The following is a 72,089-nucleotide window of genomic DNA, read 5'->3' as shown; positions in this document are numbered from 1 at the left end:
CTTCTTGCAGGCTGTAATTTTTAGCAGCATCCAACAAGATACAGTTTGACCTAAAGTTGTCTTCAGCCTATAGACTGTGGGAACATCTGCACTGAGAATAAGAAAGCTGTGCTATTTCCCTGAACAGAAGTGGAAAGTGTGCATAGCATATTGTAGGATCAGTGTAGTGCTGATCGCTCAGGTCTAACATATCTCCTTCTCTTTTCCCTTTGGATTGGGTCCTTTCTTGAGCATTAGTATCAGGAACAGACTGAATCAGGTTGGCCGTTTAGATTCCCTACATGTTTGTTGAGTCCTGCACTCCTCTGGTTGCCCTGTAAATGAGGGATAAAACCTGCCTTTTGTGCTCAGTTCTGTGTTCTTTTACAACCAAGTTTGTAATGTATAGCATTATCTGTTTTCTCAAAGGAGAAGTGGAAGAATAACCTGCTGTTAATTGCATTTAATTTCTGAGCAGGCAACCTCAAAGGTAACTGTGAAGCTAGCAACAAAAATTCCCTTTACAGTTGCAACATAGCCATTGTTGATATATGGAAGAATTTTGTCCTTTTCCTTTATTATGTGTTACAGTTTTATTCCATTTTCCTCCCACAAGGCCAGGGCAACATATATAGTTCTTTCTCCTCTGTTGACAATTTAGCTTCACAACTACCATGTGAAGTATGGCAGCCAAGAGATTCACCCAAGGTCACTCATGCAATCTTGCATCTGCTGTGCCCATTGTGGCTAGAGTAAGAAGTGGCTTTCGTGGCGAATCAGGGAATAGAGGGGCCTGGCAATTGACACTAAAAAGAGGGGACAGAGCCGATGTGCGGGCTATCTAAGCCCCTGGCCTCTTCATTCATTGGGCTACCCACCTTACTGGCAGTGTAGGCAGTGGCTGGTTGATTTTTGCAGGGTATCAAGAAGACTCGTCCCCATCAACTGATTGGCCTTGCTGATGAGTTTTTTGACCTCTGCTGATGTGGTTGTTGTAATAAAACAGAGCAGGGGTCATTAAACACATTAACTGTCCTCATTGGCAGATACGTGTAGAAATTTATTAGATAATTAAATTTTGGTGGTGATGATGACCATGACTTAATTTCTATACTGTTTAATATTTTAAAAAAATATCTCTAAGGAGTGTACAGAAAACAGAAGCAGCAGCAGACAACTTGAACAAAAATACACACAAATGTTACATTAACACAATGTTACTAATATACATAAATCAATATCAATTCATACTCCTTCTGAGACACCCTCCCTCTCAGCCTCTGGGTTCTCATCCATGGTCCAAGCAAATGCTCAACTCACCCAGAAATGTCTCACAATGAGAAGAACTCCCCAAAACAGTGGACAGCACCCTTGTAGATTGGCTTTTATGGGCATATCCAAGGGAGATGGTACTTCCTCAGGCTGCCCACAGCTGTGTCTCATTCAGTTGCACTCTCCACACCTAGTTCCAGGTACACACCTTTTTGAGGAGCTTCCCAGGGGGTCCAAAGGATCCCTCCACTCACAGCTCTTTCTTCACTCTCTGTCCTCTCCTCCTCCTCCTCCTCCTCTCCTCCTCCGGGAAGCACCTTTAAAAGGGAAATGTTTAGTTTCAGGGCTGTGGGACTCAATGGGGTGATATAGAGAATGGTTTACTCCTGGCCCTCAGCAGGGTTGGCTCACTCACATTTGGTTCTTAAATAGACTCCTCCTGAAATTGATTACTACTATCAGAGGCACCACACACACACACACACACACACACACACACACACACACACTGCTTCAACATTTTTAGTCATCGCATTGCAGTCTTTCCATCTAATCTGGAAGACATCAAAAGATATTATTCTATTATTTTATTTTTTTACCAATATTAATGTCGAACATTCCATTTTCCCTCCCTGTTGCAATAGATGAATGTTTGATTTGAGGCTTTAAGAATGATTTCCCCATCTGCTATTCCCTCATCACCTTCCTGATCAGTATGCTGCTCTGCCTTTTCATTTAGAAGATGAGCATATATTGTTTAATAAGAAGGAATTATTTTTAGGATTCCACCACAACCCAGAGAATAACTGATGACATAACCATGTCAACAATATTATTTTCAATTCTGTAGGTTTATTTGAAATGCACGTTTCAAAATCTGAGTGTCGCAAACAAGAAGTTAAGAAAACACACAATTTATTAAAACTGTGGAGTATATCAACCGGAGAAAAGGAAATGAATTCTGATCTCACATAATACGAAGGTATTTGCACTAAAACACACACCCAGTAATCATGTTGCAATGGCTCACTGCAATGATTGTATTTCTACCTTACCAAATGACTTCTGCAGATGTAATAATTTTGTCTGATGACTGCTTCTGAAATAGCATTACAGTTTCTTACTGCATCGTTATTGGTTCGATACACTGTGGATGGCAATAAAAAGCAGACCAGTTGCAGATTGCAATAAGGTACCAGTTTGCCATAGAAGGCAGAAGAGCCACCCTCCTCAAAATCTGAATGGCTTAATACATACCACAAACACTTTCATAACACAGATGCTTCTGATTTCTCCAACCCATGATTCCTGTTCTTCTTTGAGAGCACCTGCATTCTCAGTCTGAATATTGCCCTGTAGACTCTATAGCATGCATACTGAAAAGTAGTTTCAGAGCATGAGTAGTTTCAGATATCCAATAAAGCTGAGTGTTGGAAGATTCAGGAAGATATAAGAAATTACTTCTTCATGAAACATATAGCTAAACTATGGAACTTTCTCCCCCAGAAGGCAGTGATGGCTACCAAATTGAATGGCTCTGTCTCCACATTCGGAAGCAACAATACTTCTGAATACCAGTTGCTGGAAACTACAGGAAGAGTGAGTGCTCTTGTGCTCAAATGCTGCTTTCTGGTTTCCCACAGGCAATTGTTCAGCCACTGTGAGAACAGGATACTGGACTAGATGGGCTACTGGCCTCATCCAGCAGGCTCTTCTTATTTTCATGGTATATATCTTTGATCCAAAAGCAAGGGCAAGAATCAGGCCAAGGTCAATTTCAGAGAGAGTACAGAAAGACAGAAAAACTAAAATCAGGAATAAGAAGCCAGAACTTGGGGTTGTTTCAAGTAACTTGGGAGCTGAAGAAAGAAACTCTGGTGTCCTGAACCTCACCCTGACCACAACTGTTGCTACTAAAGAAGTTTCAGTGACTGCTTACTCACAAGTAGTGAGAATACTCTGAATGCATAGGTGCATATTGTGCTGCCACTCTTCAGCTTGAACCTTGACCTTTTCATGCCAACGTTCTTGAAGGTTGGGTGGTGGTTCCACTTCCTCCTCTGACAGCTCCAGGGGCTCTCCAGCTCATCTCAACCTGGAGGACCCCTGAAAGAGATCTTCAACAGTGGTTTCAGGGGACTCTGTCTGCTCTTCAAGGTCATTGACTTATGAGGCATTGGCTTTGTCAGTGGAGGACTTCATGCCTATATTGGGCCAGTGCTAGACATGACAGGGATGCCATTTAGATCATCCCCAAGACTCAGTTGTTATTGCCTCTTATCGCCACTCACCCCAACATAACATGCAGAGTTTGTGAAAGCATGTGAATGGAAGGGTGGGAGGCTAAGTGCCCTGCACTGAATCATTAAAAACTGAAATAAGACTGGGCTCAGCCTCAGTTCTACCATGTCAATGAAAACTGGACCTGTAATGTAACAATTTACCCACAGTGTAAGCAATTTGGAAAAAAATACTATGCTGGTGAACAGGTAGGCACATAGTTATCTATCATTCCTCGGTTTGCTGTTATTTGAATAGTGGTACTGTGCTACTCTGCTGCATTTTTTTTTAAAAAAAGAAGTTCCATAGATTTGGTGCCTTCCTGTTGCATTTCTATTGCCCAAAGAAATACAAGGATGCCGTTTGGTAGTCATTTCATTACTTTGATTGAAGACTTTTCTAAAAGAAAAAAAAAATGAAAGAGAACAAATCTTAGCCTGAGACCTGTTTTCTCCGCTTCCTGTATCAGCCGCTACACATTCCCTGACATGAACTCTTTGACCAGATCTCCAAGGGCATCATTAACTGTACCTTGCGTAGGAATGTTTTGTAGTGTAGATATAGTTTACAGCAGACTCTGTGCCTTTATCCTATAACAAGCCAAAGCCAATTACAAATAATGAGACATAAGCTGGAGGAGAATGGGGGCACGAAAATCCGGCATCCATGCAGGGCCCCAGCTAATTTAAGGTATTTCCAGAGTGTCACCAAGTGAGCATGGAGGCTTATGGGCTGCCTGTGTTAGTTTGTAATTCATGAGAGTGGCTCAGTCCGGAGGCTATTGCAAAATTGAGTGAGGACAACAATCTGTTTGGGAAAAAATAATGGCTGGCTACATCGTACCGCATTGGATCACACAGCTGTCAAGGTATAATTTCTCCACATGTCACAAAGGTTAGTCCAAGAGGCTCAGTGCTGGGCTTATTTTGTGAGTACATTCAAAGAAATAGTTTTAGCTTTGAAGATAAAGCAACAAGTGCCCACAAGGTTGGATGGGCAAGAAATGAAGGAAGACAAAAGGTTGGGTTTGGAATTCAAGGATTTGCTGGCTTAAATGCTTGGTTCTAGGAAGAAAAAGAGAGTTCTGAGTAGTAGAAGCTTGAATGAAAGATGAAGGACAGGCCTGCATAATATAGTGTCTTTCTGTTGGGTTGCAGAAGCAAATAAAGATTGAGATTACGGTGAACCTATGTAGATTTGTCCCCCACTTTGTCCCATGGGTTTAGAATGGCTATCAGAAATTTCTCCCCAATCCTAGCTCTTCTTTATCCTGGCAGCTCATGATCTATATAGTCGCTATGTATATAACAACATATAATTTCCTATCCAAAGTCCAGTATAATATGAAGTGACCACACTTCAAAGAACAAAAGATGAAATTTGATGTAGAATACTACGTATTTGATTCCAAGCACTTTTATCTCTCACTATAATATTTAGCTTACATCATCAAAACTTACAAGAAGACTGCCCATTTTTGTATCAGCACAAGCACTGAGTGGGGCGGGGAGAGCTCTGAAACTGCTGGCCCTGTCAGTAATGTTTCGTAGTTCTCAAACCTTCCAATCAGCTTCCTTGAAATCTCCTCAACATGCTATATTATGGATTTGTGATACTGTCCAGCCAAGTCTGGCTACATTGGCTGAAAAGCTGGCAGTTATGATCCTAGGCTTCAGCTTCATGTGGTGCTGAGGGAAATGAAGGAGATCCGTAAGAAACCTTTAGCTCAAACTTCAAGACTTAGCAGCCTCTAGGAACAGGTGTAGAGGGAAGTGTGAGGGCAGTAGTGAGATTACCCCCCCCCCCCAATTTATCACTCCAAATAAACTTAAACTCTCCCTGATTCCACCTCCCTTGAATGTGGAAATGACATTGGAAAGGGGACATTTTGTTCATCCATAATATGTATGAAGTGTTAAAATACAGTAGAATACTGTAATGTTACAAAACATAGTTTAAAAGCACTGAAACACATTATTTGTAAATTCTAACTTATTCAGCTGGTCCCATCTTCTCTTGAAGTCATCATACTACCATACTGGAGAATGAGTAACAGTGGCGAAATGTGGTGAAATAGGCGTTCAATCTTCACACATGATGGCGGTGTACGCTAACCTCCCTCCCATCTCCACAGGAGAAATATCACATAGGAAGTAGGAACTCCAGGTTTATCATTAAACCCAGCAATTCCCCACCTGGATAGGGCTCAGAATGGTATAATACTGTATGAGAATGTATACTGAATAATAAGAAACAGTGACAATTTTTACTTATCAAGCAAAACAGCATTTGCCTAATGGTTCACTTCATGAGTAAGTAGCAATCTGGGCTTTCTGCCTAGATATTTGATTTCTGCTGCTGTCCAGAAAATATCCCTCTACCCCTGCAAATTATAGCAAAATGGTTTATATTATCAGGATTTTCAGGCCCCTGGGAAACTTGAAGGCATGCAAACAACTTCACTTTCACAGAAGAGAATTAATGACAGACCTGAAAATGCACAAATGAGCAATGACCTAAAATACTTTGCAGTTTATGTGGCAACATTCAGAGCTTTCTGAAATGCAGAAAAACAGTTATTAAAAATTTCTTAGGATATTTCAGATTGATTTTGGAATCATTTCTTAAATGTCTTGGCCATAAATGCATATAAGATCTTAAAAGGAGGGTTTTATTATTTTTACATAGGATTTTTTTGGGGTGGAGCAATGTAAGATTGTCTTCCATAAACACGGTTTTAACAATGAGTCTGTAAGTGACTGTGGAGGCCAATTCTGGATCCACACATCCTTCCACAGTGGGGACATTGGTTTCCAGGTGGGAGTTGATCACAGTGTGGATCTGCCAAGCATGCCTTCCTCCTAGCACGTTTCTCCCTTGCGTCCTGAGTTTGAGTGTCTTCAAAGCCCATGGAACCTTTGGTAAAGGCTGTTCTCTAATTGGAGTGCTCACAGACAAGTGTTTCCCAGTTGTTGGTGTTTATGCTACATTTTAAAAAATTTGCCCTGAAACAGTCTTTAAACCTCTTTTGTTGACCACCAGCATTACGTTTTCCATTTTAAAGTTCGGAATAGAGTAGTTTCTTTGATCGCCAAAGAGATTGCACAATATACCAGGTTATTGAAGTACCGGGTTACTGAATGAACAAGAGGTTGGCAATGCTAGCAGGTTGCATGCTCAGAATAAAAATAGGTAGATAGATGATAGATGATAGACATATAGATAGATGATAGATAGATAGATAGATAGATAGATAGATGATAGATGATAGATAGATGATAGATAGATGACAGATAGACAGACAGAGATAGTATCCCACACATATGAATGGGTTGCCCCAGCCACTCTGGTAAGTTCCAACACATATAAAAGCATAACAAAACATCACAGATTAAAAAGCTTCCCTATACAGGGCTGCCTTCAAATGTCTTGGAAGATTATATAGTCACTCATCTCCTTGACATCTGATGGGAGGGCGTTTCATTTTCAAGAAGGCCCTCTGCTTAGTTCCCAGTAGCTTCACTTCTCGCAGTGAAGCTTGCAGAAGACCCTTGGTGCTGGATCTCACTCAATGTTATGGTGAACAATTGGGGTGGAGACACTCCTTCAGGTATACTGGGCCAAGGCTGTTTAGGGCTTTAAAGGCCAGCACCAACACTTTGAATTATCCTCAAAAATGTACTGGGAGCCGATGCAGGTATTTCAGGACTGATGTTATATAGTGTCTGCAGTCACTCCCAGTCACCAGTCTAGTTGCCACATTCTGGATTAGCTGTAGTTTCTGGGTTACCCGTTTTTCTTTTCTCCATTAGGGCTATGGTGCAACTTTAGGTCATATTACAAAGGTAAAATGATATGTATATGTGTTTGAGAAATGTATATGTCCATCCTCTAACAGCTGCATTAAAGCTTAAAAAAAGCTTAGAGATGTGATCTCAGATAGCTCTCATGTCTGTTTTGGCCTCTAGGGCCCCATCTCAGGAGTTCAATAGTCAATCTTCCTTCCTAGGGAGCTCTGGGAATTGTAACTTTGAGCAGGAAAGGGGGTCTTCTATCAACTTTCACCACCCTACAGTTCCTAGCATCCTTTGAGAGAAGCCACAACTGATTAAAGTTGTGTGACACTGTACAATACAGTACAGAATAGGCCTAGGTACGCTTGTCTTTTAATGGAATATGCCTTGTATGGTTTTTATCACTTCAATAGACTTAATGTTCATTTCATAACAGTACAATACATAAATGATATAATTAAGAGGATGGCAATGTTAAGTCAAAATGCTGTTTTGAGTTTTAGTGTTAATCAAAAACATGGTCATTTACATGTTTTGCAATCAAATGTATGTGTATTGCAAGTTACATCCACTTACTACTTTTATAACAGTGATTTATCCAATTTATTATGTTTTGAAATGACAAGAAATAATCAACAAGAAGCATTAAACTGTAGCCTTCAAGCTTATTGAAGCATAATTGAATGACAACTTATCATGTCAAAAAGTTTCATTTTTGCTGGCATAGAAACAAAGCAAATTATTAAATCCATGTTTTTTAAAGCATAAAATGCTAGTCTGGTCCTATTTTTGTTTTCCCTCTTAATTAGCTGATAAGTTCTTCTACCAAAAACCCCATCAGCTTGAGAAAGTTAATTTAAAGTCTTCATTTTCATTTAAGTAGCCAATTACATGCAATATGGAAGATTTACTAATGGCAAATGTTCTCCAGTTTTATTTGAAAATGCATGTAAACTCATCCTTATTTTCTCTTGTTTTGGAAGAATAATCAAGCAATGCAATAAGAGCACTTTAATTTAACAAAGCAGTTTCTTAATCCTTTCCATCAGTTTAATTACACTGGTATAAAAGAGAATAAAATTGATTTCCTGTTCACCCGTCCTACACTGATAATGTAAGAACCTACTTTATCACTTTATGTATTGATGAAAGCATACATTTAAATAAACATATACATTGCTGAAACTACATTTTAGGTCAGGAAAAGAAATGTGGTCTGGGTATGGAAGCACGCCAGAAAACTGCTTAAGGTTTGCATGTGTTGCCAGTGTCAGTCAACTGCTTTGGGAGTGGGAAAATAAATCTCTTTTCCATATCAACAAGGATGATTTCAGGTAGAACATAGATTCTGATTCTCAATGCCTTCCAATAAGTGATCATTGCTGTCAAAACTGGAAGAATTATTTATTCAGCACTACAGTGACTTCTACCCCAATTTTCTCCAATAGCATAGTAGGATTCCCAAGGCCAAGGATCCATAAAGACCTTACTTTAGATACCAGCTGCTCACTACTGGCTTTTTAAATGTATCAGCTTCATCTTGCCACACAGTATGGAAATCCCCACACTATTACAAAACTCAGATAAAACTAAAATTAGAAACTGAATAAACTTAGCTCCTGAGCACTGCCACTTTTATGTTTACTGTTCTGTCCAAGCCCTATAGAAATATCAAACTGGGAATGAAAACTAGAATTGCAAGAAGGCATCAATTTCTCTTCTGACCCACATTCATCACATGCAGCCCTGTTTCTGTTCTGCTGCAGTTCAGCTTCTGTCAGCAACTACATTTATTCATCCTTCAGGCTGCTGTGGTGGAACTTTACCAAAAAGAATTATGTAATTAATTACATCACCATTATGTGATTCCACACCATTCATTTCAATGCAAAATCCAGCCATTGAGATGAAAAACAGATGCAATGCAAATTGGGAGTGGGGAGGTAATCAATTACATATCATTCAAAGACCAAGAACAACAGCAGCATTGGATTGATTCCATTCCAGATGTGGGAGAAATAAGCAAATATTGGCAATTTCTGCTCCCATTTTCATGAATCCTCCAACATTCCTACCAGGACACACTGGGCAGACAGTACTCTGTCATCTGTCTGCCTTGTGTGTGTGGTTTTCTTTATTTTATTCTCCTTCTAGCTGCAGAGTCTCAGCTGTATCCATACCTGATTTCAATTGTAGGAAAATATTAAATATTTACAAGTTGTGATTATACTTGCAAAATAGCCCTCTTGGTGAAGTTACTTACAGAACACACTTTACTAAAAATACTTTCTCTCTCTCTTTGATGGACTTCTTTAGCCTTATTCTAATGGTCAGGGATGAATGGAAGTGGAGTTCCACAACATCTACAATATCCCTATGCCTGAATTAGGCAGATTCAAACCAGAATGTCAGATTGCTGAGAAAGTTGCAGGGAAGGATCTCTTTAAAGATGGAATAAAATGTGAAACCCAGCCATCCCCTCCCTTTCCTTTCCAGCTTGGCCCTGATACCAGGGCTGCTGAGGGGGCATTGGGGGCAGGAGGGACAGCTTCAATACTTTGGGACTTACTTCTGAGAAAACATACACAGGCCTGTAAACTTATGTCTTATGGGAGCACTATTTTTTACAAGCTGCTTTCCTGACAGTGTACATTTCCAGAGCCAGGGCTATTTAAACCAAGCACATCCCAGGGAGCAAATATGCTTAGTTGGAATGGTACAGTACAAAATACTATTTGCCCTCCATTTCTTTTATCCCTCCCCATCCCCCAGCATGACAGTTTCTGGAGAAAAGCTTGCCACGGTTTTCTAGTGAGTGCACAGCAGGTGTGTCAAATATCACAAGCATGGGATATTGACACTTGGCTGATAAGATTTGCATGAAACTATAGTCACTGGAGTCTTGTTTTGCAAATAGACAGAACTGCACCACCTTTATCAATTTCAAAAACACTTAGCTTTTTCATGCATAAAACGTGCAGTAACATTTTCCTAGATTTTTTTTTCCTAAAAGAAGAGAGGGCATGGGGGAAGAGAAAAGAAAGTATTTCATTTATGATCAGTTCCCCATAGTGCCAGGATGAACGGGAAAAAATGTGAGGCATTATAAATCCTTGTTTCACCCCTCTGCATTTATTTCCCTGCAAATGTCTTATGCAAATGTGGAACATTAGCATGCTCTTTTTCAACGCAGAGTCTCATATCTTGATAGTTTCTTCTCCCTCATTTTCTCTGTTTCTTCTCACTTCAGAGCAAGTATGTGTTGAAGGTTGTGCTTTATTTTATTTTTTTTAAAAAAACCTTTAAGTGTCTATTACCCGATTGTTTCCCTCAGTTTTATAGAAACACACAAAGAAGGTACATTTATCACTTCTAATTTACCTGTTCACAGTTGTCGCTTGGATTCACAGACTGCATATATAACCATGGAGCAGCTATTGCACATAAGAGAAAAAGCCTGAAGCTTTTCCAAGTACTTAGTGAGAATCTTGCTAGTTTCAGCTACTGGACTGGAGTATTAATTGCCATAGATTCTGCTAATTCTAAGGACTGATTCACCTGAAACATCCCCCCCCCCATCAAAGCTTAATGGTCCAGACAATTCTCAAACAACTGCATTTAACTCCATTTTTTTTTCTACAAATGAACCTAATATTGGTCAGTCCTCTGATCAGTGGTTTCTTCTGCAACCCAGACAATATCACACATGCTTACAAATGAGGCAGATAACAACAGATTTGAGGAACCCCAAGATTTGCAGGAAAAATTACTTAATATTTGCTTTACTATTTTTTTTTGATAGCTTGGGTTGTATTTAATATGGTGCTAAGCAGGTAGTTCCATCCATCTTATTTTTAATTGTTTTTATGAATTGTAGCCATGTGTTATCTATTATTTTATCTGTATACTGCTGGGATACAGAGAAAGTATTGGATGAACAGTGACTCAGCATCTGCTGATGATCCTAATCACCACATTGTTCAGTTTAAGATCCGTGGAAACTTTACTCCCAAATAAAAGTTCTTGGGGTCATGCAGTAATTCCCACAAATAGTGGATTTCCCATGCTTATTACATCACACACACACACATGGTATGTACATGATTGAAATAGCCTTACACCCTAGGTCAGAAGGCCCTATTCTATATTTCTGATAATTCTAATTCTAATCCTGATGTCCTATTCTTTTTTGTGCTACTGGTGGTCATTGTTTTCAGAATGCTTTAGAGCAATTTTGCTTTAGCTCTGGAGTAGAGAAATTCAGAAATAATCACAGGTAAAAGCTGGGCTGGGTAACGGAACAGAGCTTCAGTGGTTGCCCTGCAACTCAGCCTGAATATAGATCACACTGTAGAATTGGATTTGGTACTTGAAATGTTGAAACTGCTCTTGGGTTTTCATTGCATCTTTTGTTCACAGGTGAGTTAATAACATGTTCTTGTTTTATTTATCTTCCTTTTCCATATGGGTTAGCTATCTCCGGATAAAGTACTGCCTGCTACAGTATATGCAGCTTCTGAGCCATGCAGTACTGCCATCTTCCTTTCTAAGGGCTTTTCCACTCACATGGCTATTTAAAATGTTTAACAGATAGCTTTCTCTGCTTACTAGCTCAGTTCAGAAGGCAAAGACGACTACAACTCCATTCTCCCCATAAGGAAATGACGCTTCTCAGTATGCATGCATTTCCTAGGCCTTAATTAAAATGGAGTTTGTATTTCCCACTTCCCAGATTTGATTTTGCCTCTATAGTGGCTGGGAGGGAGAAAACTATATACGTGTCAGATCAATAATTTTAACTCTTGTCTTTTACTTATACACACTACATTTTCATATGTGCTGCTGTCTCCTTCATTTTATCAGGATGTATTATATATTATATACATATAAATGCTCCAAAGGGTTTAAGAATCTAATTCTTATGCTCCTGGGAGTTATCTTTTATTTTAGCATAAAAAGAGTGAAAACATAAAAACTATGAAATTCAACAACAAAAATATTTAATAAGACCAAGTCTAAGAAAGCACCAAAGTAATTATGTCTTGTAATTACAAGAAATGAAAGTGCCCAGCTAGTTTTGCACTGAAATGCAACATTTACCAGCCTGCAGCGAGGTAGAGATTAGCTTCTAATTGGATGGAATTAAAAAAAGAAACAACAGGGGAGTGAATAGAACGGTCTTAAACAGTCTGCACCTTTACACGTAAGGGTTTTCTTTAGGAACTTGAATGTGTTCTATGCTGTAGTATACCAGACATCCTGTAATACCAGACATCTTGAGAGCTGTTCTATGAGCACAAGTTAGCACAAATCTGAACACTTTGTTGATGAATACAGGTAACCCATTTACCAATTATCAACATACCATGATGTGCATATACTTCCTTGGTATAGTGGGTTGTATCTAACTCTACAAATAATGAAGAGGATTTTACCACACTTCCACAACATCAGTGACCTTATGTCTCAAAGCATCCAGCCATTAATGGTAGTTCTGAATTCAAGAGCCACATTTCATTTACAGAATCACAATTCTATCCCGTACCCCCATTCTGAAAAGCCCATTACCACCCCACCCCATGAAGCTTCACATTCCCAGACCTTCCAAGTGACAGTCCTGAATTTTCCAGTGACAGTCCTAGATTTACAGAAGCCATTCCAGCTTCTGATTTCATCCTGGAATGTCCCACTTTTCCTTAGGACATCCCCATTGGCATAGGAGAAATGTTGGAGGGTATAGAGAGGGTATAGTATAGAAGATATCTAAAGGGAAGATTTTTTATGTTTTATGTTATATTATGTTTTTATGTATGTTGGGCAGAGAAGAAGAAGAAATGATGATGATGATGATGATGATGATGATGATGATAACCCTATTTTCATCGGAGAAGTGTTGGAGGCTATGCATTCCTAGTCTCACATTTCTAACTCAGTTCCAAAGCCAACAATATATCCAGCAAGGGAACCATTGTTACTGAAACCCAATCAGATTAAAGTTCTTTTGAAGCCTTAACACTGGGACATAAAATGCTGCTCTCACTTCTCTACCATGTGTTTCTCCAAACCCATCATTTTACATAGCACATGGGGAAGCATGGTTCTATAGCTCCAGAATAGCACTCCAGAAGGCCCTGCTTCTCCTGGAAGCCTTGGAGCAGCATGAAATCAAAAGCAGGGCTGCCTCAGCAGAACATGAGGTGCAGAGAGATTCATTTGGAAACAGGCATCTATGAATATCCAGTAGCCAGACTGATCTGGGCTTTATAGGTTAGCCAGGACCTTGAAGTGGACCTAAGAACGTGCTGGTACACTGTTTCTGTACCAGTGTAATACACTTCTCTTTTGGTATTCTCATGCAGATATTATCCTCTGACTTCAGAACACACCAATGCCTCATTTTTATGTCTACATTTGAATTAGGAGAAATCCTATTTGGAAAATGCCAAGAGGTGTCATTTATGTTAGCCAGTTAGTGATGGCATGTTGACTCCTAGCTGAAAACAGAACTGACACATCTAGTCAAGAAAGTGCCAGCTGGATGGATTTTTGCCCAGTGCCTCTCCCAATAGAAGGATGACAATGTGCGATTAATGACCAACCATGTGGAAGCTGCGAATTAGAGTTATTCTGCCACTACATGAAAGGCACTCAACAATGAATTATTCTTAGTTATCATAAACAGACATTGGGAAAACCTTGAGAGACTGCCACCATAAGACTTTTTGTTCCTGCTACTGAGAATCCTTCCCCAACACACATCAATTAAGCTTGATAAAGCAGAATAAATAAAAGTCACATGTGGTGTATTTCTGACTGACTGCATTGATTTTGTCCTTGTGGGTAGATTTAATTACACAGTGTATCCCAACATTGGTGTTTTGCTTTGGGTGAGGTGTTGTTTTTATGTAATTTTGTTGGCTCACTTCATTCAATACCTTTCTATTTCTCTGTTAGGGTTACGGAATAGCTTTCACAACCTTTCCATTCTGCAAATTTGTATCAGTGCCAGTGAGTTAAAAAACAAATGCCAATTGTTACAGGATATGACTACAAAAGTTTATATGGAAACTGTAAATGGCTGTTAAGTAAGCCTGATTTTTTTCCTTCCAAAAATGTTTCTTTCCTCTTTCTTTCTTTTTATCAGTAATGAGAGTTGTTCTTTATGGCCTCTTGCATTTACATGGGCATCTTCAGTATTTTGTGCACTATAATGAAGGGGTTTGCCATTGCTTTTCTCCCAAGAAGCAGGCATCTTTTAATTTCGTGACTGCTGTCACAATCTGCAGTGCTCATGGAGCCCAAGAATGTAAAATATTTTACTGCCTCCATTTATTCCCCTTCTATTTGCCAGGAGGTGATGGGCCCAGTGGCCATGATCTTAGTTTTTTTCATGAAGACTGCCTGGAGAAGACCCTGATGTTGGGAAAGATTGAGGCACAAGGAGAAGGGGACGACAGAGGACGAGATGGTTGGGCAGTGTTCTTGAAGCCACTAACATGAGTTTGACCAAACTGTGGGAGGCAGTGGAAGACAGGAGTGCCTGGCGTGCTCTGGTCCATGGGGTCACGAAGAGTCAGACACGACTAAACCACTAAACAACAACAATGAAGGGGCAGTGACCAGGTACAATCTCTCCAACTGCTCTTCACAGCTTCACAGCCCCATGACTATTGCCCACTACAGTGTCTTCAGTTCTAGCCTCTACTTTTGCATTCCTACCCACATTTCCCACAAATGTCTTCTGTTACAAAGACTTCTTCCCTTCAGCAAAGGATGGGCCAAGGGCAAAAGGTCCTTGCATGCTCTGAGACATAGGATTATAGGGGGAACCCACAGCTGACAATGGCAGTTGACAAATCATAGGATTCTCAATATTTTTTTCTGTCCAGCAAATGCTAGTTTAATTGTCTAGGATTACCCTTTCCACGTTAAACAGAATTACTTCACTACCTAAGAACCCAGCACTTTCTAGTTAAGACAGGAATGCAACCCAGCCTTCAAAAGAAGAAAGAAAAGAGAAGCCTCATTTTAATTTCTCACTACAGGGAACGTTTTTGTTTATTTTCTTTCTCTATTATATAACCAATTATTCAGTCAGAGCTTATCCACACTTACCCTTTGCGCCCTCTTTCCAGGCACAGGTCCATATTTTAAAGCTCAATGTCCCAAGCATTTTTTTCCTATTTAAAGCTGTAGTGCAGTGAACAGCATATTGGTTGGATTCTCCTGTTCAACTTTAAAAACTGGGTTTTGGCGTGGAAAGCTCTGGAGCAAAAATGGAAAGAAAGTTCTAATGCATGGACCATGCCTGGAAAGGACAGTGGATGGGCCCCTCAATGGAGATGATGAAAACTATTAGTGCTTTGGCTAACCTTATATTACCTAGCTGCATTTGGAAAGATGCATTTGTTGTGGGAAGTGGAAGTGGAATAGAACTGAAGGATTGTTTCTTTCCTTGTGTTATATTTGGAAAATATACTAAAATTTAAATAGTAAATAAAACACCAAATATGTCTGAGACTCAAGATAAAATAAAATCAGGTATGGCTATAAGGTAGGCTTTCCTAACCTAGCTCCTTCCAGATATTCTAGGCTTCATCACTGGTGACCATTTGTCATGCTGGGTGAGGCTGATGGGAACTATGGTAAAAAATATCTGAAGCGGACAAGTTTGCAGGGAAGTTGCTATGGCATGAGCTGTCAAGAAGCACTTGCATTTACTACTTCTCAACAGATCTGGTTTTAAAGGTGATCCAAAGGAAAGGAATAGACACGCTCAAATGTCTCAGCTCTATGACTATTCCTAAATCTACAGAAACAGAAACTTTTTTCATGGCAAACTAATACTGCATCCTATATCATTAACGATCTCTTGACAACAATGGAAAAATTGCCACCCTGGGCTCCTTTGAGAGAGAGGGCAGGAATAATAATAATAATAATAATAATAATATGCCACTACAATGCTACAGGGTACTTCTAACAAGGAAAAGTGAGGTGTTTGAAAAGCATATATTGTAGGAAAGATTTTACTATTGTTTTTAAGAATTAATAACAGAAGTGCTTCAGTGTTCCTGCATATGCATTCTCTTGCTTGTATTCATTAAAATAAATCTAGATTAATAGAGCTATTTGCACAAAAAGGATTTAGATAGCAGGGAATCCATTTATTTAAGAAGCTTTGATGTTGTAGGTTGAGAATAATAAAAAACCACATTAGTGTTAGCAGTGGGAGAACTTACATACAGGTATTTTGTTTCCTCGAGTACTTTCACAGGAAATGCCTCTAAGTGGATTAGCTGGCAGGAAAGAGGTAGTGTGTGCTTAGTTCTTAAATTTATAAAATAAAAATAAAATAGGATTGGTGTTCCCCTTCTGCCTTGAAGGGTCTGAAAAGCATACACTGAATTATGATTTGGAATAATAATAATATCTCTGTTTTTCTAGCCCAAGTACCAACTGCACAAACTGCTCAGTCATTTCTGTTGCTTTTAAAACAGCGAAGTGGTCCCAAAATAGTTTTGTCACTTTGGGAAAAACACACACAAAGAAAACATTGTTAACAGAAATGCCAGTGTGCACTGCATGGTTGTGGTAAAATATGGATGGTTTCCTATTATTTACTCTGACTTCACTCAAAAGGAACACTGTGCTCAACCTGGTGATAACACAAAAAAACAATATAAGGAGGGAGCTGCAGCCCAAGACAAGAAAAGAGGTGCTAAGGGAACTCCTCTCTACTTTAAATGAATTGTCGGCTGTCCCTCATTTCCAAAAGGAAACATTTAACCCTGTATAAGCACCTGGACGCCGGTGGACAATGGGACGCGGGTGGCGCTGTGGGTAAAACCTCAGCGCCTAGGACTTGCCGATCGCATGGTCGGCGGTTCGAATCCCCGCGGCGGGGTGCGCTCCCATCGTTCGGTCCCAGCGCCTGCCAACCTAGCAGTTCGAAAGCACCTCCAGGTGCAAGTAGATAAATAGGGACCGCTTACCAGCGAGAAGGTAAACGGCGTTCCATGTGCTGCGCTGGCTCGCCAGATGAAGCTTGTCACGCTGGCCACGTGACCCAGAAGTGTCTGCGGACAGCACTGGCTCCCGGCCTCTAGAGTGAGATGAGCGCACAACCCTAGAGTCTGGCAAGACTGGCCCGAACAGGCAGGGGTACCTTTACCTTTACATTTTTAAGCACCTGGAACCCATTGGTATCTTGCACCACTTGAGACATTGGGCTGTCTTTATGATATATGGTTTGTTTACACATATATACAACCTGAGTCTACAATGGAGGGGTTTGCAGACTTGACACCGAAAGGAAGTTCTGCTTTTCCTATGGCCAAAGTCCTGGGCTTCAGCCTGGCTCACTCTCTCTCTTCTCTGCTTTTCCATCCTGCAGATTTTGCATGCCGCTTCTAGATCACCTAACTCATCACTCAACCCAACCTTTTTTCTTTCTAAGTAACAGACAGTTGAGGGAGGGAGAGAACCACCCATTTGCCCTCTGCCACAGAGCCGACCTCTTTGTTCCCAGACTGGTCTTGCTATTCCAGGAATTGAATCCATGCTGGATCTAGGAATTAGAAGGGGGGCTCAGACATACATCCTACCCCCAACCCAACTCATAACATTAGCCTGGAATCTTGCACCACTCTTAGATTGGGGTGGTCTGCAGCAATGTGTACTAGAACTTTTATTACAAAAGATGTTTAGATAATCAGCCTAATCCGTCCCATTGACCACGTGGAAACAATGTTTTGAGCATTGCTCTAAAGGGGAAGACAATCTCCTACTGTGCAACAGTATGAACAAAATGATGATCCTCTTTTAATCTGAATTGTCCAATTTACATTTCTCAAAATGGCAAGCAGCTGAAAGTGCCCCAGTAGATTATTTACTCCATCTGTTCATCTATATCAACATAACATTGGCATGAATCATGATGTTTTTGTACTGATGCTAAGACAAAATGGATACTTGTGATGGATAGACTTCTGAAATATGATGCCAACCTCCTTTCCTCTCGCTGTATTAAAAAAGTGTGACATTTATATGCATCCCACATTGTAATCTCAGGCTACCAGCAGTTAGAAATGGGATTGCACCAACCATACAGTCAGAGAGTTTCCCATGTTTAAAATGCTGGTCGCTGCGAGGGCTTTTGTTACTTTTGCTCTGGGGTCAACTGCTATAATAGCATGAGCCTTGCTAAATCTTCCAATTTCAAACAGAGAGAGTTGTCAAAAAGCACAATCAAATAGATGAAAAGCATGTCAGAGGGAGAAGATCAAAGACCAAAGGACAACCACCTTCACCTCAATGTTCACAGTTAAGACTCATTGTGGCCTCTTCATGAAGGAAGCGTTATACCAGGAGAGAGCAAAGTGGCAGGCTGTTTCTTATTACCTCTCAGCCCCATGATAGAAACATCTGAGAGGGGCTGACTAAGTAGTTGAAGCTGAGAGTTGTTGTAACTATTGTGACTTTACCAGTCTTTCCATCTGATCTTGAAAAAATCACTTTCGTGCTTTGTTTCTGTGACTGTGTGAAGTTTGCGAGAGGCAGCAGCCAAGAGGGGCACTGGCTATAACCAGGTGAGGATATATTCTCACATCTTTTAAAGTCCATGAGTGTCTCCTTCTCAAACATCTACTCTAGAAGTAGCCACAGTGATGTTTTCCATAAGTTATGGACAATAGCCCCCATCAGCTGCAGCCTACATGACCATTGGGCAGGGATGACAGGAGTTGACATCTACAATGTCTGGAGGCTACCTCTGCACTGTCCTTATGCCATGTATTCAAAATATCAAATTCTATGTGTAGACTGAGAAAGGAATATTCAAAGTGTATCTATAGTCTAATTCAGTTTACATTACAGTGGTACCTCGGGTTAAGTACTTAATTCATTCCAGAGAACTGTTCTTAACCTGAAACTGTTCTTAATCTGAAGCACCACTTGGGGCCTCCTGCTCTTAATCTGAAGCTAATGGGGCCTCCTGCTGCCGCTGCACCACAGGAGCACAATTTCTGTTCTCATCCTGAAGCAAAGTTCTTAACCCAAGGTACTATTTCTGGGTTAGCGGAGTCTGTAACCTGAAGTGTATATAACCTGAAGCGTATGTAACCCGAGGTACCACTGTAGTAGTAAAAAGATAACTGAAAAGCTATGTTCAATGTTTTGACTAGCTAGTAAGACCAATTTGGGGGGCGGGAAGAGCGAGAGAGAAAGAGAGAGAGAGAGAGAGAGAGAGAGAGAGAGAGAGAGAGAGAGAGAGAGGCTTGATCTGCTTTTCCGTTCAAGTCCTAGTCAAACCCAATCTGAACTGCAAACTTAACTCTGCCTTTATTTATTCCAGTGCAGAACCTGAAACATTATTCGAATGCTAAAGCAGCAGGAATCCTTAGATGTGGCTGTGAACAAGACAAAAATGAAAAGAACAAGTATGATATCATAACACCATCCATCACTCATTACAATAATAAATTCAACCAGCAAGTGGTGTCAGGATTGTGACCAAAACAACGCTGGAGAGAAACAAGTGGGGACATGCCCAGGGCATGCAGAATACTAACTGCCTCCATGAAAAATTGTCCAGTAGTGACCAAGTATGCTCAGTGGTTACAAAATGTTGGATGTTGTCATGCTTTTCTCTGTTGGAGGGGTGATGGAACACAGTACCCTGAAAAAAGTGCATGACTGGATCCCTAAACAAGGTAACTCCACATTTGGTTGCAGTTTCCCCTTGCTATTATTCATTATAATCTTGTTATATTCCTACGGGGCATATAATACAAAAAGGAGGCAGAAACACAAAGAAATGCAAGAACACAATGCAGTGCTTTATGGTGTACCTAAAATGTCTAAATGTATCAGAGGTGAAAGACTGGAAGAGGACCATAATTGCTTTCCATCCACACTAAAACAGGAAACAGAAATGTTTGTTAATTTGTTAAAGCGCTTGGCCACATTTTGCTTTGAATTCTACCTCACTTGAGCTGCCATACAGTAGGTCACCAAATGAGTCCCATCAGCACAAGCCCTGCACAAGGGCTTCTGTTTGTGCAATGGGGCTTTCCCTCTCATTCCCCCCAGAGACCTGCAAATTGGCTCAGGGGCTCAGGAGAACCCTCAGAATAGCGCAAAGGGAGAGGAGAGGGAGATTGTTCCATCTGGCAGGTTGAAACATCTGCACTGACAAAATGTGTATCATGGTGTGACATTGAATTCCAACCATAAAGCTAAAAGCATATTCAACGTTTCTGTTTTTCCATCGTTTAATTCTCAATTTATTCCTTTTTAGTTTTTTTAATTGAAAAATTTCACTAAACATATGCAAGTTTCCATTATAAGGATTACAAAGTACGCTGATATGCATAAAAGAAGACACTGGGTGTTAGATGCAATAACGTCATAATAGGTGTCTGCCACTCTGTGGAGATGGTCCATAATTTTGGTGCTCAAATATAAAGGCTTGTTTTCATATGTTCAGAAGCCACAGAACAAAATTACCAGCAGAGTGCTTTGTTTCCATTTTATTAAATACAGTAATTATTGTATAAGCAGCATGTTATTTGGTGTGTCTGTAGATGTTAACAGTTCTATGCAACTCAGGGTTCTGAAAAGAATAGTGCTTTCATTCACATATAAATAACCAGGTTGTTCCATTTATAGAGTAGACGGAGAGATCAAAGACCACTCAGTCTAACAACAACAAGCGGAAGCCATTCATTCTGTTTTCCTAGTGGGCCATCCCTCTCATATTAAAGTACACAGCACTGATTGAAAAAACCCCATCATGAATGTTGTTGTTTTAATTGGGGGAAATATCACATGCAAACAGCAAAGTTTCAGAACTCACCATTGCTGTAGGTGAGTGTAACAAGAAGTGGGAGGAATGACCGCTCTCCATATCAAATGGGAGGGGTACTTTGTATGGATGCGTACAGCACCCCTGATCCTACACGGCTCCTAGCAGTTTTTCCTGGCATCGCCCTCCCCCCCCCGGCTGGATAACTGCAGGTTTCTGCCCCACCCACACAATAGACGGTGGAACTTAATTGTGGGATCACAGTCGGCTCCAGAGGTTTGTGAGTGGACATCGCTGGAATTCATCCTACATCTGGAGAGGTGAGACTGGGGCCCAACCCTCATTAGCCTGACTGGGGGGGCCGCAAGGAAGGCCTTGCCGCATCATGCGGCTTTCTCTCCCCCCCCCATTTCAGCCCCTTGGGGGTGGGGGCAGCGGCAGGGGCCTTCCAGCCACTTCCCGTGATTCCAGGGGGCTGGGCAGGCCACGGGGGGGGGGGGCTCGCCACGTGGGAGCTGGTCTTGGATTGGGGGGGATCCTCCGCCTGTCCACGCAATGACATACAATGGCTACCTGTCTTGAGAGATAAGGAGCAAAGTGAATCAGTTGTCTGGATTTTCACAATGACATGAAAGGACATGGTCATAGCTGTCAGTAAGAAGGAAGGGAAGGGAAGGGAAGGGAAGGGAAGGGAAAGGATGAAAGGAAAGGGAAAGGGAAAGGGAAAAGACAAGACACAGAGAGTGCTCCTGTGATGGATAGATGTTGGATCATCCTCCTGGAGACCCTACAGTCAATCATGGCAAGGTGGAGAAACAACCAACCAGGAGGGAATGGGGAGTAAAAAGGTAGAATGTGAGAATTCAACTGCCAGATAGAACTTGGCTTAGGATGCAGCTGGGTGCTTAGGGGTTTATTAGGCAGGACAAACTCATTTAATTTCTTTAGGACAGTAGTTCTCAAACATTTTTCATCTAGCCACACTTTCAGAATGAAGATTGGATCACATCACACCAAATTTTTAATCGATAAGTGGGATCATCTTTAAGGACGGTCCTGGTTGCAGGCAGGCCCCCAGCCGGTTCCTCCCCCTCCTGGCGTGAGCGGAGTAATGCCGTCATGCCAGGGTGGCACCACGATCACCCTGGCTTCTCGGCCAATTACTTTTGTGTGGGGTGATTGTGGGGGGATATAAAAGTGGCAGCATGACACGTGACAGGCACCTACTTCCAAACTTGCAAAACATGTTTGTTTAAAGTATTGTTTTATTAATGGCTGGAGAGGAAGGAGGACAATGTTCTTTTAAAAGGGGGGAAAATCCTGTGTCCCTGTATACAGCCTTTAAATTATGGGCATGTTGGTTCATGGTCAATCTTTGTGCTGCATTAACTGTTGAATCAGATCAATTTCTGTGAGTCATGGAGTTTCACAGGAATGTCTTTCCGCTCTTCCTCTGCTATGCATCTTCTAGGAAACAGCAATATAAAGCTGTCAATGCCTCTAAAAATATACGTTTCTATTTGCTTTTGGTGGACTTGAGATTGCTCCACAGCCATCCTTGTTTGCTCTTTTGTTCACAAGCACTAATATGCCCAGAATAAAACAAAAGACCAGGTAAAAATGTCTGGTCAGTACCTTGAAAATAATAAATAGTACTTCAGCAGATTTTCACCTATTATAAGACTACTGTTTACCTAAACAAAGCTGAGGGGAAAGGTGACTAGAAGAGAATAACTATTTTCCCAATTGAGCTAAGATCCCATGTAATATATGGACCAACTGAGTTAGAAATGTCTAAGAGTACTCATTTCTCTGTATTTCCATTAAAAATGCCTCCTAAGGAAGAATTTCCCAATTATCTATAGGGCACAAACATAGAAAAATATAGGTGGAAAGTCAAAGATTTATAATTATTATAATTTTTGATTTAATGCTGGAGTGAGGCACCCCAGATACAGAGGGCTGGAAATAGCCCAGAGCTAGATTTCATACTGCTTTTTCAGTCTCCATCTGACCACCTGCCTTTCAGCAAGGAGGGGAAAGGGCTTTGATGTTGTACAGGTTGTTCAAACTGAAGCTTTTTTTCTCCCTAGAAGTTCTATCACAAGCAGATTAAAGCAGTGGGCAAATTTCTCCGCAGACTTGTGTTCCTCACAAATATACCAAAAGTAATTTATGCATTCTGCCACTGATAAATGCAATTGCATTTTAAAATTTATGACTTTAAATATTTGTAAGTTGGGACTTGCAGTTCATCTGTGCGTTGGCCTTATTTCCATCCTTCTGCAAGGATTACCAAGATCTTTTTATCTCCCCCCTCCCAAACAGGGACGCAGGTGGCGCTGTGGTTTAAAGCCTCAGCGCCTAGGATTTGCCGATCGAAAGGTTGGCGGTTCGAATCCCTGCGGCGGGGTGCGCTCCCGCTGCTCGGTCCCAGCGCCTGCCAACCTAGCAGTTCGAAAGCACCCCTAAAAAGTGCAAGTAGATAAATAGGGACCGCTTACCGGCGGGAAGGTAAACGGCGTTTCTGTGTGCGGCTCTGGCTCGCCAGAGCAGCGATGTCACGCTGGCCACGTGACCCGGAAGTGTCTCCGGACAGCGCTGGCCCCTGGCCTCTTAAGTGAGATGGGCGCACAACCCCAGAGTCTGTCAAGACTGGCCCGTACGGGCAGGGGTACCTTTACCTTTACCTTTACCTCCCAAACAGGATATCTATCTATCTATCATCTATCTATCTATCATCTATCTATCATCTATCTATCTATCTATCTATCTATCTATCTATCTATCTATCATCTATCTATCTATCTATCTATCTATCTATCTATCATCATCTATCTATCTATCTATCTATCTATCTATCTATCTATCTATCTATTATCTATCTATCATCTATCTATCTATATCTATCTATCTACCATCTATCTATCATCTGGAGTTATGAAGAACTAAATATATGCCTTGGTTTCCATGGGGAAGAGCTACCGTATGTTAGGGTTGCCATACACCCAGAATTTCCCTGACATATTCGGAATACTGCAGTCGGTGTTGGTGCCTGGGTACATGGAGCTGGACCTCGCTGGGCTTCTTGCACCAGCTTGGAAAACACCAGGCAGTTGCATTCTTCCCCACAAGCTACCCTCGGGATGATTCATAGCTCTTCTTTCCCAATGCGCTTCTGCGACATATATCCGAAGACATATGCACACAACACGTTAGCAGAGTCCAAGCAGAAGCTAGGCATTGGAGGTGTGGGTTTCTAAGCTACTTTATTATGTACAAAACAGAACAAAAGAAAACATGGCTCCTATCTCCTTCTTCATCTCCGAGAGAGCAGAAAAGCAAAAGTACAGCATAACGTAACAGTGTAACTGAACTTCTGTTCTCATGACTCCAACAGTATGGAATGTCAACACAGACATGTGATGAAAACAATCACACATCCTATAACAGGAGGAATGAAATCACAACAGTTGGCAGCTGTGTCCAGGTGGAAATCAGGTAAATGTCTGGGAAAATCCGGACATATGGCAGCCCATATCAGCAGTGTCTTTTTGATCCAGAGTTTTGATCCAGTAGAGGAATCCCAATATTAGTGGGGGGCAGAGGACTCTTTTGATGATTCCTCCCCCTTAATGCCACCTCCCATTCTGTTCTAAAGAGTCCCATTGAAGGTTACAAAGGGAGGGGGAAACTGGCAAAGGTCACCTTCCCTCTCTTTCCGCCCAGTGGAAGCATCCCTTATTGTAACTCTGCTCTGGCAATGCTACTGTTGTTTGAAGCAAAGTGTGAATCCAGTCCCATATCTGCTGCCAGAGCCTGCTCCATGGGTTCCAATTCTGGGGTTCTAAAATATGAGGTTTTGATTGGGGAGGGAAGCTCACAGACTCACTGCCCCAGCACTAAGTCTACCTGGTGATACTCTGAGTTTTTCCACAATGCCCACCGCCACTTCCTCACTGAGTATCATAACCCACTTCCGGTTGTTACCCATTACCATGTTCACAAAGTTGCCACCATTTTAAATCTATAGTGGATGTCTTTGTTTAGCAAGGACACCAAGCCTTTGACCATTCCAAAGCTGTTTTCACTTTCGTCCATTAGCTTTGCAAACTCTGCTGCTCAGACCTTTTATCCTTCTCAAGTTCCTAGTCCTTGGTGAATAGACACTATTTGATACAATTGAGATATCCTCTATATAAAACGGTCCAACAGTGCTGATCACGACGGTGCATCATCAGTGATCCCTAAAACCCCCAAAGCAGAAAGAGTGCATAAAAGGATAACTACGGTTGTCAACTTGTCTCATAAAAGAAAGTGTGAACAACATGAGCATTAAATAATCATTTCTGACAGTCCAAGGCATTTTGTTTAAGACAAAGAATTCATCTTTAAAGTTTATAACACTATTTCCCCATACTTCCTCTCCCTGCCATAACAGGGCTAAACATGCCATCAATCAGAAAACCAACACAGCAAGACCTTGGGAGAAATCACTCTATAGAGGTGAACAATGATTTGACAGATTCATTAACATTAGCACCTGCTGTCACTGTGAGGATCACATTTTTTAAAAATAGATACAATTTAACGAGGATGTAATTGCTACAATCAGATTATTCTTTATGTGTCCAATATATGGATCATTACATAATGATAATTTTATGGATAATAATAATTTTGCCTCAGATGTTGCTTTTATTCTTGTTGGTACAGTATTTAATATTGTTTTACTAGTCATGTGTACTTCAAAAACATCTGCAGTACAGATGAATGAATATGCCAATTTTGGTTTCTTGTTTTTCTCATCTTAAGTTCAGTTCTCCACAACTGTTTGAGATGCAACTTTGTCTATTATACACATTTTTTATATTTTTATATTTTCACTAGTATATCCAGTCCATTGAACCCACTATTGGTCTCATCTGCTAAATCTGCCAGGACCTGTCTTCACATGCAGAGGAACTCCCTAACTCACCCAGCATTTGAGACCCATCGGCTACTCTCACTTGGTTTATGGAGGTTTCTGAACATACTGTAGAGGGAAATGAGGGGCAGATCGTGCTTATCAACCTGGGAAGGTAGCCCATCTAGGAGAATAAAACTCTGATCCTAAACCTCTGCTGCCTTGTGGGATATCTTTGGGGAAAGAAAAGGCTAAGGAGTAAACTCTAAAAAAATCTGGAGTGGAATTCCCTAAGACAATCGGATAGTCTAGGACTGATCCCAGTATGTTTTTGCTTATCAGCCATTATACAAAACATGTCTTATAATACCTGCAGCTCATTGTGGTCTTTAGTATAACATGTATTCTCCCTGTATCCACTCATTTCAAAGCAGAGAAACATATCTGTTGCTTGACACTCACAGATGAGGTTTATTTATCTGTAACCTTCTCAAATCAGCTTTCCAACCCCAGAAGATGTTTGCACTTGTGTGATATTGGAGGATGTATCAGAGGAAAAATATCACAAAACAAAGCCATAAACCATGGAAGGAAAAACGACAAAGATGTTTCCACACTGTGCAATGATGGTGATGTCCAAGTGTCATTACCTTTGTGTCTGTTCATAGTTTCAAATAAGAGCTTATTATCTGAGCCAAACATGGCTCATAAACATACTGAGGTTTATTTAAAGCATTAAATGCAGAAAAATCCTTCCTCCACCTTCACACTTAAAAATATTGTTTATTCCATCTCCAGGCTGTAATTTTCTAAATGCTCTGGTGTTTATTTCCCCCCCTAGTCAACAGCATCATTCAACTGTACTATCAAATAAATATAAGACAAAAGCACAAAAACTTCACACAACAGAGTTAAATGTATGAAATGCTAAATTTTGATATGCCAATGAAATCTTAGTAAGATGTGCGAGCATATCCAAAGTGTAAAGCACATATGAGAAACACAACTATGTACTCGAAAAATAATAACACCTTATACCAAAAATCACAAAAAGGGTAAATTAAGGTTGCAAAGGCAACTGCCAATGTATTAGCCTTTTCAAAAAAACTTTCAAGTTGTTGACTTAACAACCTCAGTAACGGTCCTTTAAATGTCATTTTAAAACATGCAATTATCTAGGTTTTCCTAGGAACAGCAAAACCACAAATCTCTTAAGTATTTAAAATATGCTTTTCAGAGATTCTCTGTGAGAGCTTTAAATTAAAGATATAAATAAGGAACTGGTATTGGAGATATTAATATTGCATAGTTTGAAGTGACTGGATGCATGAAAACTGACTCCCTTTGAAAGGAAGCATTGTCCAGATGGATTAGATATTATTCAAAAACTTTACTTGCAGAACTTTCTTCATAACAGAATTAAAACATCAAATGATACATCCAAACAGTTTCATAAAACATAGGCTTCTCCAAGCATAGGGTTAGCATCATCTTAGAAATAAAATAACTTAGAATCAGAGCTTGCAAACATAGTGCTTTTACACTTTCTTTTTCTGTCTCTGTCTCTGTCTCTGTCTCTCTCAGGTTCCATTTTGCCTACGCTCCAGCCCTAAGGATGTATACTCCTGGGCAGCCATTTATACCTCCTTACTCTGCAGAGCTTGGGAACAAAGGCAACTCCCTTCAAAATGGTGATTTGAAATTCAATAGCCTCCCATGTGGTCTAAGGTTAAACACTCATGTGTTAGCTAGCAGAAAACAACAATAATTATCAACTCAGTTAAAGCTCAGTGTCCCTTTCTTGGCTTAAATATAGCCCCATGGAAAATCCCCATGTTAAAGCCTTCAGTAATATACATTTAGACATTCACCATTTCAGTGTTAATTAAAGCAATTATACTTAACAATTGGGGCGGGGCAGGGCAGTGAAAAAGAGAAGGATTTAGGAAGGAGGTGGGAAGGGACCTGCCTGCTTGCCTCTCAGCTTCATAGAGGCAAGCTCTTGGCTAACTTGAACTGATGCGGATTGGAAGGATGTGCAGGCAGGCAGGTGACCCCTTCTAGACAGGTGAGGCAGGATAAGAGAGATAGCTCTTTATAATTAATATATAGTTCAGGGAGAGGTAATACATGTCTGGCGACCTGATCTGGCCCCTCTCAAGTAATTTTTTTCTGCTCTCTCTGATGCTGGTGACTGCAAAAGGAAAAACATAAAGCAGACATAGAGCATACAATTACCTGGGCACAATTCAAAATGTTGGTTATGACCTAGAAAGCCCACATGGCTGAGGTCCAAGCTATCTGAACAAGCCTGCCCAGGTTTTGGTATATTTGGGGGAGGTCCTTCTCTCAGTCCTGCCACCCCCTGCCACCCCCACAAGCTTGCTCGGTAAGGATTAAAGAACCTCGGTAAGGATTAAAGGGCCCTCTCTGTGGCTTTAATCCCTTTCTAGAGAAATTACACTGGCTCCCTCCTTGTTGTCCTTCTGTTCCATCTGCTGGTGCCATGCAGTTTATAAATATACAGATGGAATGATAGTTTTAATTCTATCAATGTCAAACTGCTTTTTAAAGACCCCAGCTATGTTTTAGCTGTTCTTATTTTTATCTGGAAAACCACCTTGAGTCCCTGTCAGGGGGAAAAGGTGAGGGTATAGATAGATAGATAAATAAATTTGTAGCAGCAGCAGCAACAATGGAGTAGGTAGAAAGGACACTCTGCCCTGCCAAGTGCCCTGAAGAAATGCAAATACCCCCTTTCCCAGTCATTAGATTGATCCCCCACTTCCTCAGTGGATCTACACAGATATGTGGAGAAGGTGGGGGCGTTTGTCCCTGTGGGTTGACCACACCCACTAGTGGCATGTGGTTCCAAGAGAGTTGGCCAACAGTTGACTTTTGAGGCAGAAGTTCTTAGCCGCCCCAATATAGAACACTTTATTGTTCAATATGGTGATATTTTCCATTAATACAGCACTATCATAAGTGGCTCAGTGGTGGGGCAAAGCAAACAAAAACATGTGGGAGGAGCACTCCAGTATCATTGCATATTGTTGCTCCTTATCCTTTCCAGGAGATAGTTACCTGACTTACAGTTCAAAAACTGTAAGGTATCATTTTTCAAATTTATCCAAAGGCCAAACTAAGACTCAGTTTGAAGACTGCAACCTAGGTTTTTTTTGAAGTATGTTTGAGCATGTATATAGTGTAAAAAATGAAGTTACTTCCCTCCCAAGTATGCCTTTTAGCATGAATGATAATACTTAGAGAGGGAAAGATATTTTAGATCTACTTAGTAACAACACACGAAAATAGAAACAAACGTGAATGATACTATTAACCTGAGTGCAAAAAGCTAAAAAGCCTTGGTTTTTCAGTACATTAAGCAATTAGGATCCCTAATTTAAAAAGGACTATTTTCCTCTCTCATCAATTTAAGCAGATGTAATGCTGCTGCTCTTTCACCTTCCCTTCAGCAAGTACGTGTTAGCAACTGACAATCATCAGACATTCTCTTTGCCTTGAACCTATGGTTGCTTTTGGAAGAGAGATGCTTGCATTTGAAGTATGGGTGGTGTGAGGTTAAATTCTCCCTGTCTAGGCAATGACATCCTACGAATCCAACTTAGTCATGTTAGAATCATAGAATCATAAAGTTGGAAGAGACCACAAGGGCCATCGAGTCCAACCCCCTGCCAAGCATGTTAAAACCTTAATTTTTTTTTTGGAATAGATATCAAAGGGGAATAAAAAAATATTTGCTATATATTTCTTATCAGCAGATGCTGACTGGGAATGCACATCTTTGAGGCTGCATTTGTTCATAGGAACACAGAAATTTCACTCCATGAAATTTAAATTAAATTGTCACAGGTCTAGGTGCTATGATTTGAATTAAATTGGGCTGTTTCCTGGGTTGCATGCTACATTAAACACATTAATTTTAAAGCGGTTAAAGCAAATAGATATTCTTGCATGATTTTTTTTTTAAAAAAACAGCATTTTCAGCTCTGTCCTATGGCTGCCTAGTTAACCGAGTTCCATAGCACTCACTCCTAAATATGAATGCATAACACTTCAGTTTGCACTTCAGTTTGAACTCAGAAACAAATTTCATTCATTTCAATGGGACTTTCTTCCAAGTATAAACATGCTTAGCACAATTCGTATGGCATGTTTATGGATTCATTCCCCAAAGAGATGCACAAGATGGTAGTGTTTATGTCCTCAATAACACCCCAGTTTCTCCTTGCAGTCTGCCCTCAATTACTTCCTCTTGGAAAAGTATTTTTAGAACAGCAGTCAGTTCCAGACCCTTAATAAAGCACTCCAGACCAAAAATAGATCATCGCATGCCTTTGTAATTTTGATCTGTATCCAAATACTGATTGTCACCTGTTTCACTCAAACTGTCACCATGGAGATTGGCACTTGTACATCAAGAGGGCTAAAAGAAAAGCCAGAAAGGAGGTTGCATCCTTGGGAGATGATAATTCTGTGAACTCAATGGGTAAGAGTTTGATGTACCGGTACATTGTATTTACTCCTTTCTCTCCACTTTCCCTTTATGTTCGTTGTTGATGTGTTGATGAATAATTGCATTTTTAAAACATATAGCTTATCAATAAGAAGTAAACAAACAAACAAACTCTGTTCAAATGAATGGCTGTATTTGCTGCTCAGAGGCCAACTGATTGTAGATATTAGGGAATATTCAGTCAAAAGTTCTTCTAATTTTTTTCCAAGCCATTGGAAAAATGGCATGGAAGTAAAAATGCCCTGAGCTATGGACACTTTAGAGTTGGGAACTGCAGGTGCTACAATCCTGTTGTGTCTATGTTCTCACCTTCCACTGCCTCAGACTCAACATTTTACGATGCATTTTGCAATTGAGTACACAAAAGGAATAATTTCCAGTGCAGTGACAAATCCATTTCATAGCCCAGAACTCTTGTGTCATTGCCAAGTGGAGGGGGGATGTTTCCCTGTTTTTTAACATTTCACACATAACGTCAATCAAAGGTGCTGGGCCACCTGATGGTAAATCCTTAAAGTTCTCCTTGACGCCAATTAGTTACTCATTTATTTACTCATTAAGAGACTTCAGTCACCTTGTCATGTTCTCAATCAGGATTGATTACTAGGCTCTTTTCCAGTCCTTTGGGAATCCCATAGCTTATGTGTTATGTAAACATCCAAGGGAGCCCAGTCATGGGAGCAGAACTTATTGATGTTTCTAGAAGCAATGTTGGAGAAACCACAGAGCAGAAAACAACTGCTTTGCCCTAGGCAATTGCACAGGAAGCCTGATATTATAGAAGCGGCTTAGTTGCTACTCCCCTGCAACTACAGTATTGTAACACAGGAAGGTACAGGACAGGAGAATCATATGGAAAGAAGTGTGCTATTAGTACATTACTTCCCCATCTATTGCTGCTGAGCTTGTGTTTGGTTGCACATTTGGGGTTGATGGGGGAGTGGATTCTGCTGTGCAGCTGTTGATGAGTAACAGCAGTTAGAATATCAGAAGGTCTTGAAACATGGGGATTGTCCCACTGCCTCCTCATTATGCGCCCATTGACAATAACAGGAAGCTAAGTCTATCTTGTTTCAGAGCTGCCCTGTTACTACCTAGCATCTCAACCAGCCACTAGAACAACGTTTTTAATGCTATGTGGACTACTTAAGAAGGTAGTATTTGAGGGAAGCTGCATGTCATCCATTTCCTGCAGTTGTCTTGGAGCCATCCATAAGTAATGGAATCAAAGCCCAGATCACCTCCAAATTAGTTGGTCCAGTTTTCAATTTGGCCAATTCTGGTGCAGACCCAACAAATTAAATGGTTAGTGGGGTTACACAAATAAAAAAGATTCAATAAACGACCAGTTGAAAGGCATGAAGACATTCCAAGAAACCTCATAAACCCCCTAATTGCTCTATTTATTGTAAGATACTTTTTCTTTCTCTGAGAAAAAGTGGCTATAAATCCTCTAAGTAAATAATCCAGATTCACAGGGGTGACATTTCCCCCACATAATGGTGCACCTTCAAAAAGGTTCTGCACTCCTTCAGCAGCAGGGTGGCAAAGTATATATATAGATATTGTGGAGGGTGGACAACCAGACCATTCCTATTGTGAGACTCAAATGGCTTAAAAAAAAAAAAGCTGAAAAATTATACAGTGGTACCTCTGTTACATACTTAATTTGTTCCGGAGGTCCGTTCTTAACCTGAAACTGTTCTTAACCTGAAGCACCACTTTAGCTAATGGGGCCTCGCACTGCTGCCACGCTGCCGTTGCACGATTTCTGTTCTCATCCTGAAGCAAAGTTCTTAACCTGAGGTACTATTTCTGGGTCTGTAACCTGAAGTGTATGTAACCCGAGGTACCACTGTAGCACTATTTTCACTACAAACTTTACTTCATGTTAGTATGGAGTAAAGTGTGACTGTGGGTATGGAGCCAGGAGAAGGCAGTTAATGCTATTAATTAAGGAGGAGATCTTGTGTAAATGGCACTAGTTTCTTCTCCAAGAAGTTTGCTTACTACACCACATACTTTTCAAAAGCAGCAGCCTATGAAAGAAATTGGAGGTTTCTTTCTGCTACAAAGTACAACTGCTCTTTTGCAGCTAGTCATTAGTGGTTAGGCATACAATGAACACATCTGATCTCGCGGCAGTAAATATATGGTGCATAAATGGGGAACTTGCAGAAAGGGTAAATCTGTGCCAAGAGTGCAATCAGAATGTTTATGTTTATCACATCCCTTTATATAGCACATTACAAATTGGTCTTCAAACAGTTGAGAATTGGTGAGATGGCGGCCACCATCCAGGCAAAATGGTAAATACTGCATTGTTACATACCACCTCAGTCTTTGAAAGGTATGAGTTTCCAGATGTCCAGGTGCCTTCTCAGGCTTCATGTTTCCTTTGGAATCGAGGCACAGTGGAGATTGTTGTATCTTTATGATATATGGTTTCTTTACATATATTTACAAGGCTTGCCCCGCAGCTAGTTTTGGATTATCTGTGCTCAGATCTGATCGGGATGGTGGAAGGCTACCGCTGTTACCATTTTCTGTGCCTCTGTTGTTGCCTCCCACAAATTCTTGCTCAGTTGAGGCTTGTGTAAATCATAATCATGACAATTTATACCCCGACCATCTGGCTGGGAACCAGAGCCTAAAGCAAGAATGGCTCACTTGTGGTCCTTCAAATGTTGTTGGATGGGATCTTCCCATCACTCCAGACTATTGACCACATTGGCTGGGGCTGAGGGGGGTTGGGTCACAGGTTAGCCACCCCTACATAGGCATGTGTGTGTGCTTCACAAATGTCTCTAAAACATTTAGAGATGGAAATATTTGTAGGAGTTAGCTCAAGTGATGTGTACCAACCTGAATGGCTTTAAAAGAGGATTACACACATTCGTGGAGGTAGAGACCTAGCAGTGGCTACCAGCTACTAGAACAGCAGGAAGGGACACCTATTGTTTTTGTGTGCCTGCTGGAGGGCTGGAGGGCTCACTGTGTGTCAGTGGCCCCAGACAGCCCTTACCAGAAAGTCCCTTCTGAAGTTTTTTCTTAAAATAAAAAAATAAGAGCAGGAGAAAGTGAGAAAGTTCCATAGCCTTACTTCATACCAAAGCTGTATCAGTTACTGCCATGGAAACACTTAATCTAGTAACTCTCACAATAGTGTGGGCGGGGTAGGATAATACAGCTTTCCCTGTAAACTAGCAAATAAAAGGAAACCCTATAATTTAACACATTTTGTCATTAAACCCTGTCTTTAACATCTATAAGTCTATTCTTCTACATGAAGCAACCAATCTGGGGTTTGGTCAAGGAGAATGAACTTCTTAATATATACCACCAGTGTGTTTTTCTTGCCACATAGTTTTCGGAACTTGAGAAAACTTGTGTGATAAATGCATTACTTTAAGTCCTAAGCACAACTATAAAATGTGTTTTCTGTAGTTAGTACTGTTGTGACGTGGAGTTTGTGATTTCAGCTCTCTTGACATAATATGCTGGAGACAGTTCTGTAGTAACACTTCTTTATTAAAGCAAACAAGACTGAGACCTGAGGAGGGGAGAGCTACATTTATAGGGACAGGGAACTAGCTAGAAAGGATACATTTTGGAGGGAACAATATCAGGCAATCACAGTCCTGCCTTTTGGAGGAAACCAATAAGACAGAGGATCCAAATACAGCAGCTTAAATGAACCAATAGTAGCTGTACCCTCTGGAACCAAAAGACAGTTACTTTACCCTAATGCAATACAGACAATAATAATACAGATATAAAATCCTTTGACTCAATACACAACAAGTACTACAGTTTGAAAAAGACACATGGGATAGGCCTAGTATTTGTGAGGGCAGCATCATACCATTTCAGCCTGGACGTGGGAGCAAATATGACTGAATTGGTTTCCCAGAAGAGCAACAACACCAACAAACAAGCCCCTTTATATAAAACTACCACAGGTTATTAGTTTTCATTTATTCAAAGGAGGAGGACAAGGCAGGGTACACAGGGTTAATGGCCAGCAAGACCTGCTTAGTAGAGTTGGGCAAGCACCAAAATGTTCTCTCTCACCCCCCCCCCCAAGTTATTTGCTGCCCTTCAGAGTTAAAGTTCTTTTGAGTTGGTTTTCTGGGCTTTCAACATCAGTGCTTGCAGGGCACATATCAGCTCTGTACATACTGTCCCTGAGTTTGTCCATGATAGGGAAGGAAGAGCTCACTTAAGAACACAAGAAGAGCCTGCTGGATCAGGACAGTGGTCCACGCAGTGCAGCATCCTGTTTTCACAGTGGCTAATCAGATGCCTGTGGGAAGCTTACAAGCAGGGCCTGAGCTTTAACAGCATTCCCCTCTCCTGAAGTTTCCAGAAACTGGTATTTAGGAAGCATTACTGCCTCCAGGTGTAGGTGCACAGCATAGCTGTCATGGTTAGTATATCTGATAGCCTTATGCTCACCTAGGGAAAGAGAAGTGTGTAGCAAGAAAAGGAAGAGTTCGGCAGTGGTGAGAAATGATATACTGAGCATCTTTTCCCACCAGGAATTATGGGGTCCAATATTGCCAATGGGCTGCAATGTTCAGAGCACATTTTTCATCAGAAGAGACAAGTTACTGGACATGAACAATACCTTGGGAATCTTTTCCTGCTGGGGATAATGGGTCTTGTAGACAAGCATCTTCATATTTGGTAAGAAAAAATATTATCAGATATTGTCAGGCTTCGGGGAATCAGATCCCTCCCCCGGTGGCAGCAAAGAAGCAGATAAAAAGAAGAGTTATTACCAATTCAGTAATCACAGCGAGAGACAAAGGAATGCGGTCTCTCTCTAGAAATTGTGTTGCTCCAAGTAAAGTCTCTACTATTCTACATCACCTCTGCGTTGGCTAATCTGAGCTTTCTGTTCTACTATCCTTCACGCCCGCCAAGTCTTGGGGGAGGAGGAGTCAGGAATGCTTTCCAAAGACACTGAGTCTGTCAACTGTCTCTCCCCCAGTGATTCTCCTTCCTGCTGTTCCTCTTCCAATATTTTCCAGCTTTCCCCCTCTGCATCCTGAACTATGACCTTCTGCAAACCACTGTTCTAAATCTATGGTGTCCTGTCCTCGGAAAGGTTCAGGAGAAGGGGGCAGCCCCCACCATTCTTCCTCAGTCCAGCTCCTGACAGATATGGGATTAAAAACTGTCCATTGTAAAAAGGCCTGTTAGGGGACTTTATTTGAAGGGTGATAGTCCTATAGCTGAAAAGGTCATGTATTTCAAAGTGTTTGCAGTGGGAGTCCCAGTGTAGGTCTGTTTGTTCTCCCAATCGGGCATTAGCATAGAAAAGAAATCGTACCATACTCCTTTCACCCTGGACAGCATGAGGGGCAGGGCTGTGAATGCAGAGGCGGTTCCACCACTGTATTAAGCCCTTCTGCTTCTGAGGCTGATGCTCTGGCAGGGTCAATATTGAAACCATAAGCATTTGATCCATTGGTAGATTCATAACATACAAAGCTGATTTTGGTTCTCATTGATTATAACCATTTTATTTCATCCATGAATGAGATTAGCTAACTTACAGCATTTGTCTTATTTATAGTTTATTAAGCAACAACAACAAAATAACGACAACTTGAACATAAAAAGTGTGTGAAGCACATTAATCAAACTTGGTTCTTGTAAAATTGTGAAGAGGGACAGTAGGATAATTTGAACACTAATATGCATCCTGGCAGTTATTTAGAATCTGTTCCCTTTGGGAAAGAAATATGGTAGTACAGAGTATATTGTTATTAAAATTTGGCCTGGCTTTACATGAAAGGATGGGTTAATAAGTTACAAATCTGGGAAGATGCTTCCGCTGACATTTCCATTTATCTCTCAAAGGCAAAAAGTAAGACAAATTGGATGGCTCATACTTGCTTTTTCTGCATCCATTTGGACTAGCGTGTCAAGATGCTTGCTACTCAGGGGTTTAAAATTGATGTTCATTTTTTTTCACCTGATGTTCCAAATGGATGCAGAGAAAATGGGAATTAAATGATTGCTCATATTTTTAAACCATCATCCTATAATTTCAGCTGTTCTCAAAAAGAGGATATATATCTCAGTCTAAAGCTAAAATTTAACAGTCGGGTGCATGGGAGTGGGGAGCAGGCATCACAAGATGACTTGCATTTAGTATGATTTGAGGGTTTTTTTAGTTGAAAAGGGGTATTAATTACAAATAAAATTCATAGTAGCATTGTGCATCTACCTACAAACTCTCTTTCAAATCTCACCTCTCTGGGTATTATTAGTTTGATGGATAATTCTCTTTCCATTTGTTTATGTAGAATTCTTATATCTCACTTTATAGCCCCAAGAGGTTCTCAAGGCAGCTTACAAAAAGTGATCAATATTAAAATAACACTAGTATTATTATGATGTATTATTTAATAAATTTCACCCTTCATCTGAGGATCACAGGGCAGTTTACAATATAAATATACATAACACAGTAACTAACAAAAACAACACCCCCAGACACACAGTTAAAAAGACTATAGGTAAAGGTAAAGGTACCCCTGCCCGTACGGGCCAGTCTTGACAGACTCTGGGGTTGTGCGCCCATCTCACTCAAGAGGCCAGGGGCCAGCGCTGTCCGGAGACACTTCCGGGTCACGTGGCCAGCGTGACATCGCTGCTGTGGCGAGCCAGAGCCGCACTCGGAAACACCGTTTACCTTCCCGCTGGTAAGCGGTCCCTATTTATCTACTTGCACCCGGAGGTGCTTTCGAACTGCTAGGTTGGCAGGCGCTGGGACCGAGCAGCGGGAGCGCACCCCGCCGCAGGGATTCAAACCGCCGACCTTTCGATCAGCAAGTCCTAGGCGCTGAGGCTTTAACCCACAGCGCCACCTGCGTCTATAGATGGCGCTATAGATGGTTTAATTAGCCAGATGGTTTAATTAGACTATAGATGGTTTAATTAGCCAAAAGCCTGGGGGAAAAGGAATATAATATCAGACAGAAACCAGGCAGCAAATGCCACCATCCATGTAACTTCTCCAGCCCACAGCCTCAGCTAAATGTGATTTATCAATGTGTTTTGGTTGTACAGTGGTACCTCGGGTTACATACGCTTCAGGTTACAGACTCCGCTAACCCAGATATAGTACCTCAGGTTAACAACTTTGCTTCAGGATGAGAACAGAAATCATGCTCCAGCAGTGCGGCGACAGCAGGAGGCCCCATTAGCTAAAGTGGTGCTTCAGGTTAAGAACAGTTTCAGGTTAAGAACGGACCTCCGGAACAAATTAAGTACTTAACTCGAGGTACCACTGTATTGTTGAGAAACATGCAATTTTATGTTGGTTTCTATTATCAGATTACTCATGGATCTGGAAAATCTGGATTGATTGTGGGAAAAGTACAGACCCCCATTTGGTTGAGGAGGTTGTTTTCTGGATTCCAGCATAAAAACTGAGACAGAATGAGCTTTGAATCCACATATAGCCAGGTTTCTCCAGGCAGCATTTTTGCCTAATAGGTAACAATAACTTGCCACCAAATTATTTGACTTTTAGGGTGAAATCCAATGCCATCAGGACAGATTTCTGCTCACATAATAAGAGTTCTTCTACTCCTGCTACAGCTCCTCCTCCTCCTCCTCAGGAACTATAAGTAAGCCACAAACCACATCTCCCCTGGGTCCTCTAGTGATACATGTCTGTGCAGACCTTCCAAGTGTCTCTATTTTCCAGGGATGTCCCTGATTTAGAGAAGACACCCCAATTTCTTATTTGATCCTGGAATGTCCCATTTTTTCTTAGGATGTCCCTATTTTCATAGGAGAAATGTTGGCATGTATGGAGTTATCTGACCCCCGAGCTATCTGAAAGCAATCCTGTATAGGGAAGTTTTTTTAAAAATGTTTAATGTTTTATTGTGTTTTTTTGTATATGTTGGAAGCTGCCCAGAGTGACTGGGGCAACCCAGTAAGATCTATGAGGTATAAATAGTAAAATTATCATTATGGAATGGGACATCCCTGGTTTCATCAGTGAAATGCTGGAGCGTATGAAACTCAGCAGTTTTAAGCATTCAGAGTTCTTGTTGTTATGCTCTGAATTTTGAATGCTGAACACCCACCTCCCCACCCACTTGCTGGCTGTGTTCCAGAAAGCACAAACAGAGTCAAATTAAAAATAGCTGTAACGCCAATATGCAACCCAATCTACTGACAGAATAGCCGTCTGTAGATGTGTCTTGTATCAGTGTCCCGACATGCAAGCGCCAAAGCACCTCTCCACAGGTAAGAAATGAGAAATTTTCAGGGCTGTTGAACACCGCACATTTTCACAGTGGCTCAAGACAAAACTATTTAGTCCAGGTGCTCCTGTAATTATGTTACATTGGAAAGCTCAATATTGTTCAATGGGCCTCAAACTCTCATGTCTGAGGTACAGAGACAATGGAGCTATCACTAGAATATTGTGTTGCAGTCATGGAATAAAATACAGGTCAAATGTAGGTGTTTATACTTTTTCTTCTTACTATGTTCCTTAGGAAGATCTAGATGCCAAGGTTTGTACTAAGATGCCTCAGTTCCAAAGAAAGATAATGCAAATAACTAAAAGTTAACGATTCACATAGATTGTATTGCTATTGTGTGCTATTAGACTTTTAGACAACAAAACAAGCCAGTGAGATTATCTGTACATAACTATTATTAGAATCATCCTCTGTATGACTCAAAGGGATGCTTGAGAAATTTATTGTTGCAGATTCTGATATGATCTGGTACCCAGTCCAAACTTTCCAGAGTAATGTGCATATCAGAAATTAGTACTAGAGAAGCTTTTTATTACAATGCATCACCGTTTTAAATTTTAAAAAGAGAAATGTTTGGTTAATGTGAATATATAACAACAAAATCTCGAGTTAATATCCCCTAGATGTGCTCAACGAGAAACCAGCCAAATTCTGTATCAGTTCTGTATTGCAGTAGCTATCACCTTTATTTGTTCTGCTTTACACTTCCTTTAACAGCCTATAAAATGTGCATAACAACAAAATAAAAGTCCACACATTTTATTCTTTGAAGACCATTAATGGTTTAACATCTTCCCATATATATATATATACACACACACACACACATATTCTTTGCAAGTGTTTGCCTTAGATTTCCTTTACTTGCCCATATAGTTAGCACTAACCTTGGTGGTAACTAAAAATAAAAATAACTGCAAGTTATTTCACATGTTTGATTGCATTTTGTGCAGGGGTAATTGACTTATGAATTGGTGTGGAATTCAACTGAATCAAAAATTGACTGTCAGTTAGGCAACTGGATTTTTGAAAGGCTATGTGTAACATTTAAAACAATGGGAGGTTTCTCTATATTCCCCTCCCCACCCCTGCTGAAAGCTTCCACATGAAACTACTCTAGGGATGGCTTTACAACTGAAACTGAAACCATTCATAGGATAACATTAAAAACCTGAGGTACTACTTCTTGGCTAAAGTTGTTGCTGTGTGAGTGACAACTTTACAAATTGGCTTCTAAATTGTCTAGACACCTTGAACTTAATCATGGGTTCATAAAAAAAGAAGCAAGAAAGAATATGAGTTAACTGCTTTGGAAAACAGTGTATTGTGATGCTGTGAGCTGCTGCATCCACTTCCAACTTACTTTGTTCCTTGATTCAGAAACTGACCTTGGGGCAAATGTAAGTAAACAAGGAGAAAAGGAGGCCTAGTTAAGGGTGCAGTCAGAGCATCTTTTCTCACCAGGGACTGGGGCAAGGATTACAAAACCTAGAGTTGCCCCCAAGACACTGACATGACAAGCATCGTTTTCATCCAGGAGAAGACCCTCTGAGACAAAGATTCTCTACTAGGATCCTGGGAATCCATGTCATCAGTGTTTGTCCCTGCCACAAGGTACATTTCTGAGCTTTGAGGAATGGGGAGGTGGCAGGAGCAGAAGTGACTACAGATAACATACAAGAACAAGATGATACATTACATCAGTGTGTCAGCCACAAAAGAGCCTTCTCTTCCCAGTGCTAATGGGTGCATTGCTGGTGGTAGTGATTTAGTTGTGCATCTTCCCTCTGAAGGTATCATGGGTAATGTCACGTGTTCCACAGCCTTGTTGGGATCATACCTGAATTGGCAGGCTCAGACAGAGGAGGAGAATGAAGGAGAAGGGGTGTGCATTGTGGGAACTGGGGTTGACTCCAGTTATTATGGAAGGGGGAGTGAGAGCACCAGCTCTCCTCCCTTGCCTCTTCCATAGAGTGTAGAGCCTCAGTGGGGTTTGGGAAGGACCTTGACCAGCTTCTGGGAAGGATGAGTAGGAGACAGCAGGGGAGGGCACAGCCTTGTCACTGATGGCCAGGGACCACCTTTGTAGATTGGTACAGACCCACATGACCAAATAAAAATGCAAAGTGAGAGAGTCTCACTAATAAGTTTACCGTGCCTCACCTTTAAAACTTTGACTGGAAGGGCATGGAAATTGTTGGGGCATTTCCATTGCTTCTGTCCAGTTCTGAACTTCTTGCTTGGTTCCTGAATTCTTGACCTCTAATGCTAAGCCTGCTGCTGAGCCTTTACTGTTACTCGGCTAAAGAAAGAGCTTTCTCTTACTCATACATAATAGCCTATGTTGTCATCCTTTAGGTAAGAGGCATGATAGGTAGCCAGATTACAAACTACTAGGATGTGTTAATTAGGTTGAAGGTCGGGGAGAAAGTGAGGGGCATTTTATTTTATGTGAAGATTTCTAAACTACTTCACAACAAAAGGTTGACAATGAAGTAAGATGACATATAAAGTACAAATGGATAGAAACCCAGTTAGCTCAAGACAATAAAACTAGTGCATACAGCGCATACAATTATTCCATAAAATGGCCAGATCATACTTCAAGGAAAGTGTGATCTTCCTTACCTAAAAATGTCTTTAATGGACACCTAACTACGAAAATGTTAGGGTCTTCGTGAATGTAAGTTGCTAACTAATTCTAGAGGACTGGACCTGCAACACTAAAAGCCCATAAGAGAACATCTGTTTGATGTAATATACATAGTAAAGGTAAAGGTAAAGGTAAAGGTAAAGGTAAAGGGACCCCTGACCATTAGGTCCAGTTGTGACTGACTCTGGGGTTGTGGCACTCATCTCGCTTTATTGGCCAAGGGAGCCAGCATACAGCTTCCGGGTCATGTGGCCAGCCTGACTAAGCCACTTCTGGCAAACCAGAGCAGTGCACGGAAACACCGTTTACCTTCCTGCCGGAGTGGTACCTATTTATCTACTTGCACTTTGACATGCTTTCAAACTGCTAGGTTGGCAGGAGCAGGGACCGAGCAACAGGAGCTCACCCTGTTGCGGGGATTCGAACCACCGACCTTCTGATCGGCAAGTCCTAGGCTCTGTGGTTTAATCCACAGCACCACCCACGTCCTTTGTAATATACATGTGGAACAGCAAATACCAACTACACTTTATGCTTTGTTTGCTTTGTTTGCTTACATTTTTGCTTTGCACATTTTTCCAGAGCAACATGGAGATTTCTTGAATCAAGAGACTAGAGATACTTAATATGATTGGAACAGTGAGTTTCTTGGACTAAATGACAGTACACCAAGGCATTTTAGTGCTGTTGCTTTGGCTTTTTTAGTTGCCATTTTTATTCTTGGCTTCTTTTACTGTGATATATATCCTGGTACCAATTTTGATGAAGCCGGTGGTATATATGTATGAACAGGGATGCACAGCATATTGACATCCGGGGCCATCAGTTTCTATACAGAGCACCCATATGTATAGCTGATGGGTAGCTAATCAAGCAGAGATGCTTTGGATGTTTTGGACTGCAACTCCCACCAGCTCCAGCTAGCATGGTCAATGATAGAGAATGATGGGACTTGTAGTCCTGCCCAACAAATCTAGACAGTGCCATATTGGCTACCTCTGCTTGATCAGCTGGATCAGGGACCATGTTTTTATGGCAAAACTAGCCCTCAAGTGGCACATAAAACACTCATTAATCAGGATTAGAAGTTATTTACATAACATAATTACATGGCTCCAATTTTTTAAATAAAAAAAAATGCGATGAAACTCTCTACTTCAAAAAAGAGATTTAAAATACTTTATTAATGGTTTTATACCAAGCACTGTTAAGGGGGAAATATATTTGATTTTCTTAAGTGTGATATAATGTTATATAATTAGCTTCCAATCACAGACAAGGCCCTATTCATCTGGATTAGATGGCATTAGCATAATAGAATTGCTGCTTAAGAAAAAGAAAATGCCGCAAAACACTCAAGGGAGCCTAAATACACCACACAGATATTAATGTAAAATTATAATTAAATTGAAACGATCATAAATTTGCCATACTATCATCATAACATTTCATTAGCCAACATATATTCATTGTAGTGCATGGGCTCAACAAGTTTACACATTACCCGCTACAACAATGCCTTGTTTTTCCTGTAACTTCAAAATTATCTTAGAGATTGAATATAGGGCAAAAAGTTGTGTATTATCTCCTTCAGTATCATCATTCCTCTTACCCAGACAGATGCAGTATGACATACAGTGGGACCACAACCTATGCAAACTCCACCTATGTGATCACAGCTTTATATGAGTTGCCGATAGATAGATAGATAGATAGATAGATAGATAGATAGATAGATAGATAGTGGGTAGGACACTCTGAAAAGTACATTAATTGAACCAATGGTTATCGCCTAGAAGTTACTTAAGGTTTTGTTTAAATTGAGGACCATTGCTTTCCTGTCTATTTCCTCCTGAGTTGTTCATTTATTTTCTTACATAAAGAACTGTAAGAACTTGTTCCCACCAGAGGGGATGCGTCTTCATAACATTTTTAATACAATCAAGATTACCGCAGCATCGTCTCTAATTACGCTAATACTAGCCCTCAGAAGACCTAGTAAATTTACAAAGCAAGCAAGCAAGCAAAAAGGAACTATGGACCACGATTACAACAGCAGGAATGACAGTTACACAAATGAAACCTTACAAGGTTGGCTCCAGAATGCTGGACTCGAACACCGCTGTCATTTCAAACTTCCAAGAGTGTATTGTTTGGCTTCTACTGACCATTATCACCTTGTGTCTATTTAAATATTGTCTGCATGGGCGATATAAAAATAGTCCACAGAGATCTTTGTGATACTTCAATTTGCAGCTACTCACATAGCAATAGCTTGCCATTGGAAAACCACAGAAGAGGCTGGCTGCATCTATTTTGGGAAATGGCTCTGTTGCAATGTTTAACACAATAGGGTCACTGTGTAGCACAAGTACTTTGAGACTGTTTGGATGCCCTCCCCAGAATATGATAATTTGGAACAGACAGATGATATGACATCAACTCTCCCATGTTTAATTTTGTAAGGGTGTGATAGAAAATGGAAGCTAAAGTTATGGTTGCTTGAGGATACAAGTAAACACTTCAGCAAGTTTTAACTGTAACTCTTTATTGCGCTTGTACAAAAATAAGATTGTACAGTGGTACCTCGGGTTAAGTACTTAATTCGTTCCGGAGGTCCGTACTTAACCTGAAACTGTTCTTAACCTGAAGCACCACTTTAGCTAATGGGGCCTCCTGCTGCTGCCGCGCCGCCGGAGCACAATTTCTGTTCTCATCCTGAAGCAAAGTTCTTTGAAGCATTATTTCTGGGTTAGCGGAGTCTGTAACCTGAAGCGTATGTAACCCAAGGTACCACTGTACTGTACTCTACACAGAATTCTACTTTTTGTTGTATTTTGGATAATTAAAAAAAAAACAGTTAAAAAACAGTTCCCTCTAGCAAGCTGGATACTAGAGGCGGGATATAGTAGTCTGGAAACTGATGTATGTCAACTACTTTCAGTCAGGTCTGACTATAGTTTGCTTTTAATTCAGTGGATCACTTGTTATTTTATGATCAAGCATGATAGAAACATTCTTTCACATAAATACATTTACGTCAAGAATTTTGAGAATGGTAGGGGATTGTATTGAAAAAGGAGATGCTTTCAGGGGATGTAAAATGGACTATAATGTGGAATTCAATTCCTCTATTTAATTATCCTATATTTTTAATAGAAGACACAGCAACAGAGTTCACACACCTGACTTTACTGCACAGACGAATGAGCCCAGCTAAAATGTCATTCAACTCTGGTTAGGACACATGACATTGATAGATGAAACTGAAAATTGCCAATTCAAGTTGATCCTTTCTTGATAAAACATAGCTGCTTTGAGCACATGTGAGATAACTACCTAAATTAGTCATCATTAGAGTCCAGCAAACTCTGGGAAGCTTGACTTTTTCGGCTTTGTCACAAACCTGAACTATTTTTATTTGCTCTTCAAAAATAAAAGGGAGAGGGTGCTTAAGCAATACAAGTTATTAGCTCTTCTATAGATTTAGTCCACAACAAATTTGAGATTTCTTTCTGAAAACTCCTTGGTGTAGTAATCCTATACAGAAATCAACCCCACTGAATTCAGTCAAATTTACTCCAGATAATTTAGGTAATTTACTCCAGGTAATTTACTCCAGGTAATGTATTTAGAATTGTAGCCTAAGATACAAATTTTTAAAACACATTTTCCCCTTCTCTTTTCTTTCAGTGGTGAGCATTGTATAAGGGACTGCTCACTTCATTTCTGTATAAGCCAATGAAGCTTCTGCAGTATTTTGAGAGCTCTTGATGAGGACCAGTAAACATCATTGACTTAGCAGATGATGAATGACTCATAACAAAAGGAACTGGTTTCAGACTGTGCATGACAAATTTCTCTCTCTGGGAGACTCAAATCTAGTCTTGCTAGTTTTAATAGGATTTATCACTGTGCAGACATTACTTTCAGCCATTTTCTGTGCTCATAGGCTATTTACCATTATGGGTTGCTAATACTATTTAGAAAACTATTTGGCTACTACTATTGATCATTTATATGGTACATTTTCTATCTGCATTGCAGTGCTTTCCACTCCTCATTGTGTCTGCCCCTCCATAATAATAAGTGTGACGTAGGTTACTATCATTCCTACATTACAGGCAGTGAACAGAATGTGAGTGATGCTTAGCCTGTATGAATTGACTGTATAGACAAAGTTCATTATAATTACATTTACAAAAAGCAAAAAGAAATCCTACACAAAATACTAAAATTAGTGCTGAGTCAGAAATGTCCCTGGCCCCATTCTGAGGTCAAGAAAAAGAGAATTCTGGCTTCAGAGAAAGGGGAAAATTGCAATATTAGGGGTGACTGGGTTTGGGAGCTTCTGCTGCAAAGTGGTAAAGGCTTGTATCTTCACCTTTTCCTTTTTATACATCTTTCAGGTAGTTTTCCCACTGTAACATGTAGTAGCAGCACTCTCACTTGCAGGATCATTTGCAGGGAAACCAAAATTCTTGTTTACACAGCTCTTGCACTACCAACTTTACTGTATGCTTGTGAAATATGGACCACTTATAAACACCATCTCCAACTCCTCAAATGATTCCATCAATGCTGTCTCCGGAAAATTTTACACATCACTTGGGAAGACAGGTAAACTAATGTCAGGGTACTGGAAGTAGCAAAGATCACCAGTGTTGAAGCAATGATTCTTCAACATCAACTTTGTGGGACTCGTCATGCTGTTTGGATGCCTGATTATCGTCTTCCAAAGCAACTACTCTATTCCTAACCCAAGAATGGAAAGCAATATACCGGTGGACAACAAGAAGTTTAAAGACCCTCTCAAGGCAAATCTAAAAAAAAAAAAATGTAACGTAAGCACTGATAACTGGGAAACACTAGCCTGTGAGCACTCCAACTGGAGAACAGACTTTAACAAAGTTTTTCATGGACTTTGAAGTAGCACAAACTCAGGGAGAAAATGAGAAATGCGCTAAGAGTAAGGCATGTTTGGCAAAGCCTCACTGTGATCAACTCCCACCTGGAAACCGATGTCCCCACTGTGGAAGGATGTGTGGATTCAGAATTGGCCTCCACAATCACTTATGGACTCACTGTTAAGCCCATTAATGGAAGACACAATCTTACTTGGCCACGATTGATCACCATAGAAGAGAGAAGCAGAACTCTGATCAAAGAGCTGATAGTCCACACAATGACTCCTCTGAAAGGGCACTGAAAGGGCTTCCCCCCAAGAATCCTGAGAGCTGTAGTTTGTTAAGGATGCTGAGAGTTGTCAGGAGACCCCTATTCCCCTCAAAGAGCTACAATTTTCATAGTGGTTTAACAATCATCATCACCATCATTATAATTCTCGGTCCCTCTTCACAGAAAACTGGGGGTCTCAGAACAAGTCTCAGAACCCTTAACTAACAGGAATCTTGAGAGAAAGCTATGTCTGTTTGAAGTATTATGATACTGCTTTAAATGTATAGTGCAGACAAGCTCAATTTTTACCTCCATGACAGAATGCAACATGGGCTGTAAAAACCATGCCTTCACATATGGTAATATTTCTTATCTCCTTGTTTTTGCTATGAAATCTATCAGTGCTTGTACCTTCTGACGGATCACAGATAAGGGATGGGTGGAGGAGGTAGGCATCTAGCTCTACCTCCTGACTTGTCAGGCTCTGCACCTTGACTTTTGACCTACCAGAATCCATTGGCAGGATGGGTGAGACATGCATAGTGCAGTCCTGCTTTTTGAAAGCACCAGGTGCCATGGCTTTCAGTGCACAACGTTTCACACCATAGGCGAGCGAGTCCCAAAAGCTAGGAGGAAAACCAAAGTGCTTAAATAAAGCAGCTTGGAAAGTCAGAAAGGGCAACCTTCCATTTCATTCAGTATCAAAAATTTAAATAAATTGTGCCTATAGAAATCCTTTACACAATTTTTGTGACAGACTAAAAAGAAGAAGTTAACAGCTGTTATGGCTATAAAATCTTCCTTTATTATTGATATACTAATCCCAGGAAGACAAATAAGGCTCAGCACATGCCAGGGATGCAGGCCTTCCAATCATAAATGAAAGATACATGGCATCAGGAAGGAAACCTATTGGCTGTGTCAATAATCTTTTATTTAGCAACACATGTTGGTAATGTAAACAGCATGGCACTAGATCCCTTTGGTAGGTTTAAATGCTTGGATGTACAAAGCAAATAATAAAAGTAAATCTTGTCATGTTTGGTTTCATGGCCCTATAAATATGCAATCAGATGTCGGCACAACAGCTTGTAAGTTAACAATATCAAGTTCCCATTTCCAATAAAATGTGGGAAGCATAATGTGTGATTATTTGCTACTTACATTTCTCCAATCTGATTCTATCTGCTGGAGATCTGCTACAAATAAGAAGACAGGAAAAAATACAAAATCAGCCTTTAAAAACAAAACAAAACTTCAGTTTGTAACTAGGGCATGAAGGTGATAACTTTATCCTGAAGTTTCTTCCTTGCATCTGGAAGAGATGGAAGCTCTTCAGATGTTATTTTAACCAGGTCAAAGTAACATATGGAGGATGTGAGTGTCCACTCCTGTCTCCAAAGCTCACATCCTCACTTCCCCCACCCTGACCTTCCCAGCTTAAAGGGAAGGTCTTAAGTAGCTCTGAAGGAGAATTCCTTGTGCATTCAGGTGAACCTGCTTAGTAGCATCTAGGTGATCAGAAACCCTGATTGCAGGTGGTTCTTGGTCACAGGGAAGGTTCTAGGTTCATTTAGGCAAAGAATCATCTTTCAGACCATTCAATTCAGGAATGAGAGGGCTGAAGCTTGCAGGGATGTGGAGGAATAGAGCAATAGTGCACATTGTACACCTCATCTCTTCTGTGAGTTTCTTTCTTTCAAATGAAATGTGGGTGGGGTTATGATGTGGATTTGTAGCTGGTTGATGACTCTCCATCAGCGAGAGTAGGGTGCCACAGGTTTTTGTCCTAGGACAGGTGTTGTTCAACATCTTTATAAATGATGTCAATGAAGGTCATCAAGTGTGCAGATGACATCAAAATGGGTAGGATAGCTAATACTTTAGAAGATTTTTTAAAAGATTTAAGATTGCCTTGATATTATGAGGAATTGACCAAAGCTAACAATATGATTTTCAGCAAAGATAAATGCAACAGTCTGTATTTAGGCAGGAAGATGGCTAATACTGCCATCTTGGCTGCTGACAGAGGCTCTATACCATTCACAAGTGCAAGATCATCAGGTATAGCAATTCCCATCACTTCTATCTATGCTGGCGAAATCTGATACAGGTAGGAAATGTGGATTTTCTTCTAGATGTTCAGATCTTAAAAGGTATGTGACCTGTGACAAAAATATACAAGTCCCGCAAACGATGACTGTTAAGGGTCAAGAAATTGCTTCAACCCAATGAACTTCGTTGATAATTTATAATTACATTGCCACACATCTCCTATGCAAAGACAAGTGATAGGAAAATAGGAGGTTCAGAGCTATCAAAAGTGGATGATCCATGAAAGTCTAAGTCACAATGAAAACAAAGATAAATTATCTGAAAGAACACAAAATAGTTAGCTGATTTGCGCCCAGAGAAACTGAATGACAAAATACTCCTCCCAAGGGATTCAAAACCAATTAAATGTTTGTGCATGCCCTGGAGAATGAAATGATGAGTGGAAGAGAATAAAGAATGTGACTTAAAAAAAAAACCTACACCCCAACAACTCTCAAAGATGTGGTGTGGATTAGAAGACTGGAGGGCTTTAAGTTTACTTCAGTACAAAGTTTTTCTTGCTTTGTGTAGACTTTGCTCCATTTTGATCATTTTGATCATTTTGTTCCTCTGTTTGTTTCCCATTCCTTTTGGTGTTAGCAATGATTACCCCATAGCTACAATGGTTCCCATCTTTCTCTCTCTCACTTGAAGAAAAGAATTAAAATTTCACCTCAAGCATTCATGGTTCCAGAGAATTACTTTCTGTGCAAGAAAACAACAAAGAAAAGACTTTTTTTTTTTTTTACTGAAGACAAGCTTTTATATTTACAGAAATTAAAGTTGCCTTTAGACAATTTGGCATGGAGAGATGGAAGAGGATATGCTAAGCTCATTACCAAAGAAGAAAGCTTCATTAAAATGAATTGTAGCAGCTCAGAAATACATATTTGTTTAACACAATATAACTTGGTTCTTTCAAAGAGTATTATGGAAATACTGCATTATAGAGGCACAGCCCTGCTCTATTCTCCATGCACTACCCCTACACATGAAGAAGACTCATTACTAGTGCCTTGCAGATGGCAAATATGGGTTCGTCACTAATCACTTTGGAAGGAGGGAGAAAGATCAAGTCTTCTGGAGCCTGGATAACAGAAGTGAAATATTGTTCTATGCGAGGATATGGAAACATCTGTCCTTCATCAAGGAAGAGAAGCTCTTCATGCATTATAACATCCCTTTAAAAAGCACACTCATCTTGCCAAGATATAAACCCATATATTTTTATCCCTGAGATTAATTTAAAATGTATTTATAGAGACATCATTTCTTAAAACTTACATTGCTGAAGATACTAAATGTAATTCTTTCCTGTTTAAAAATAATAACCTTATTTGACTCCATGGATGTAATTTCTTATTAAAGTCTGCTGTTCCATTCATCTTAGAAAGGAAAAATGACTCAGGAGATGAAAGGGGTATCTCTTCTTTCTTTCTTTTAGAAAGTACCATATTTTCAAATAGGACAGCTAGGCATACGCTAACTTTAAAATGGTTTGAGGCTCTCCATGGACATCTAGCTAGTTTCTGTGAGAACAGGATGCTGGACTAGATAGGCCATTAGTCTGATCCAGCAGAGGCTGTTCTTATGCTCTTATGTGCATTGTCTTCTCCTTACTCCTAGGTATACAGCATGAGGACAATGCAGCAGAAGAAATTCAAGGGTGCAGAATCCTGTTAGCCTGACCAAACAATACATTCTTTGACCATCCAGTGACCAAGGACTGTACTGATGACTAAACAGCAGCTACCCTTTGGGAGGGATCAGCAATACAGAATAACCCTAGTTTCACTTGAATATCATGGCTAGATTTTCTTCAGCTCAGTTAGTGTTGGTATTATGGCTAGAATTATTTATTTTTGCTTTATTTTTTTGTTCAACCATTTAGAGACCACTTTATCCTTTGTCTCTAAGCAGTGCACCAGTGTGATTAAAATGATACAATAAAAGTAAAAAATAAATTAGAACTAACCAGAAAAATCAGAAAACTTCCTTTATTTATTTCAACAGAAAATGCCATTTCTAAAATTAGTGATGTCACTTATGGCTATTAGTGATGTCACTATGGCTGCATTCCACTGTCATCTGGGAAGATTTACTGGATCCATTCAGAGGCAGTGTTAGAAGAACATAAGCAACATTCTGAACTGTATGGGTCCTAGACTAGACAGTTCTCTATGAGATGAGAAACACACACACACACACACACACAGAGAGAGAGAGAGAGAGAGAGAGAGAGAGAGAGAGAGAGCTTGTGCAGTAAAACTAGGGCTTGTAGTTTCAGAGAAGAACAAATCTCCTCATGTGACATGAGCTGCATTCAGGCAGCACTTTATTCAGACTTCCTTACCTATTCAATTCCACATTTCATGTGGAATAAAAGCTACCTCTGGAAATTAAGTCAAATCTAGCAGAGGTTTTGCAATTATTTTTGTGTTGTTTCAAAAAAATAAAAATTTAAAAATCCATTTGCATCCCTGTTAACTTATAAAATCATGGCAACTTTGCATTATAATTTTCCAGCAGTTTTCATGATCATGCCACAGCCGCTCATGTGATGAAATTTGGGGTAGTATCCTGGCAAACAGTTCTTTCCTGCTGTTTAAAATGAAGCATGACATGGCAGTACATTGATCAAAAAACCATAAATGCATAATACAGTGGTACTGCAGCGTAAAAGGAATATTCAGTATTATGCATGCATGTTCTCTCTTGTGCAGACATGAGTCATGTCTGCCAGAAGCCCTCTTCAGAAGGTTTTTCCAGGATTCTACGATGCACAGGGAGGTTCCATGAGTCTAAGATCTTTCCCACTTCAAACAATAACCCTTTAATTTGTGCCCCCTTTCCATGTTTAGCACAACTTCAGGATAGCAAAGAGCTGCAAGGTGTCAGATTATCAGCCATTCAGTATTTCTGTTGGTCCCATATGTTCATTTCCAAAATGCTTAGTTAAAAAGAACCATCCTATCTCAGTGATTGCTTTGTTTGTTTGCTGTTGTTTTTGCATATATACACACTTGTGTGCCCTCAAAGACCGTTGCATGCACCTTTCTGTTTCCCTTTTTTAAATCTTGAGTCTAAACAGAATCCAGTGCATTAAGTGAATTCAGGACTGCTGTGAGAGAACCTCATAAAAACGTTCTTTCTTTCATGCCATGAGCACCTTTAGGAAACTGATGTCTAATTGCCTTTTTCTAGAAGTCATAGGCCGGCAAGTGCCAGGCATTTCTGAAAAACCAAACCCTAATTTGCTATTCAATCATTCCTACCAATCTTACCACTTGCCCAGGCAACTTCGAACACTTTCCTCCCTCATACATTTCATATTCCAGTTTATTTCTTTGAAGTTGAATTTCTTGGGCATTCCCCGACAGTGTTTCTAATCTCTCACAGTCTCTTTGAAGTATTTCTCTTCTGGCTAGGTTTTGCTCCTTCATCCAATTTAATATCTTTTTGCAATTTTCTTTATTAGGGCGAACCAGACATTCAGAAGCTCCAGCCCTACAATGAGGTGTGCACGGTTAGATTATGAGGCTCTGTCAGTAAACACGTTGATGCAACTAAAATATAGTCTTATAGACACTGAGTCCTAACGAAGACATAACATGTAGCTGTCACCAGCAATCTATCACAATTTTATGCCATCTTCTTTGATTCCCTGATTTTGCCATTTGTTTTAATGAGAACTTAAGCTCAACAATCGTAATTATTTTTAGGAACATTAATTGCAGATATAGATAAAGTCTGAACAGTAATGAGGTAATCTACACTTGTTTGCTGATGGGTAGGAAAGCAATGAAAACTAATGGGCCACAAGGCTAATGGACACAAATCAAAGAAGCTGCTGTATATGCAGGAAGAGACCTGCACTCATGGAAAAAGTGCCCGATTATGGAAATTACCAAGAGTGATGCTCCCACATAGACATAAAGCAAAGCATTTGGGAAAATAGGAAATCATTATCAGTTACTCTACTAGCGAACTCAGATGGTTAACACCCTTATCAGTTTGGAAGCAAAATGGGGTTTCTCAATACTTGAGGGGCTCTTAAGAAAAGTCATTGTAGATTTATACAGCAATCCTCTATATATGCATTTTAGTTCAATTATGATTATATTTATATTATTTACCGTATATCTCACCTTTTCCCCCTGACACAGTCTCAAGGTGCCTTATAGATCAAATAGAAACAGCTAAAACATAGGAGGCAAAGTAATAATTAAAAAAATCAATTAAACATTAATATTTTATATCTATATCTATATCCTATTGAAACATATAGAATATAGATCATTGCAATAAAGCCACTTCCGAGCTCGAGAGGAGAGGGGGTTGTGGGCCACCCCCTCCCCACACACGCGGGGGCTGGTTTTAGCCCCCGTGAGAAGAGGTAATCCCCGGGCATGTCTGCAACCTGGCCCATCAATCGGCACGCCCGGGGACCGCCCTCTTTGCCACATTCCTGCTGTCCGGTTTTATAGATCATTACAATAAAAGCATCATAGCACCAGCCCTTATAAACAAAACGGTTCCCAAAACGGTTTGGAACAGGAAAGTTTCTACCTCCTGGTAGAAATACAACAAGGAGGAAGCCAGCCTAATTTCTCTAGGAAGGGTTTTCTCAAGACTGGAAGGAGCCACTGAGAAAGCCCAAATGAACTCAATAGGCCTCACACCCAGGTAAACGGGTGCAGCGTTACTATTTAAGGGAGTAAGTTTCATTGAACCCAGTGAGACTTACGCAGTAGAGACGGACAGGATTACATTTTAAAGCTGCAATTTACTTTAAAAACAAACAAACAAACAAACCCATTTATTCAAAAGTTACAATACAGTTACACTACAATGTATTTTCAATCAATATATCCCCTCCACAGACACTTCTGTGATGATGGTGGCATTAAAATACCCTGTTCTTCCTCAATAAAAGAGAAAAACGGAGACCAGATCATATCAAAAGTATCTTTTTGTGGAATTTACCTGAACTGAGCTGGAATTACTTTGGAGTAGGCATGAAAAGGACTGCATTGTTAAGTTCTGTGTCATACATCAGGGATAGCCAACATGGTGCCCTCCAACGGTTTCTGGATTGCAAGTTCTATCATTCTTGATCACTGGCCATGCAGACTGGGACTGGTGGGAGTTCCAACAACAAGGGGGAGGGGTACCATGTTTGCTACCTCTGCCACACAAGGTAGGCCGAAATGAAAGACAAGGGAACCCCCCCCCCCCATACACACAATTTTCCTCCTGTTTCTTCCACAAATTGGTAGCTTTTTAGAACACTCTCTATATAAAGTGTTTTCTTCTGCACACTGGGAAAAAATAGTAACAATCACCTCAAAAAGTAAATAAAATAATAACAGCCTCAAGAGGTTTGGGACATTTTCAGCATCAGGAATTTCACAATTAAATCCTCCTCTTATATATTTAAAGGAGTTAAAATATCTGCCTGCCTATCAGACGACAGAATGAAGCCTTATTTTGTTGTCCTCATTTGCTCTCTTGACTACCATCTTCTACAGACATAACTCAGATGCCTTTAGGCAAGGATAATTCCACTTGACCCGCAAAAAGCTCAGGGCTCTTTTTGCTCTACACCAGACAGTTGTTGCTGCCACCATGTTAGACAAACAGCACAAAATGCTTTTAATGCTCCTCTGTTGCGCAGGCGTCAACTGTCAGGGAGCTGCAAAACAACAACATCAAAATGGGATTTCCTTACATTGGTGATATAACCGGAGTTGTCCCAGGCAAACTGGGACAGTTGGCAATTAAGATAATGCTGATGTTAAAATGGGTGGTAAAATTGAATTGGTGGCAATAGCCTGACATCAGTTGTGTGCATTGTGGTATGCCAGCAGCATGCCAGTCTCCCAGTCAGGCAGCAAAGCAAGTGGGTTTATGACACTGGGTAAGCTGCTGCATATATCTGGTGGACTATGGTGGGTATGGTCTCAAATTAAATGCCCAAGAAAATAGAAGGATGTGTAGGAAACAAGGGTTTTACTTATCATTCACTTCTATGGGACAGGGCACCTAAGTGTTCTGCCAAAGTCAGTTGTTCATTTGGATTCAAGAGGAATGGGCACACTTATTAGTGAAGGCTATGGGTTTTATTGGTTACACCACAATCATTAGACATTAACATGCTCAGTACACATACACAGAGCCTACTTAGATTAGACAAGGCAAACTACCAACACACAACTAGTGTAAAGTCCATCCCAGAGTGCTTCAATCTTATGTTCCATCTGCTGCTTAGACACAGTAGCAAATGATCCCCCTGGCAGCTGACAGACTCATAGAGCTCTCTCAGGATCTCCTGGACTATGCTAGAGACAGCTGGAGACAGCATCTCCAAAGCTCCAAAGCTCACATTTGTAGCCCATATCCTGCTGAGTCAGATAACTGGTTCATTACTCATGCCCATGTGAATCACATGCCAGGGGTCCTAGGTCCCTGCCATAAGGATCAAAGGGATGACTCATCCATGCCTCTCAAAGTCACAGCATGTGACATCATCCAGTTTGAGTCTAGGAGACACCTGTTAATCAGGGCTCATGAACTTTCTGTTTTGTCTGCTATGCATTCCCATAATAAGTGAGTCTAGCAAAATATAATTAACACTTTCAAAGCGCAAGCTTATGCTATTATAATGACAACAGGCCAATGCTAAGTCCAGGCTTCTGCCTGGACACCACTGAGGATATCAAAAAGGACAATTGCCATACACCATTCCTTATCTCCTCAAGGGTGCAAAGGTCTTCCAGATCTCATAACCCATATGTCTCATAGTCCATTTCTTAAAGAGAGTGCTAGATATTGCAGCCATTTTGAGAATAAATCCTTTACCTGCTCAATGCTATAAAATGGTACCAGCATTGAAAATGGTGGTGACAAAATTATGGCTGAAGTAGTCTCGAGGACAGGGAAGATAATGGAGGCATTACCTCTTAGGCCTATGTGAATTGTATCCAACTAAGTCATACTCGAGGGACGCAGGTGGCGCTGTGGTCTAAATCACAGAGCCTATGGCTTGCCGATCAGAAGGTTGGCAGTTTGAATCCCCGCGATGGGATGAGCTCTCATTGCTCGGTCCCTGCTCCTGCCAACCTAGAAGTTCGGCTCCGTTGGGAAGGTAAACGGCATTTCCGTGCACTGCTCTGGTTCGCCAGAAGCAGCTTAGACATGCTGGCCACATGACCTGGAAGCTGTCTGTGGACAAAACTCCGGCTCCCTTGGCCAGTAAAGTGAGATGAGCGCTGCAACCCCAGAGTCATCTGTGACTGGACATAACCGTCAGGGGTCCCTTTACCTTTACCTAAGTCATACTCAGAGGAGCTTCACTAAAATATATGGGCTTCAATTAGTTGGGTCTTAACTGGAAGTTGAGTGCAGAGCCTTACCCATCTCATTTGCTCTTCTACCCTTTCTTGGAGCATATTTGCTTCAATGTGGAGGCTTCTTCTTTCTATAGCTCTATGGTCATATGAAACTCTGCCCATTGTTCATAAACATTTTTTCTTTTTACCTGTTTGTTTCTTTATGCTTTTTTCCCTTTTGTTTTTTTCCTTTGGGTTATTTGTTTGTTTAGGTAAAAGGGTTTATTTGGCAGTGTCTCAGCCAGACAGGGCTTTTCTTTCTTCAGTACAATATTATATGACATAGCTCTAAGTTCAGAGGCACAGACGCCTATGGTTTTGCCACATTTGTTTCACATCAGAGGGAATAATTCTTGTTTTGCATTTCGGGTTGACATTGCATTTGAAAGTGAAGAGGAATGATGAGGCAGCAAGGGAAAGGAAGTGCAAACAAGATACACTGTGGATACTGAAATATAGGAAACTTCACAGAGCCAGGGAGGTGGAGATCCCATAGACAAAGATCTTGTCCTAAAAAGGGGAGAAAGGAATACAGTGGTACCTCGGATTAAGTACTTAATTCGTTCTGGAGGTCCGTACTTAACCTGAAACTGTTCTTAACCTGAAGCACCACTTTAGCTAATGGGGCCTCCTGCTGCCGCCGTACTGCTGGAGCATGATTTCTGTTCTCATCCTGAAGCAAAGTTCTTAACCTGAAGCACTATTTCTGGGTTAGCGGAGTCTGTAACCTGAAGCGTATGTAACCTGAAGCGTATGTAACCCGAAGTACCACTGTAAAGGGAATTGTATTCCACATCCAGGCACTGACACATTCAGGTTGTACTGACCCATGAAGGATTCCCTTTTGAAATAAATCTCATCCTCCTCTTGGCATCACACCAATACTAACAAGCAGGACATCCTTTTATAATAAGAATGTGATAAAAGGCCATAGACAAGTTTGTTGTTGATGTTGCATTCAGCTATAGTAATCAGCTAATTATGCACACGAAGTTGGCTGAACTCGTAAAGAGAGCTTCATTTGCCATTCAGTGTTACAGAAAGGGATGTTTTAATCTTTCATAGCATTCGCATAAACGACATTACAGCATGCCAGTGCCTTGCCGTGGCGAAGGGGCTTGAAGAACTCAGAGAAGCTATGAACTATGCCGAGCAGGGCACCCAAGATGAACAGGTCATAGTGGAGAGTTTTGACCAAACGTGATCCACCTGGAGGAGGAACCGGCAAGCCACTCCAGTATCCCTGCCAAGAAAACTCCATGGACAAAGACAACAGGCATATAAAAGATATGACGCTGGAAGATGAGCCCCTCAGGTCGGAAGGCGTCCAACATGCTACTGGGGAAGAGCGGAGGGCAAGTACAAGTAGATCCAGAGCTGATGAAGCGGCTGGGCCAAAGCCGAAAGGACGCTCAGTTGCGGATATGCCTGGAAGCGAAAGGAAAGTCCAATGCTGTAAAGAAAAATATTGCATAGGAACCTGGAATGTAAGAACCATGAACCTGGGTAAGTTGGAGGTGGTCAAAAATGAGATGGCAAGAATAAATATTGACATCCTGGGCATCAGTGAACTAAAATGGACGGGAATGGGTGAATTCAGTTCGGATGACCATCATATCTACTACTGTGGGCAAGAAACCCATAAAAGAAATGGAGTGGCCCTCATAGTCAACAAAAGAGTGGTGAAAGCTGTACTGGGATGCAATCTCAAAAATGATAGAATGATCTCGATACGAATCCAAGGCAGACCTTTTAACATCACAGTAATCCAAGTTTATGCACCAACTACTTGTGCTGAAGAAACTGAAATTGACCAATTCTATGAAGACTTACAAGACCTTATAGAAGTGACACCAAATAAGGATGTTCTTCTCATTATAGGGGATTGGAATGCTAAAGTAGGGAGTCAAGAGATAAAAGGAACAACTGGCAAGTTTGGCCTTGGAGATCAAAACGAAGCAGGGCAAAGGCTAATAGAGTTCTGTCAAGAGAACAAGCTGGTCATCACAAACACGCTTTTCCAGCAACACAAGAGACGACTCTACACATGGACATCACCAGATGGGCAGCATCGAAATCAGATTGATTATATTCTCTGCAGCCAAAGATGGAGAAGCTCTATACAGTCAGCAAAAACAAGACCTGGAGCTGACTGTGGCTCAGATCATCAGCTTCTTATAGCAAAATTCAAGCTTAAACTGAAGAAAGTAGGAAAAACCACTGGGCCGGTAAGATACAATCTAAGTCAAATCCCTTATGAATACACAGTGGAAGTGAGGAACAGGTTTAAGGATTTAGATTTGGTGGACAGAATGCCTGAAGAACTATGGATGGAGGCTCGTAACATTATACAGGAGGCAGCAACGAAAACCATCCCAATGAAAAGGAAATGCAAGAAAGCAAAGTGGCTGTCCAATGAGGCCTTACAAATAGCGGGGGAGAGAAGGCAAGCAAAATGCGAGGGAGATGGTGAAAGATACAGGAAATTGAATGCAGATTTCCAAAGAATAGCAAGGAGAGACAAGAAGACCTTCTTAAACGAGCAATGCAAAGAAATAGAGGAAAGCAATAGAATGGGAAGAACCAGAGATCTGTTCAAGAAAATTGGAGATATGAAAGGAACATTTCGTACAAAGATTTCCACAATAAAGGACAAAAGTGGAAAGGACCTAACAGAAGCAGAAGACATCAAGAAGAGGTGGCAAGAATACACAGAGGAATTATACCAGAAAGAAATGGATGTCTCGTATACCCCAGGTAGTGTGGTTGCTGACCTTGAGCCAGACATCCTGGAAAGTGAAGTCAAATGGGCCTTAGAAAGCACTGCAAATAACAAGGCCAGTGGAAGTGATGGCATTCCAGCTGAACTATTTAAAATTTTAAAAGATAATGCTGTTAAGGTGCTACACTCAATATGCCAGCAAGTTTGGAAAACTCAGCAGTGGCCAGAGGATTGGAGAAGATCAGTCTACATCCCAATCCCAAAGAAGGGCAGTGCCAAAGAATGCTCCAACTACCGCACAATTGCACTCATTTCACATGCTAGCAAGGTTATGCTTAAAATTCTACAAGGAAGGCTCAAGCAGTATGTGGACCGAGAACTCCCAGAAGTGCAAGCTGGATTTAGAAGAGGCAGAGGAACCAGAGACCAAATTGCAAACATGCGCTGGATTATGGAGAAAGCTAGAGAGTTCCAGAAAGACATCTACTTCTGCTTCATTGACTATGCAAAAGCTTTTGACTGTGTCGACCACGGCAAACTATGGCAAGTTCTTAAAGAAATGGGAGTGCCAGATCACCTCATCTGTCTCCTGAGAAATCTCTATGTGGGACAAGAAGCTACAGTTAGAACTGGATATGGAACAACTGATTGGTTCAAAATTGGGAAAGGAGTACGACAAGGCTGTATTTTGTCTCCCTGCTTATTTAACTTATATGCAGAATTCATCATGCGAAAGGCTGGGCTAGATGAATCCCTAGCCGGAATTAAGATTGCCGGAAGAAATATCAACAACCTCAGATATGCAGATGACACAACCTTGATGGCAGAAAGTGAGGAGGAATTAAAGAACCTTTTAATGAGGGTGAAAGAGGAGAGCGCAAAATATGGCCTGAAGCTCAACATCAAAAAAACGAAGATCATGGCCACTGGTCCCATCACCTCCTGGCAAATAGAAGGGGAAGAAATGGAGGTAGTGAGAGATTTTACTTTCTTGGGCTCAATGATCACTGCAGATGGTGACAGCAGCCACGAAATTAAAAGACGCCTGCTTCTTGGGAGAAGGGCAATGACAGGCCTAGACAGCATCTTGAGAAGTAGAGACATCACCTTGCCAACAAAGGTTCGTATAGTTAAAGCTATGGTTTTCCCAGTAGTGATGTATGGAAGTGAGAGCTGGACCATAAAGAAGGCTGATCGCCGAAGAATTGATGCTTTTGAATTATGGTGCTGGAGGAGACTCTTGAGAGTCCCATGGACTGCAAGAAGATCAAACCTCTCCATACTGAAGGAAATCAACCCTGAGTGCTCACTGGAAGGACAGATTGTGAAGCTGAGGCTCCAGTACTTTGGCCACCTCATGAGAAGAGAAGACTCCCTGGAGAAGACCCTGATGTTGGGAAAGATGGAGGGCACAAGGAGAAGGGGACGGCAGAGGACGAGATGGTTGGATAGTGTTTTCGAGGTTACCAGCATGAGTTTGAGCAAACTGCGGGAGGCAGTGGAGGACAGAGGTGCCTGGCGTTCTCTGGTCCATGGGGTCACGAAGAGTCGGACACGACTAAACGACTAAACAACAACAACAATGCATCTGTAATGAAAAGGTTTTAGTGGTACCCTAAATATTGAAGCAGAGGGTTTGTTTTAATATCCCTTTGGTTGAAAACATTTCATACATGTGGCGGGGGACATGCTACAAGGAGAAGTTTCTAAACTGTAACAATAATCAATACAAAAAAGCTTCAGGGAATCACCATACGGGCAACAGGTAGGACAACTTATGATATAGTTAAATGTATTGTAGCACTAGGTTGTTGACTCTAGCTTCTTGAATCTTTATTTCCTCTGTGAAAGTTGCTTCTAGTTTTCTGCCTCATTCTCAGGGCCCCTTTACTCAAAGGATTTCAGACAGTGTGTGTTTTTGGAGTTTCCCTTCCATTGTGAGCTGCCCAAGTTGCGTGTGTGCTTTTGGTTTCCAGTAAACATTTCTCCCAGCACTCTGGAGCCTCCCTCGTTGCTTTAACTTCCTAATTTGAAGAAAAAGCCATGACTATTTAAAGTGGTATGGTACTGGTTTAAATGTACGGTGGTACCTTGGGTTACATACGCTTCAGGTTACAGACTCTGCTAACCCAGAAATAGTGCTTCAGGTTAAGAACTTTGCTTCAGGATGAGAACAGAAATCGTGCTCCAGCAGCGCGGCAGCAGCAGGAGGCCCCATTAGCTAAAGTGGTGCTTCAGGTTAAGAACAGTTTCAGGTTAAGAACGGACCTCCGGAATGAATTAAGTACGTAACCAGAGGTACCACTGTATAGTGTAGATCGTGCCTTAGGGTTACCTTTGTGGAACTCAAGAGGGAGGAGAATGAAGACAAAACTTAGGGCTGCCATACATCTAGATTTTCTCAGATATTACTGGAATTCACGTCTGCAGGGAATTTCTGAAAGGCGGCGCTTTGACCTGGATCTTAGGCAAGTCAATTGAAAAATTGGGGGTGGGGGAGCTCAATAACTTTTGGGATTTCCTTAAAAACGCTCAACAATTTTGGGGTACAGGCACCACTGGGATTGGTCAAGGCTGCTACATCCTCCCAATACCATTTAGGGAACAATGGAGCCTGCAATATGCTTCCTTTATTGAACTCTAGTGTGAGAAACCTTAGGCCAGACAACCCCAAACTCAGCCCTCCAGCACATTTGGGATTACAATTCCCATCACCCCGACCACTGGGCCTGTTAGCTAGGGATGATGAGAGTTGTAGTCCCAAAACAGCTGGAGGGCCAAGTTTGGGGATGCCTGCCTTAGGCCCTCCAGATGCATTTGAACTAAAACTCCCATCAGCTCCAGCAAGCATAGTCAGTGGGCAGAGATGACCATCTGAAGGGCAAAAAGGATCTCCACACCTGGGTTAACCAATTGTCAGATGATCTTATACACAAATAGGAAGAAAATAGCAGTCCTTTGGCACTGTTTCGTAAGGGCAGGACAGATATTTTTGCAACTTGCACATTTAAATCGGAGATCTCTGCGCATGTCTCTGTTTGACACATTTTATTTCCCTTACCAATGTAATTCTCTTGCTCAGATCCTCCTTTGTCCCTAGACAGGTGAATACTGTGTAGGAGAATGCCAGGCTTGTGATTTATTCCCAAAGCTTTTAGCTTTAATAGCTGTGTGCTGTATGTTAAATTATTGTTTTTTGTGATGTACTGAACACACATGCAGCTGTTGTGCACCGGAGATAAATGTGTGATTTAAGTGAGTGGGCAGCTCTTAGGTAAAGGCTTGAGTGTTTTTTAAAAGGAGAAAATAAAATGAGACATGTGATATGTACATGAATGTTTTGTTCTGTCTCTAGCAATCTTTTGTTTCTTTTCTGGAAATATGTTGGGGGGGATGATAAAGCTTCAATCCTTAATACACTTCCTGCAGAGAAAATCCTATTAAGCATACTGGAATTTACTTTTGTGTAAAGATTGCTCTGTAAGATAATGGCAGGTTGTTAGTCTAGTTTCTTTCATACTGTCTCCTTCAGAAAGCAAGACAAACTATTAGATTGTGGCTGGTTTATAGGGAGGCAACATTTGCGGAGAAAACAATGAGGAAAGCTGATCTAGCTATAGTGAAGGAGGAAGAGTAGTGTGGGGGGAGTGCACTGCCCCCGGCAGCGTGATCCCGGGGTCATGGCTGGCCCCCATGCTGGGCACCACACCCCCATAGGCGGCACACCCCGCCCCCGCCTGCTCTCTACCCCCGGTGCCGGAGCATGAAGCTCTGTCACTGAGTTTAGGATGGTAATTTTCTTGTGTCTGAATGTAAGATAGCCAGTTAGGATTGGCTAAGAATGGGCTTTATCTGGGGCAACCAACCACAGAGCCTGTCAACTAGCCTTTCATTCAGGACTTCCAAAGTGAAGCCCTTCTTGTCCCAGTAGATGAGTAGAACAGCTTTACTTAGTGGAAACTACAGTACCACATTGCTGCAAAGTTAATGGGAGAGAGTTCTGCACTGATATGCAGTTGTTGTTTTGCTACTGCCGCCATTTTTGTGATCCTAGCAGTGATGGGGAGTCATGCTCCCAGGAGCTTGGGTGGCTGGCAGGCACATTTTTTGTTTTTTGTTTTGTTTTGTTTATCCACCTTGGCTCCAGTGTGAGAGCAGTAACACATTGCCCTAACTCTTATTGCTGCATTAGGATGCCACGGAGTGCTGTGCCACTGTATAAAATAAAATAAAAATGAACAGAGTAGTCAAGTTAGAGAAGGCATTTCAGCTCAGCAATACCCAACAGTTATTCAGACAATCAACCAAAATTGTTGCTCTGAAAACAACAACTATGCAACTGGTCACCAAAACCAGCCTCCTTCTTGGCAGATTGGAAGGAAGACAATAGATCACATAACTTTTTTTAAAAAATAAATCTAATCCTGCAGAAATATCCAGTCCTTCAGCGTCTGTTCTTCAATTTGAAGGTGGAGAAATAGTGAATAATAATAATAATATATTGTTTTATACCCTGCCCATCTGGCTGGGTTTCCCCAGCCATCCTGGGCAGCTTCCAACAGAATAATAAAAACACAATAAAACATCAAACATTAAAAACTCCCCTAAACAGGGCTGCCTTCAGATGTATTCTAAAAGTCAGATAGTTGTTTATTTCCTCAACATCTGATGGGAGGGCATTCCACAGGGCGGGTGCCACTACTGAGATGGCCCCCTGCCTGGTCCCCTAGGGTGGTTGAGTGGGCGATAGGGTTGAAGGAGCCAAGGGCTAGGAAGAGAAAGAGAAAGAGAGTGGGGCTGAAGGGAGTAATCCTAGAGGAAGCAATGAAGAATGAGGAAACTTTAAAATTCTGTTTAATCTCATGGCTATCTGCAAATTCTTTATACCGTATTTTTTGCACCATAGGATGCACCGGACAATAGGACGCACCTTGTTTTAGAGGGGGGAGAACAAGAAAAAAAATTCTCCCCCTCTCTGCCCAGTGCCCCTTCAGCGAAGCGGCAGGAGGTGCTGCGCAGAGAGAGGGAGAATTCCCCCCCTCTTGTTTTCCCCCTCTAAAACAAAGTGCTGTTTAAGGTGCGTTCAGTCACCTTCAGGCGGCTACCTTGGAAGCCTGGAGAGCGAGAGGGGTTGGTGCGCACCGACCCCTCTCGCTCTCCAGGCTTCAGGTTCCTTTCGACCTGCTCTTTGGGGCTAGCAGGGGGAAGCCCACCACCAGCCCCAAAGAGCAGGCCGGGGAGCAGCAGAAAGGCGTGCAGCGGAGAGGCTGCTGCCATAGTCTAGCGTCACCTCTCCAGCTGGGAGAGGGTCGCGGGGCTATGGCATCTTCGATCCATAGGACACACACACATTTCCCCTTCATTTTTGAAGGGGAAAAAGTGTGTCCTATAGAGCAAAAATACGGTAGTTGTTTAAGTTGTAATTGATGTGAGGTGATTTTGTTTTATTGTTTGCCAATAGATACACCGACCCATTGTGCCAGCTGACAATTAAGTCTGGCAAGCTTCCTGATGAGGTGATTGCCTATATGATTAGCCATAAAAAAACAAAACAAAGGGAAGGGGCTTTGTGTGAGATGGCAAATGGGTATGGGTGGAGGTGGGCCCCCTCCCCCTGTTTGCAGATACTGAGAAGGAAAAAATGCAGAGTTTAGAGTTGAGTTTAGGCTGTGATATGACCTAGAAGTAAAGCAGAAAGCTGGAAGGCCAAAGAGGTGAAGCCCAATGTTTGATTTCTGTTTGAATGCAAGGCATTCAGGAGAAACAAGACTCTTTAGGCATGTTAATGCTGCGATCCCCTCCATCGTAGGCTCAGGTTGTATATTTGCAGTGTTCTTTTCTGGGGGGGGGGGATGCAGGGGTACACAATACCTTAAACATTTTGTGAATCTAAGTTTGACCTCATTGAGGGGCAGTATTTCAATATGAGCAGGAAAATGAGCATACCCCTAAACATTTTTTTAAAGGAAAAAAGCACTTTATATATGTGTAAATAAACCATATATCCTAAAGACACCACAGTCTCTGCTGTGCCTTATTTCCAAAAGGAAACACCAATCCTGTATAAGTGCCTGGAACCTCTGGAATCTTTCTTTGCTCAGAGACTAGGGTGACATATTTTTCCGTTGTTAAAATGGATCCTTGCTATTAATTACAGATTATGCCAGCATTTCCCAAACTAGGCATAGTTCATTTTCCTCCCGGAATTAAAATTGGGGTCATGATCCTCTTTTGCTTCCTGCTGGCCCAGAACAATAGCCAGGCATTCTACAGAAATAAGTAGTTATAGTAGCCCTATTCTGGCAGTCGGAATGTAATCAAATACCTTTCAAAAGATGTGAGAGAGGGAAAGGGTTCATGAGCATCCATTCCCAGCCTCCTTGTCCTTGGCTGTTGCAGCAGAAAAGCTTCCTATAGTCAGTGAAATCTTTGCATGTTCTGGAACTCCACCGGCAGGGATGGAAATGATGAGTTAAGGCAGTGTGGTTCTTCACACTCTCCTTGTGGCTTTTAGGTAGGCCACATTCTCATTGCCTGAATAGAGCACTGGCCTTCTGGTGCTCTGCTCATTTGCTTGCCAAGGTGAGTCAGGGAATGGGCAGCACTTTGTGGGCAATGATGATGCTCCTGAGGTTGCCATGCTCATCAGCCATAGGATAGGCTTCTTCAGGAAATCTGGGTGCATGCTTGCTCCTTCTCATGGGACAATCTTGGTGCCCATCTGTTGGGATAGAACATCAGCTCTGCATGAAGATTTCCTATTTCAATGGTTTAATTGAATATGGTGCCTTCATTTTTTTAAAAAATGCATGCAGTTCCCCTACTTGAAGCATATAAATTTCCCTGAGTATACAGTTTTAAGACTCCCCAGCCCATCCAAGTGATGTCAGTTGCAGGCAGTCAGAAGCATAGCTCAAGATCCCCCCATTTGAGCACAAGTGATGCTTTTCATAGACCTGGATAATATCACAGACGAAATGGACAATAGTAGTCTCATGTTTTCATTTTTTCAGCTATCTGTAGGGGGCAGCAGAAGCTAAACTAAACAAAGAGGCAAGTTGTCCAATATGGGGGAAATGGAATCACCGAACTGTGTATCTTCCCTGCATGTAGGTAGATTGTGATGGGCCTGGATTGCTGCAAAATTAACATTTCCTAATTAAAATTCTCCATATTAGCAAACTCAGGTTCCATGTATTCCTTTTTTTTATCTAATCTCTTCTTTTATATACAAAGCTACTGAAGCTGAACAAAACCAGTGAGATAAAAATTAACACACAAATTGTTTTTCCTCCCTTTGGGCAGGAAAAATCCTGTTTACAAGGAAAATGCAATTATGTATAAATATTTATGAAAATAAAAGGGGGGAAAAGTCAGACACCAGTGATTGTGGGGGGGTGTTTTTGTTTAGGGTAGAAAAATAATCATGAAACAAGGCAACATACATGATATAATTATTGAGATTTCTACTGAGTCCTGATGGGGAGCCTATTTTCTACACTTAACATTTTCTGCTATTTTAGTGCCAATAATTAATTCTAAATGGTAAGTCAGCACCTGACAGAAAGTTTTAATTAAGCAGAGATACATAGAAGTTATCTTCCATCTTGAAACTACTAAACGTTTTTACATCTGAACAAGACTTTAAAAACAAACAAACAGATCATATGGTTATGAATTCATGCAAAGGAATTGAGAATTCAAAGGAGAACATTTCTGTGAAGAGAATGCAATCTGACCAGAGGTTTAAATGAAATTACTTTAAGAGACAACCTTCACCATGTAATGAGACAACTGGATCTATTCCTTTGGCCATGTGAGTGAGAAACCAAGGAATTAATTCACCTTTCGTTATTACTGTTCAAAGCCTTTGATGCAGTCATTGCAGCAAAAAGTTACAGCTGAATTTTAAGTTGTACCTGTAGCATATTTATTTTTCAATGATGTGCATTTTCACTAAAGACTTCACAATAATATACATTAACAGGAACTTTTTCTGATTGAAATCAATCAGAAATTGAAATCAGATGAATACAGTGGTAGCTCGGGTTACATACACTTCAGGTTACAGACTCTGCTAACCCAGAAATAATGCTTCAGGTTAAGAACTTTGCTTCAGGTTGAGAACAGAAATCGTGCTCCGGCGGCGCGGCGGTGGCAGGAGGCCCCATTAGCTAAAGTGGTGCTTCAGGTTAAGAACAGTTTCAGGTTAAGAACAGACCTCCAGAACGAATTAAGTACTTAACCTGAGGTACCACTGTACTGTTGTTGCTGCTGCTGTTGTTTTCTAGATACCTTGGAGAAGAGAACATGTTTCTAAGGCTGAAATCCTATCCTATACACTAGGGATAGCTAACCCAGCATGGGGTCTAATCTCAACTCCCTGAAAAAGACAGTGTTTGTAGCCCACCCTGACTCCACTAGCAGCAGTGGCAAACAGGGTTCAGTAATCAAATCTATCATTTGATGTCAGGGACCGTGCTGAGGAGGGCTGCACTGAGGAGGAATGGTAGGAACCTTCCAACTGCTCCTAATCAGGATCCTGAATCTTCACAGAAGCAGGGAAGTAGTATAGACTTGGAACAGTGGTTTGCAGAGGGACATAGTTCAGAAGGCAGAAGCTGGGAAGTACTGGGTGGAGAACAGCTAGGAGGAGGAGAACTGGGGGAGAGAGTGTTAAACAGACTCACTGTCGCTGGAAAGCATCTAGCCGCTTAGCCCAAGGTCAAGGAGAGCAGATAAGGTGGCAGCACAGAAAGAGCACAGTGGTTGCGAGATCAGGTTGCAAGATGTGGAAGTGATGGGGACGGGAACCAGGGAGGAAGTGGGTGGAACCCTTAATTGGGAGCGCCTTCATTCCGAGGAATGGATTCTTTGTTCTCTTGCTGTGATCATTAAAATTTCTAACTGGTAAGAGACTCCCTTTCGCTTTGTTCTGCTTATCTATGGCCAAAGCGAGCGGGGGGGGGAGGGGAGTCCCTGAATCCTGACGAGGGGAAAATAATTTCCTTTTGCAGCTGATTTCTGTGTGTGCCTGTCCTCCATGTTACTGTGCATGCAAGTGTATGGAGTGGTGAATCCTACCAATGGCAAGCAACCCTTGGATTGATGCCCAAAGATAAATGCAGCCCACAGGCCAAAAGGGTATAGCCACCCCACCCCTTGTTTTCTCACTAGGGCTGTGCAAGGACCCACCACATCAACCCTGTGATTCCAATCTGCGGCCCCTAGATTAGGTCACTTTGGTCTGTGCTGCTCAGGGGCTGCCCACCCTGCTCCGGATATTTCTCTAAAACCATTCAAGGGAGAGGGAAGGGTAAAGGGTTTTGTTTTTGTTTTTTGTGGGGTTTAAGACTTTAAAAACCAAGTAGACATTTTGTGGGTTCACAGCACTGAGGAGGTTTGCATGCCAGCAGATCCAGCTGCATGAGGCTGGCTGGCCACTTCTCCTTTCTGAGAGGCTTCCATGCATGCAAGGAAAGTTGACTCTGAAGATGGAGTGGAAAGCAGAAAGGGGGGATCTGATTCTGCACAGTGCCTTTCCCTGCAGACAGCCTGCTGCTCCTACACAAGTGACTTTGCTTACATGCAGGATCTGATCCTCCCACTGAGGTAAAGATAAAGGACCACTGGACGTTTAAGTCCAATCAAAGGCAACTATGGGGTTGAAGTGCTCATCTTGCTTTCAGGCCGAGGGAGTCGGCGTTTGTCCACACGTGTCCGCACGCTTTCCGGGTCACGTGGCCAGCATGACTAAACCACTTCTGGCACAACGAAACATTGTGACAGAAATCAGTGCATGGGAACACCGTTTACCTTCCCACCACAGCGGTACTTATTTATCTACTTGCACTAGTGTGCTTTCGAATTGCTAGGTTGGCAGGAGCTGGGACAGAGCAACAGGAGCTCACTCTGTCATGGGGATTTGAACCACCGACCCTCCAATTGGCAAGCCCAAGAGGCCCAGTAGTTTAGACCACAGTGCCACCTGCTGAACAACTTTTCAGCCAAAGCAGCTCCCACATGCTCCAGAATATACGCCTCTGCTGAAGAACTGTAGAGCAGAGGCATTGATCCTTCATGATGTGTCACATTGGGCAGAAAAAGGACCCCAGCTTGCCCATCTTGCCTTATAGCATAGGTAATCCCAAAATTTTCGTATATCAACTGTTTAAAAAGCACAAGAGTAGTAAACCATCACACATCCTAAGCAACACTTCCTGCCCATATCCTGAGATCTTTAGAGAAGGCTTTTCCCCATATTCCACCATAGTGATAAGCTTGCATTGTGTTGATGTGGGACAGAGACTTCTCTGCAGTGGCATCTTTTTGTACAGCAGGGATGACTAACCTGTGGCCCTATGGATTAGGTTGCAACTAAGTGGAAGAGCAGCTACTTTGCATGCAGGATGCCCCAGATTTAACCCCCAGCAATTTCCGGTAGGGCTGGGTGAGAGCTCTGTGCAAAACTTTGAAGAGCTTTTGCAAGTCAGTGTGGACAAAACTGAGCTAAATGGGCCAATGGTTTAATCTGGTATAAGGCAGCTTCCTATGTTCCTAGCTCCCACCATCCCATACCATTGGCGTTTCTGAAAACTGGCGTCCAACAAAATCTGGAAGGCCAAGTCTGGTTTTGTTGCCTTACAGGTACAATTAGCCCTGGCGCTGGTGCCAAGTTAAGATTTATTTCTTTGCCCAGGCATTTTAACTTGGGTAAGCTGATTAGCGTTTAATCTGCTGTGTTGTTTTTTTCTGCTTTATTTGTTTGATGTTGTATTTTAGTATGCACCGTTGTTATTTTATGATACGATCAGTTGTTTTTATTTTACGTTCTGCAGCCTTCCCTGATACCTCTATTGATGAAGGACAGGTGCTAACTATTTTAAATAAATAAATAGGCTTTTGTGAATTTCCATCCCGTACCCATTTAAAAGGAAATACAGGCCACTGCCATTCAAACTGATGGGCAATTATTTTGGTTTCTCTCCCCTCCCTGCCCTCTCCTCTTCAGTCTCTGTTTCCTCACTATCACCTTTAGCCCATTCCATTAACTTGGCAAGTCAAAACATAAACAAATCTCATTCTGTTTAATTAACATGATAATCACTCTTCACGCTTGCTGCCAACATCCCAACTGATATCAGTCGACTGCTTAATATGCTTCAAAAAAGTCTTTTATATTGTGGAATCAATACAGAGGAAAGCCCATCCTCAGAAATGCCAAAAGCCTGAGTTTTAGATATAAAATTCCACTGGATAAGAGACTTTTTTAAAGACATACTTGAAGGGCATACAGTTAAGTACATTTATTACTTCTCTTTTAAATGGAGATGGGGACCTCTGGCCCACTCCACCTTTGAAATTAGTCCTTCGTACCTTGCCTGTTGCCCCCAATTAGACTGGTCCCCCAGCCTGCTTTATGTCTGGCTGTTAAAAGAAAAAAAGAACATTCCCCATACCAGTAATAACTAATAGCTTTAAATGCATGTGACTATCAACAGGAGCTGAAGACTTAAACTACAATTTTATGTATATTTTCAGGACTAGAAGCCATTTAAATAAAAATAAAAATCTATTGCTTTATTTTGGGATGTCTGTCCCACCACCCCATCTCTTGCTAGGACACTCTGTGGCCTTGAGTATCATGAAGATATACATCAACGTTGCAATATCATAATTTCAATATACATATGTAACTAAAAAATCAGCAAAAATGAAAAGCTAACTACCAAACAGCAACGTTGCAGAAATGCACTAGGCTGAAGGTAGGGAACCGTTGTCCTTCCAGATTTTGTTGGACTACTGCACCGAACATGCCTGACCACTGGTGCTTCAGTGGTCATGTGGCCAGCATGACTAAGCCGCTTCTGGCAAACCAGAGCAGCGCACGGAAACGGCGTTTACCTTCCCGCCGGAGTGGTACCCATTTATCTACTTGCACTTTGACGTGCTTTCGTACTGCTAAAAGAAACCAACAACACTGATAGAAATATAAGAGGAATCATGGGTCTTGTGCGTAACCCTACTGCAGAAACTCAGTTTCCCTTTTAAAAAGTTGAAGAGAGTTTAAGTTAGTTTAGTTACTTTTCTTCAAAAGTAATTTTTTGCACTTAACTGGATCACAAAACAGTCCTTCAGAAATTCTGAAAACAAGCCACTTTCAATTAACTTAAACTTCCTAAGATTGGAATTACTTTTGGAGCTATAGGCACAGCCATAATCAAGAAAGCATCTCTCAAGACAGGATTTCTCTGTATCCTAGTTATACTTGGATGCATTTCTCTTTCCAACCAAAGAATTTATCCACAGCTGATATAGCCGGAAGGCTTGTTCTGTGGTGTGAACCTTCACTTGCCAAGGAAACAGTCATTTTATTACCATGAAGACATCAAGAAGGCTCTAGAGAGAATGGTGAAAGCTCCTAAAAGCATTTTTAGCCTCCCCACTTATTCCCCCAAAGCACTATATTTCAAAGTAACAAAATTAACAACCAGAGAATTGAACTGCACAATGACTGCAGAGTATTGCAGTTTGTTTTTTCTGTTGGATTTCTGCCTTGTGCTCTCCATGTGTCTTCTGTCCTTTAATGTACATTGTTGTTGTTGTTGTTGCTATTATTTTTAAAAAACAACACCACCAACACTGTAAATGTCAAAATTAAAGAACTAGATCTTGTACAGTCCTGGTTGTTCTTGGCTTCCCCTCACTTCAGATAAAGTTACAGTCATACCTCATGTTACATCTGCTTCATGTTACATTTTTTCAGGTTGTGTCCCGCGGCGACATGGAAGTACTGGAAAGGGTTACTTCCGGGTTTCGCCGCATGTGCTGTAGCATTAAATCGCACTTCGTGCATGCGCACAAGCATCAAATCACACCATGCACATGCACAGATATTGTGCCTCAGGTTGTGGGCTTTTCACGTTGCGAACAGGACTCCAGAACGGATCCCGTTCACAATCGGAGGTACCATTGTATTCCTGATGGATAGGTCACCACCCAGTCTTAAAAGTTGGATTTCCAGCACCCAGTCTTGAGATTGTGGCTATTGTTTTGATAGCTTTTGGTCAGAGAAATGCCGTTTTCAACAGCACCTTCTTCTCCTGTGATACAAATTCATTTGCACAGCATACTTCTCTGCTTCGTAAGCAGGATTCCCATTTCTACCAACAGGAG

At 41.2% G+C, this 72,089-nt stretch overlaps 1 protein-coding gene across 7 annotated transcripts; it reads left to right on the top strand.

The window, feature by feature from the left end:
• The first annotated feature begins 21,386 nt into the window (after nucleotides 1-21,386).
• On the top strand, nucleotides 21,387-65,961 carry LOC310841014 (uncharacterized protein). Of its 7 annotated transcripts, none has more exons than XM_083731542.1 (7): nucleotides 21,387-21,452; nucleotides 24,533-24,633; nucleotides 25,574-25,638; nucleotides 30,462-30,548; nucleotides 40,413-40,489; nucleotides 42,111-42,167; nucleotides 50,427-50,692. In XM_083731542.1, exons 2-6 carry the CDS (start codon nucleotides 24,539-24,541, stop codon nucleotides 42,129-42,131), a joined length of 345 nt encoding a protein of 114 aa, XP_083587668.1. In that variant the 5' UTR covers nucleotides 21,387-21,452; nucleotides 24,533-24,538; the 3' UTR covers nucleotides 42,132-42,167; nucleotides 50,427-50,692. The 7 variants fall into 7 exon arrangements, 5 of the variants coding, with proteins under 5 accessions (XP_083587668.1, XP_083587669.1, XP_083587670.1 ...); XM_083731543.1 differs by lacking the exon at nucleotides 50,427-50,692 and adding an exon at nucleotides 45,576-45,652; XM_083731544.1 differs by lacking the exon at nucleotides 50,427-50,692 and adding an exon at nucleotides 43,512-43,584.
• The last annotated feature ends 6,128 nt before the right edge of the window (nucleotides 65,962-72,089 follow it).

This window comes from Podarcis gaigeae, assembly GCF_964106915.1.
Source record: "Podarcis gaigeae genome assembly, chromosome: 3".
NCBI lineage: Eukaryota > Metazoa > Chordata > Lepidosauria > Squamata > Lacertidae > Podarcis > Podarcis gaigeae.
This window is presented reverse-complemented; position numbering and strand designations above follow the sequence as displayed.

What these genes read in the sequence shown, in the direction of transcription:
- LOC310841014 (XM_083731541.1), top strand. Translation starts at nt 24,539, where the DNA reads ATGTCAACACAGACATGTGATGAAAACAATCACACATCCTATAACAGG. An exon ending in TGTGTCCAGGTGGAAATCAG is followed by an intron (nt 24,634 to 25,573) that starts GTAAATGTCTGG and finishes CTGCCATAACAG; the next exon opens with GGCTAAACATGCCATCAATC. An exon ending in GTGTTTGTCCCTGCCACAAG is followed by an intron (nt 40,490 to 50,426) that starts GTACATTTCTGA and finishes CCTTACTCCTAG; the next exon opens with GTATACAGCATGAGGACAAT.